At 44.1% G+C, this 56,800-nt stretch overlaps 1 protein-coding gene across 1 annotated transcript; it reads left to right on the forward strand.

Moving 5' to 3' along the window:
* The first annotated feature begins 269 nt into the window (after window positions 1-269).
* Window positions 270-53,538, forward strand: SRMS (src-related kinase lacking C-terminal regulatory tyrosine and N-terminal myristylation sites). Its single transcript, XM_034441278.3, has 8 exons — window positions 270-1,534; window positions 35,970-36,091; window positions 40,847-41,013; window positions 41,869-42,010; window positions 43,545-43,700; window positions 47,977-48,158; window positions 51,066-51,222; window positions 52,996-53,538. The coding sequence occupies exons 1-8, from the start codon at window positions 1,179-1,181 to the stop codon at window positions 53,187-53,189; spliced, it is 1,476 nt and encodes a 491-aa protein (XP_034297169.1). The 5' UTR covers window positions 270-1,178; the 3' UTR covers window positions 53,190-53,538.
* Window positions 53,539-56,800: the final 3,262 nt, after the last annotated feature.

A 56,800-nucleotide genomic window follows, 5' to 3' on the forward strand; every position in this document is an offset into this window, starting at 1 on the left:
TAGCATATTATCTAGGTGCAGTACAGTGCAGTGGTGGGTTTCAAAAATTTTACTACCTGTTCTGTGGGTATGGTTTGGTGGGTGTGGCATGGTTTGGTGGGCGTGGCTTAGTGGGCGCGGCAGGGGAAGGATACTGTAAAATCTCCATTCCCTCCCCACTCCAGGGGAAGGATACTGTAAAATCTCCATTTCCTCCTGATCAACTGGGACTTGGGAGGCAGAGAATAGATGAGGGCGGGGCCAGTCAGAATTTTTACTACCGGTTCTCCAAACTACTCAAAATTTCTCCAGGACTGGTCAGAACCTGGTGAAACCCACCTCTGATGCAGTGATATGCTTTGAAGATCCATTATTAATCAGTATAAATTTAAGATTAAAAATCACAGCTGAGAGATAGAAAAAGGCAAGAAAATATTTCCCGGTTGCTATTTGGAAGGATCATATTAACAGATTTCTTAGCGTTATTTCACAAGAATGCTTTTAAAGTCATTGCAAATGCTGCATTCTCAAGAATATCTCCAAGGTGCTTTTTCCAAAAAGCAGCTGGACTTTCTTTGTTTCTTCTTTGAAAAATATTGTGCTTTTCATCCAAGAAGCTTCTTCAGTTCAGAAGCTTCTTGGATGAGAAGCAAAACATTTTCAAAGAAGAAACCAAGAAAGTCCAATTCCCTTTTGGAAAAAAGCACCTTTGCTGGGATAGCCATGACCTGGACGATTGAGAATCTCAAGGATAGACTTCTTGATGGCCACGAAAAGTGAATGGAAAGACTCTGTAAGAAATGATGTGGAAATGAGTGCTAATTTAGAGCGTAGCCCAAGAGGTGAGTGAGTTGATTGGGTAATAAACAAACATCCAGCTGAGACGGATGTGGTGGCAAGCCTAAACTTATGAGCTCAACCTGCAGCAAACAAGTTACACCTGAACGTCAAGTCTCACTTTGAGAAGCAAAGAGTTCCCGTGGCCTACAAACACATTCAGGTATCCAAGGATCCAGGAAGCATCTCACTTCACTTCTGCTGGCTCCGGGAGAGAGAAGACGGGAAGGCAACCTTGACTCATTGATCCACGAGCAATGAAAGAAGAAGCTATGAAGGTGACCAGACTTTCCTTCTTCACTCCGAGCAGCTTGTTGGAAGAGCAGAGCTAAATCTCCTTGGAGAAACTTCCCCAGAAAGGGATGGACAATTTCATCCGAAAACACTTGCATTTCTTTCAAACCTTTTGGAACAAGTGCGTGTCCAACGGAGCCTCCGGTAACCGTTCTTTAGAGTCCTGGGAACCGATCCCAGGATCCTTACATCCCACGCTGGATCCTGACCCTGCTGAAGACAGAGCTTCCCTCCGTGGGGTGCTATACAACTACACTGCCAAGAATGCCGAGGAGCTGAGTGTCACTAGAGGGGACAAACTTTATGTCCTCAAAGAAGAAGGGGGTTATGTCCTAGCAAGGCGCTTCTCTGGAGACAGAGTTGTGGGCTATGTTCCAGCCAGCTATATCAGCAAGGGCAGTGATGAACCGGCCAGCCATCAATCGTAAGTACCTAAAACTTGGGACTGTCACTTGTCATCCCTATACCTCAAAAATCTTCTAAAATGAGAAGTGCGATGCAATATTTAGGAAGGCAGGTTTGGGGAGCCAAACAGGCAAAGCTACTTATTAAATAGCAATCTTGAGGGTGGAAACATCCAAATGGCCACTAGAGGGCTTCTTAAGAGAGATTTTTCATACCTCTTTACTGCCCTCTAGTGGTTGTCCTGAAGCTTGAAGCCCAGATATTGTAGCCTTATAGCAATTAGTCTTCCCTATCATTCCCCTGCGCTTCCTGCTCCCTCTCCACCCATCTTTTAATCCGTGTTATTGTACTTTTAGTGTTTGTTTTTGTTTCAGTGCTTTGCTAGTGTTATGTTTGCATTTTTTATCATTTTTCCCTCCACTTTACTGTTGTAAGCCACCCAAGAATAGCCCAACGGTGAGATGGGCGGCAAATCAATTTAACAAATAAATATAATAAATAAATCTGATGAGCAGCAATAATAGAAAGAGCATGCCCAATAGGCAACAAAATTTTATAGATAATTAGCAGAGGTTCATGTGGATGTGCTAAATAGCTCCCATTGAAAAAGAGAGAACATATTTTTTTCTTTACAATTGCTTGATTGAGCTTCTTTGTATGTGATGCAGCCCAGAGTCAATTAAGCTGAGTTAAAAATTGCTATTAGAGTAAGAGAATGCTTGCTAAGCAATGGGCATATCAGAAAAAAGCTGTGTGAATTTTAATATTTCTATTTATCTGTCCTAGATTCCTTACTTCCTCAGATCTTGCTAGAGATACAATACAGGTGGTCCTCGACTTACAACAGTTCATTTAGTGACCACTCAAAGTTGTAAGGCCACTGAAAAAAGTGACTTACAACTGTTTTTCACATTTATGACCATTGTAGCATCCCTGGGATCATGAGATCAAAATTCAGCTGCTTGGCAACTGATTCATATTTATGACGGTTGCCTTGTCCCAGGGTCATGTGACCTTTTGCGACCTTCTGACAAGCAAATGGGAAAGCCAGATTCACTTAACATCCGTGGTATTAAGTTAACAACTGCAGTGATTCATTTAACAACAGTGGCAAGAAAGATTGCAAAATGGGATAAAACTCACTCAACCAATGTCTCACTTAAGAACAGAAATTTTGGGCTCAATTGTGGTCGTAAGTGGAGGACTACCTGCATTTCCTAACTCCAAGGCCTTTGGATGGATATTTATGGAAATATCTTGGTGTCCTCACGTGTATCAGAGGAAGTTAGGATTAGATTTAGAATTTAGAATAACTTTATTGTCACTTTGAATATATACACTAATCGGCATACATTAAACTGATTGTTTTACAGGTAGGATAAATCTTCAAGGAAGTTAATCATTTTTCCTAAGGCAGGCTGAAAGCAAATGTGACCAATCCTGGGGAATATTATTTGTGTAAAATAGTCTCCCTACAATTTGCACCTTCCAATGCTTAGAATGTCTACCCCGTAGGGATCAAGAACAAGCAGAGAATTCTGGGACTTGTAGTCAGTAGGCTAACTGGAGAGCACCATCTTGAAGAAAGCTGGTGTCACTCATAGGTCAATTGGTGAGTTCCTTGAAAAAGCTTAGAGCCCAAATTCAAATTATGCAGGGTCTCACAGCTTAACCTATGAAAAGGATGCATCCAGCAGTATCTTTTTCTAAATTAGGAAACGGGGTATAAATCATTCCATATAGATCGAATCCCTAGTGCCACGTAACGGGGTGAGCTCCTGTTATTTGTCCCAGCTTCTGCCGACCTAGCATTTCAAACGCACATAAAAAAATGCAAGTAGAAAAATAGGGACCACCTTTGTTGGGAAGGTAACAGCATCCCGTGTGCCTTTGGCATTTAGTCATGCTGGCCACATGACCACGGAGACTTCTTCGGACAGTGCTGGCTCTTCGGCTTCGAAACGGAGATGAGCACTGCCCCCTAGAGTCGGGAACGACTAGCACATATGTGCGAGGGGAACAAAGCTAGATCAAAGCTACTCAGTGATGGATCTTGTTGTGATACTCGTTCCCATCCTAGAGAACCAGTTTGTCTAGTGGTTAAGGCACAAGCCTAGAAAGCAGGAGACCGTGAGTTCAAGTCCTACCTTATGCATGAAAGCCAGCTGGGTGACTTTGGGCCAATCACCAAGAGATGGTGAGTTCGAGTCCTACCTTAGGGATGAAAACCAGCTGGGTGACTTGGGGCCAGTCACTCTGACTCAGCCCAACCCACCTCACTCGGTTGCTGTTATGGGGAAAATAGGAGGAGGAAGGTGTTTTGGATATGTTCACCACCTTGAGTTATTAAAATAATAAATAAACAAGCAAACAAACAAATAAATAAAACCATCCTGAAGGGTGAAAAATAGAAACCCTGCAAGATGAGTTAGAATCCCAGTTGGTGCTGCAGCCTGTTGGACCCACTTGGAGACCTCTGTGGATTAGATAAAATCATTCTAGAATCATTCTGGATTGAAATTGATCAAGGAGAGAAGCAACGTAGAACTAAGGAGTAATTTCCTGTCAGAACAATTAATCCGTGGAAGTGCTTGCCTCCAGAAGTTGTGGGTGCTCCAACATGGTATTTAAGAAAAGATTGAACAACTATTTATCTATTAAATCCAAGTTTGATGCTCGAGCTCGGTGTTGACGAATGGAAAGTCCGATCAAAAACGAAATGGTGGCTCAAATGATTGATGATACACTACCAAATCATTTTTGACTCCTAGCGAATCATGATTGATATTTTCCATGATGATCTATCTCTAGCCGGGTTCTGGGTTTGTTTATGGAATGTTTATGCCTGTGCTGATCTGATTTGAAACTGGCTCATTGGCCATTTTTAATCATATAAGCCTCCATATTTTTTTTTTTTTTTTTTGTAATGTAGTAAACCAGGGATCTCCGACGCTAGCAACTTTAAGACCTGTGGACTTCAGCTTTCAGAATTCCCCAGCCAGCCACAAGTCTTAATTTTATTTTTATTTATTCTTTGATTTGATTTATATGCCGCCCTTCTCCGAAGACCCAGGGCGGCTTACAATGCATTAAGCAATAGCCTTCATACTTTTGTATATTTATACAAAGCAGCTTATTGCTCCCCCCAATCTGGGTCAATATTAAACTTTTAATGGTTTTAAAAGTTTTTTTAAAAAATGGCCACGCCCCCCAGTCACATTACACCCCCCCCACCAAGCCACGCCCACAGAACTGGTAGTAACAAATTTTAGATTTCACCACTGCTTAAAACCTTCCAAAATGTCTAACACATTTCTAACATTGTCCTTTAACCATTTAATTAAACCCCTTTAGTTAAAATTCTTGCAAAGTTATTTTCAGTCTATTCGCGACGATCATTATGAACAACTTTTAGCCATAGAGATATCAGCTGTGTTGTAGGTTTTTTTGTTAAAGTCAACAGTTTATCCCTTTTGGGCAGTGGTGAGATTCAATTTTTTTTACTACCAGTTCTGTGGATGTGGCTTGGTGGGTGTGGTGTGGCTTGGTGAGCGTGGCTCACCAGGGGAAGGATACTGCAAAATCTCCATTCTCACCAGTGATGGGTTGCCCCCGGTTCGGACCAGTTCTATAGAACTGGTAGTAAAACCAGCAGGAGGCTCCGCCCACCAACCCCGACATCATCAGGAAGCTTCTGCGCATGGGCAGAAGCGCGCGCGCACGCACGGCCCTGTTGCAAACTGGTAGTAAAGGTAAGTAGAACCCACCCATGTCCCACACATGGACGTGCATAACCCTCACACACCCTGCCCCCCGTGTATGCACACATCCCGCCCCCCGCGTATGTGTGGCAGAGACCCAAAGACCAGCTGGCTGGTGGGAGGTGCGTCACATGCACACCAGAGCTGATCTGGGCCAATGGATTGTGTACCATCAAAAAGGGTGCTGTGTGCCACCTCTGGCATGCATGCCAGAGGTTCGCCATCACAGTACTAGAAGATCTACGAAGTCCATTCCAGCCCTATGATTTATTTATTTATTGGTTCGATTTATATGCCGCCCTTCTCCGGAGACTCAGGGCGGCTTACAATGCATTAAGCAATAGCCTTCATACTTTTGTATATTTATACAAAGCAGCTTATTGCTCCCCCCAATCTGGGTCAATATTAAACTTTTAATGGTTTTAAAAGTTTTTTAAAAAAATGGCCACGCCCCCCAGTCACATTACACCCCCCCCACCAAGCCACGCCCACAGAACTGGTAGTAACAAATTTTAGATTTCACCACTGCTTAAAACCTTCCAAAATGTCTAACACATTTCTAACATTGTCCTTTAACCATTTAATTAAACCCCTTTAGTTAAAATTCTTGCAAAGTTATTTTCAGTCTATTCGCGACGATCATTATGAACAACTTTTAGCCATAGAGATATCAGCTGTGTTGTAGGTTTTTTTGTTAAAGTCAACAGTTTATCCCTTTTGGGCAGTGGTGAGATTCAATTTTTTTTACTACCAGTTCTGTGGATGTGGCTTGGTGGGTGTGGTGTGGCTTGGTGAGCGTGGCTCACCAGGGGAAGGATACTGCAAAATCTCCATTCTCACCAGTGATGGGTTGCCCCCGGTTCGCACCGGTGCTATAGAACCAGTAGTAAAACCGGCGGGAGGCTCCGCCCACTGACCCTGACATCATGAAAACGCTTCTGCACATGCGCAGAAGCTTCTGTGCTTGCGCAGAAAGCGCGCGGCCCCGTTGCAAACCGGTAATAAAGGTAAGTAGAACCCACCCCTGATTCCCACCCCACTCCATGGGAAGGATACTGCAAAATCTCCATTCCCACCCCACTCTGGGGCCAGCCAGAGGTGGTATTTGCTGGTTCTCCGAACTACTCAAAATTTCCACTACTGGTTCTCCAGAACCTGTCAGAACCTGCTGAATTTCACCCCTGCTTTTGGCGTATTAATGCTATATTGATTTCTTTCCAACTCTCTAGCATCCTTTCTCCCTATACGATAGAGTTTGTCATATTTTATGAAGATTGTAAAAGTTCATAATAATAAAAGAAACTGATAAGTGTCTATGGAGATTCTCAGTTATCCAGGTTTATTGTCATCCCAAAGATATTTTTTTTTCAAGAGGCAACTGGACTTCCTTTGTTTTTCTTTGAAGATGTTTCATCCAAGAAGCTTCTTCAGTTCTTGGAGATTGAAGAATTTTCTTGGATGAGAAGTGAAATGTCTTCGAGGAAAAACAAAGAAAGTCCAGTTGCCTTTTGAAAAAGCACCTTTTGGACAAAAAAAACTGACCATCATTCTGGCCCAGGAATCTTTCCTAATTTAATATATTTATAACTTCAGAAAGTTCCCTTATTGTTATAGGTCCCTTCATAAGCTCTCTCTTTTTCTCTGTAATCCTCCGTAGATTTTATTTCTTCAAATCTTCCTCTTTTTTCTCCAAAGCAATGTCGTTTCCTTTATACAAATTGAAATGATATTGATGAAAATGCTTTTTGTAGGGCTGCATTAATGATTAATACAGTATCTCCTTCTTGTAATTTCAATACCATTTCTTCTCTTTTCATGTTTTATGTGCTGGCTGCTTCCTTGGTTTATTCACAAACTCAATGTTTGTTTGTTTTTTGCTTTACATAATTCATTTTTATCTCCTTTGCTCTTACTGTTAACGCAGATAATTGCTTTCTAAAAGCTTGAATTTGTTGAGCAATAGTTATCTTCTCTGGGGATTTCTTTAATTCTTCTTCGTTAATAGCCAACTTCTTTGAAGTCCAAATCAAGTCTGCTCTTGAAAAAGAATCTGTGCCTGTCGGAAAAATAGGTATACACTCTTGAATTGCCATATCAACCAGCCCTAAATTGTCCATCATATCAAAGGAAATGTTTGGCATTTTGCCCTGAGTGATTTTAATATTTTTCTCAGGAGTTCCATCCAAATCCGTTTCTGGCAAAGATGTTGTAAGTCATGCTTACTTGAATCTGGGACTCTGAAAATGAAAATAAATTTGAGTCGGTTGGCAACAGATGTGGTCACTACACTACTGGAGGCAGCTATCAGAACGTTGAAGCTGGTTTATAAGTACTTTAAATTACTTCATTGTAATTTCAAACAGTTGCTAAGCAACGGTCGTAAGTCAAGGATTGCCTGTTTCAATACAGGTAGTCCTTGACTTACGACCACAGTTGAATCAGTTGGTAAGCCCTCGGACTGAGATCACCTGACTGCAGGGATCCTGGGTGTAGGTAGGCCGGAGGAGGTAACTTCAAATTGCTATGCAACCAGTCATAAGTCAAGGACTGCTCAGGACCTGGGTACTTACGAGACCGCCTTCTGCCACCGATAGCCTCCCACCGACCAGTTCGCTCCCACAGAGAAGGACTCCTCAGGGTGCCATCGGCCAAAGTATGTCGGCTGGCGACACCCAGGGGGAGAGCCTTCTCTGTGGGAGCGCCTGCCCTTTGGAATGAACTGCTCCCGGACATACGCACGATCTCTGACCTCCGAGTTTTTCGCTGTGCCCTCGAGACCCTGCTCTTCCGACAGGCAGGGCTATCTTTGTAAAGTAGTTTTAAATTCGGAGTCTTAAATTTTTGGGTTTTTAACAAAACTTGGCCGTAATTTATTTATTTTTTTTTAATTTGATTTATATGCCGCCCTTCTCCGGAGACTCAGGGCGGCTTACAATGTGCTAAGCAATAGCCTTCCTTCTTTTGTATATTTAAGCTGACTTATTGCCCCCACAACTGGTAATTGCAGGCAGCTGGTCTTAATAACAGGGTGCTTTAGACCACTGTACTACCAAGGCTCTGTAATAATATAATAATTTTAATAATTTTTAAATTTAATTGGGATTTGTATTGTGTTTTTTACTTGGCTGTGCACCGCCCCGAGTCCTTCGGGAGAGGGGCGGTATAGAAATAAAATTATCTATCTATCTGTAAGCGCATACAAAAATACAAGTAAACCCTAGTGCAGGCGGGTCAAACTCGATTTCATTGAGGGCCGCATTAGGGTTGCCAGGTCTGCTTCCAAAAAATAGCGGACAAGCGGGGGGGGGGGTGTTAAATAGTAAAAAGATTTTAAAAAATTACAATTAAATTATATATTTTCTTACAAACATTTTAACACGCCATTTTAGGTCAGTCGACACAAGCTACAATACATTTTAAAAATGTGAACTGTACATAATTTTATAATGTATTTTTATTTTAATCTCATCAATTTTTTCGGAGAATCGAGTTCCATGGATATTCGATCTTTGTCTCATTCTAACTTATGATGAAAAAAAAGACAAAATGCGATTCTCCTATCCTTATTCTCTTAGACTGTACAGCTTTAGATTACGTACCATTTCATCATAAAGCTTTTGAATTAAAAAAAAAATGTCCACTATTTTGTGAAAAAAAATAGTGAACATAATGTGAAAAAAGCGGACTGTCCGCTCAAATAGTGGACATCTGGCAACCCTAGCGCGTCAGAGTTGTGTTTCACCTCTGAGGGCCAGGGTGGGCGTGGCCAGGGTAGGCGTGGCCAGCCGTCACTCGTGTCGGAGGCGCCTCTGGTGGCCTGAGTGCTATGCCAGTGAAAACGGGCTCCCGAGCTCTGTTTTCGGGCTCCCACGGTCTCCTGCAACCCTCTGCCAGTGAAAACGGAACTCGGGAGGGCCGCATGCAGCCCTCCCGAGCTCTGTTTTTGCTGGCAGAAGCAAAATGCGGTCAGAGTCCTTCACCATTTCCAGGTGGCCTCATGGGCCAGATCTAAGCACCCACTGAGCCGGCTCCGGCCCCCAGGCCTTGAGTTTGACACCCCTGCCCTAGTGGGATCGAAGGAAGAACCTAAGGAACTAAGGAGAAATTTCCTTACAATGAGGACAATTAACCCCTGGAACAGCTTGCCTCCAGAAGCTGTGGGCTCTTCATCACTGGAGATTTATAAGAAGAGATTAGACAGTCCCTTGTCTGAAATGGAGACCCTAAAAGGGTCTCCTGTTTAAGAAGGGGGCTGGACTAGAAGACCTCCAAGGTCCCTTCCAGCTCTATTCTGATTGAAGTCCCGCCTCTTTTTTAACCTGTGTCACCTTTTATCTAGAGATGGCTTACTACTTCTCCTCAATTCATTCCGCTCAGACCCTTTATGGTGACCCGAAGGGTTTATATTTACCTTTTGGTGGTTGTGTTTTGCTCAGGGCTGCTGCAGAAACCCGAGAAATGGCTGTGTTTGTGTGACACACTTCACCCGGTTGCTGAATTAACCCTTTTTCTGGCTTTGCACAATCAATTGAATCATGCATTAACCAAATGGGTTAGAGTTGCACAACGTATTACACCTCAGGCAGACACAGAGAGGCAGAGACACAAAACCAGCTAAGGTGAACCCTTTTGCAAATCGGCCTGCTGGGTCACCTTGGGCCACCACCAGTCTCCATGAGTCTTTAAAAAGTTTTCTTACTCGTTCTTTCTTCTTCTTCTTCTTCTTCTTCTTCTTCTTCTTCTTCTTCTTCTTCTTCTTCTTCTTCTCCTTCTCCTTCTCCTCCTCCTCCTCCTCTTCTTCTTTTTCCTCCCTCCTCCTCCTTCTCTTCTTCTCTTCTTCCTCCTCCTCCTCCTCCTTCTTTTCTTCTTCTTCCTCCTCCTCCTCTTCTTCTTTTTCCTTCCTCCTCCTTCTCTTCTTCTTCTTTTCTTCCTCCTCCTCTTCCTCCTTCTCTTCTTCTTTTTCCTTCCTCCTCCTCTTCTTTTTCCTTCCTCCTCCTCTTCTTTTTCCTTCCTCCTCCTTCTCTTCTTCTTTTCTTCCTCTTCCTCCTCCTCCTCCTTTTCTTCTTCTTCCTCCTTCTCTTCCTCTTCTTTTCTTCTTCTTCCTTCTCCTCCTCTTCTTCTTTTCTTCTTCTTCTACTTCCTCTTCCTCCTTCTCTTCCTCTTCTTCTTTTCTTCTTCTTTTTCCTTCTCCTCCTCCTCCTCTTCTTTTCTTCTTCTTCTTCCTCTCCCTCCTCTTCTTTTTTCCTTCTTCCTCCTCCTTCTCCTCCTCTTCTTCTTTTCTTCTTCTTCCTCCTCCTCTTCTTCTTTTTCCTTCCTCCTCCTCCTCCTCTTCCTTCCTTTCTTCTTATTATTATCATCATTATCTATCTATCTATCTATCTATCTATCTATCTATCTATCTAATATATCTATCTATCCCTAATCTCCTTCCGACATTTCTCTTCCATAAGAAAATTGTGCTTTTTCAGAGATCATATTCTGGAATTAGGGATGTTCACAAGGTATGGTCAAAAAAAGCCAGGATGGTACAAACAAATGTAAGAAATGCACATAGAGGTAATTCTCAACTTACAACCATTCATTTAGTGACCATTCGAACTTGCAGGCATATCCTCGACATATGACCACAATTGGGCCCGAAATTTAAGATGATGAGCAAGACAGTTGTTAAGGGAATATTGCCCCATTTTACAACCTTTCTTGACAATGTTTTTAAGTGAATCACTGCAGTTGAAAAGTTAGCAACATGAATATTAAGTGAATCTGGCCTCCCCATTGACTTTGCTAGTCAAAACTTAGCAAAAGGGGATCACGTGACCCCAGGACACTGCAACCGTCATAAATCTGAATCAGGTGCCAAGCATCTGAATATTGATCATGTTATCGTGGGTATGTTGCAAAGGTCATAAGTGTGAAAAATGGTCATGTCACTTTTTTCAGTGCCGTTGTAACAATGAAGGGTTACAAAACGAATGGTCAAGGGCAACCTGTATAACGGCACTGAAAAAAGTGACTTATTTTATTTATATATTTTTATTTATTTTATTTATCAAGCATATATAAGATAACAGATAAAAGTATAAACATAATTTGAATACATGAAAAGAGTAAGAGGAAAAAGGAATATTAAGACAGGGACGGTGGGCACGCTGGTACTCTTATGCATGCCCCTTACAGACCTCTTAGGAATGGGGTGAGGTCAACAGTAGACAGTCTAAGGTTAAAGTTTTGGGGGTTTGGGGAAGAAACCACAGAGTCAGGTAGTGCATTCCAGGCATTGACCCCTCTGTTAGTGAAGTTGTATTTTCTGCAATCGAATTTGGAGCGGTTTACACTGAGTTTGTATCTATTGTTTGCTTGTGTATTATTGTGGTTGAAGCTGAAGTAGTCATTGACAGGTAGGATGTTGTAGCAGATAATTTTATGTACTATGCTTAGGTCAGACTGAAGTCGGCGTAGTTCTAAATTGTCTAAGCCCAAAATTTGGAGTCTGGTGGCATAAGGTATTTTAATGCGGGTAGAGGAATGGAGGACTCTCCTCGTGAAATATCTCCGGACTCTCTCAATTGTATTAATGTCCGATATGCAGTGCGGGTTCCAGACTTACTTAACAGACTTACTCCTGTTCCTTGCACTTACGACCATCACAGCATCCCCACGTTCATGTGATCAAAACTTGGGCATTTGGCAACAGCCAAGCACCTTTGGGACAACCACGACCTGGATGGCTGAGAATCTCCATCGACTTTTAGCTATGCACTTTGGGACGAACAATCTTCAAATGGTGCGGGGGTGTGAACAGATTTCCAGAAAAATTGCAGACTACAGGGACCATTTGCACTTCAGTCTGAGATGCAGGCAACACAGACCCATTCCCCAACAGCCTGCGCCTGTCTTCAACAGCAAAGGGACACAAGGTAGAAAAACATCCTGCACAAAGCACAGCTCCACAACACAGTCCTTTCAACAGGTCCAAGAAGGCTCCACACCCATTTGCACTACTCGGGTGACTCCGAGGACATAGACAAACCTCTAAGCGGCCTCAATGACTCTCTAAAAAGGATGCAAATGACCAGCTGTCTGCAAGAAATATAAATCCTTCCATTCCCCACTGTCCAGTCAGAGCTGAAGAAGCTTCTTGGATGAGAAGCGAAACGTCTTCAAAGAAAAAACCAGAAAGTCCAGTTGCCTCCTGAAAAAGCACCTTTGGGACAACCATCACCTGGATGACTGAGAATCTCCATAAACTTTTGGCAACCGGCACATATTTACGATGGTTGCAGCATCCCAGGGTCATGTGATCGCTATTTTCTACCTTCCCATCTGGTTCCCGACAATCAAAGCCAGCGGGGATTCACTTAACAACCACATGGTTCACTCAACAACCCCAGTGATTTGCTTAACAACCACGGCAAAAAAAAGCATCGTAACATGAGTTGTGTTTCACATAACCATCTTGCTTAGCAACGGGAATTCCAGTTTCCATTATGGTCATAAATCAAGGACTACCTGTAAAAGAAAAGGCCTAGTTTCCATCACACCATTGTGCTGTCATTTTGACTTTTTTGACCCAATCTTGTGACACCACTCCTAGGGGGGGAAAAAAAAGTTTGGCTGAGTAATAATATGTTCCGGATCGGGGAAAAAAACATAAGAAAATGCTCAGCTCCAAATCCTGTTTTGACAGGATGATCTATATATGAAAGAGCCTGCTGGTATTTGCTGCCCTTCCTATTGTGTGTTCTTTAAGATGTTATTTTTTTGGCGGGGGGTGTTGAAACAATCCTCCTCATCCTGTCCAAGCGAAGGAAATTATTTTTCAGCCAGCTGTCAAGCTGGTCTAACATTTATCAGCCTTGTCCCCGGGACCCACAGGCCTCCTCCCTGAAAATTATAGTTATTTTAACTGACTTAAAATAAAACTCTGTGGCTAAAATGAAGATGAAAGTAGAGTTAGTGGGCTGGAACAGCAACTTAATGGTCAAAGTTGAATGGCCTGCCCAATCAATTTTAAGGCTGGAAAAGCCGGATTAATTCATTCAATTTCACAACACTCACTGCTGGCTTTGCACGTGAGCAATCAGCTTCTGGCACCCGGCCCTCTCAATTCCTGGCAAATAGATGGGGAAGAAATGGAGGTAGTGACAGATTTTATTTTCCTGGGCTCCAAGATCACCGCAGATGGGGACTGCAGCCAAGAAATTAAAAGACGCTTGCTCCTGGCAAACCTAGACAGCATACTAAAAAGCAGAGACCTCACCCTGCCAACAAAAGTGTGTATAGTCAAAGCGATGGTTTTCCCAGTTGCAAGGGATGGTTGTGAAAGTTGGACCATAAGGAAGGCTGAGAAGGCCAAAGAATGGAGGCCTTTGAACTCTGGTGCTGGAGAAGACTCCTGCGAGTCCCTTGGACTGCAAGGCGATCCAACCGGTCAGTCCTAGAGGAGATCAACCCTGACTGCTCTTTAGAAGGCCAGATCCTGAAGAGGAAACTCAAATCCTTTGGCCACCTAATGAGAAGGAAGGACTCACTGGAGAAGAGCCTAATGCTGGGAAAGATTGAGGGCAAAAGAAGAAGGGGACGGCAGAGAACGAGTTGGCTGGATGGAGTCACTGAAGCAGTAGGTGTGAGCTTAAATGAACTCCGGAGGATGGTAGAGGACAAGAAGACCTGGAGGAACATTGTCCATGAGGTCTCAATGGGTCGGACACGACTTTGCAACTAACAACAACAACAGCAATCAGCTTCCAAATTGCGCCCAAAGTTTCTGTTGTTAAGTGAGACATTTGTTAAAGGGAGGTTTGCCCCATTTATGACTTTTCATGGTGCGTTTTTTAAGCGAATCTCTGCCGTTGATAAGTTAGTAGCCTGGTTGTTAAGTGAATCGGGCTTCCCCATTGACTTTGCTTGTCAGAAGGTTGCAAAAGGGGATCATGTGACCTTGAGACACGGCAACAGACATAAATGTGAACCAAGTGGCCAAGCATCTGAATTTTGATCATGTGACCGTGGAGATGCTGCAATGGTTGTAACTGTGAAAAACGGTCATAAGTCACATTTTTTCAGTGCTGTTGTAACTTTGAATGGTCACTAAATGAACTGTTGTAAGTGGAGGACTACCTATGTCTATACCTCAGAGTTGAATTGTGGAGTCCTTGTTGCTCTCTGAGTTTGATTGCTTTCTTGCAGGCGTTTCATGACCCAGCTAGGTAACATCATCAATGCTACAAAAGGGTGGGGTTTACTCCCTGTGTATATACTTGCCTTGTCAGTGTTGGTGGGAACCATGGGGATGCTGCAAAGGTTGTAAGTGTGAAAAACAGTCATAAGTGACATTATTCAGTGATGTTGTAACTTTGAATGGTCACTAAATGAACCGTTGTATGTCGAGGACTCCCTGTACAGACAAAAAATATACCTCTTCAGATGCAATTCTCTGGCAACGGAATAACTTCACAAATTCAAGGGCTAGAGGTAATCCTCAATTTGCAACCCTTCATTTAGCAACGGTTCGAAGTTACAATGCCGCTGAAAAAGATGACTTACGTTCAGTCCTCCCACTGACAAGGGTTGCAACATCCCCCTGGCCACATGATCAGAATTCAGAAGTTTGTCATCCGACCTGCATTTACGACGGTTGCAGCATCCCAGAGTTAAGTGATTTGCAACTTTCCCAGGGGCTTGCGACAAGCAAAGTCAATGGGGGAATGGTGGATTCTCCTAAAGACCACATGGTTCACTTAACATTTTTTCAATGATGGTTTATTTGTTATTAGATCTTGAGCAGGGGTGGGTTCTAAAAATTTCTACTACTGGTTCTGTGGGCGTGGCTTATTTTGTGGGTGTGGCTTGATGGTCATGTGACAATTCTTTAGGATTTAGCAGAGGTACTGGTCTACCAGGCTTTTAACTGCTTGCAGAGCTGTACCGGTCTACCCATTTATTTTTGCAGGCACCAGTCTACTCCTTTGTTTTTGGAGGCACTGGTCTACCCATTTGTTTTTCGAGTGCACTGGTCTACCACCACACTGCCTTTTAACACTGATCAGCTGTAGGGCGACCCTTTGAAGCCCTGCGGAAGGGTTTAAACAGTTTTTTTCGTTCTAGCCGATCAGCTGGGACTCGGGAGGCAGCAAATAGATTGGGGGCTGGGCCAAATAAAAGGTAAGAATAACAAGGGGGCGGGAGGGCCCAGCTCCCGAACAAAGAGAACCGGTTTGGTGATGTCATATCGTCACCACTACCGGCTTGGCCAAACCGGGCCGAACCAGGAGGAACCCACCACTGATCTTGAGTCACTGGAAAGAGTGCAGAGAAGAGCAACAAAGATGATGAGGGGACTGGAGGCTAAAACATATAAAGAACGGTTGCTGGAACTGGGTATGTCTAGTTTAATGAAAAGAAGGACTAGGGGAGACATGATAGCAGTCTTCCAATATCTCAGGGGCTGCCACAAAGAAGAGGGAGTCAAACTATTCTCCAAAGCACCTGAAGGCAGGAGAAGAAGCAACGGATGGAAACTAATCAAGGAGAGAAGCAACTTAGGACTAAGGAGAAATTTTGTCACAGTTAGAACTATTCATCAGTGGAATGGCTTGCCTCCAGAAGTTGTGAGCGCTCCAACACTGAAGGTCTATGGAGATTCTCAGTCATTCAGATATAAATCCTTCCATTCCCCACCATCCAGTCAGAGCTGAAGAAGCTTCTTGGATGAGAAGCGAAACGTCTTCTAAGAAAAACAAAAAAAGTCCAGTTGCCTCTTGAAAAAGCACCTTTGGTCCAACACTGGAAGTTTTCAAGAAAACTTGGTAGTACAGTGGTCTAAGGCACCCTGTTATTAAGCTGGTTATTAAGACTATCTGCCTGCAATTACTGCAGGTTCGAATCTCGCCAAGGCTCAAGGTTGACTCAGCCTTCCATCCTTTCTAAGGTAGGTAAATTGAGGACCCAGTTGTGGGGGCAATAAGCTGACTTTGTATAAATATACGAAAGAATGAAGGCTATTGCTTAACGCATTGTAAGCCGCCCTGAGTCTCCGGAGAAGGGCAGCATATAAATCAAATAAAAAAAAAAAAAGATTGGACAAACATTTGTCTGAAATGGTATAGGGTCTCCTACTTGTTCAGGGGGCTAGACTAGAAGACCTCCAATGTCCCCTCCAACTCTTGTTATTTTCTTGGTTGTCTATAGCATTCTCAGGAGTCTTTTCCAACACCCAAATTCAAAGCCATCTTCTTCTCCTGCCTCTTCAAAGTCCAGCTTTCATGTCCATGGAATGTCATCACAGTTCCGATCCGTTTGGTCACTTACGATCTGCAAAATGTTACCGCGTCATCCACGTTGGAGGTGATTTCCTCTATTTAAAATGTTTTTCCACTGGTTCTACGAGTTACTTTGTTTCCTGTTGTTTTTCAATCGGTTTTTAATACTATGGTGCGTAGGCGGATTCTCCTGTCCAAAATCAGGCATAGCTCTTATCATGGACAGGACATACCTGGTCTAGGAAAATGTTGGAAGAAGATGTTTGTTGCTCAGGCTTGAGCTGTGGAGTCCTAATCTGAACTTGGTGGTTTTCTTGCAGACGTTTCGCTACCCAGCGAGGTAACATCACCGATGCTAGAAGGAAGTTGGGTTTGCGGAGAGGAGGAGGAGGAGGAGGAGGAGGACAACTGTGGGATCCTTGGTGCTTTCTGGGCTTGATTGTCTTCTTGTAGATGTTTCATTACTTAACTAGGTAATATCATTAGTTGTAGAAGGAGTAGGGTCTGCACTATGATGCTACATAGTTAGATAATGAAATAATAATAATAATAATAATAATAATAATAATAATAATAATAATAATAATAATAATAATTTTATTTCTATACCACCCTTCTCCCGAAGGACTCAGGGCGGTGCACAGCCTATTTAAAAACACAAGACAAAACAACGATTAAAAATTTTAAATGATTAAATAGATTTGGCTCAATTTAAAACCCCAGAAATTTAAAATACCCCAATTAAAATTATTATGTTGATAGCCCGGCCTGGCGGAACAACAGGGTCTTCAGTGCGCAGCGAAACACCCGGAGGTCGGAGATCTTACGCACTTCCGGGGGCAGTTCATTCCACAGGGCTGGGGCTCCCACAGAGAAGGCCCTCCCCCTGGGTGTTGCCAGCCAACATAACTTGGCCGATGGCACCCTGTCAAATGTCTGTAAGAAAACAACTAAGCTCAGAGAGCACCAAGAACCCCTCGAAAAAACATTTTCATACCCTAGGTTCATACCCCGTGATGGCGAACCTATAGCATGCGTGCCACAGGTGGCATGCAGAGCAGGGGTGAAATGCTACCGGTTCGCACCGATTTGGACGAACTGGTAGCGGCGGCGGCAGGTGGTTCGGAGAACTGGTAGCGGCGGCAGCGTGAGGCCCCGCCCATCTGCCCAGATGCCATTACTTTCTGGTTTTAACCAGGAAGTAACCTGTTTTTTACCCTCTGTGCATGTGCAGAAGGGTTTGTGCATGCGCAGAGGGTCCAAGTGACGCACGGCGTGTGCATTTCCAAACAGGAAAGGTAAGTAGATTTTACCCCTGATGCAGAGCCCTCTCTGCGGACATGCCAGCCATTTCCCAGCCCAACTCCATCGCGCATGCACGCACCCCCCCCCCACCGGGGGGCTTTCCAGGCCCAAAATGGGATACTGGGGCCTTGCGCGGCACCCACGGCCCGTTTTGGGCCTGGAAAGCCTCCTGCACCAACCTGGAAGCCAAAATGGAGTGCAGGGGGGGGGCACATGGGGGGGCGCACGCGCAATGGATGCACGGGCATGCATGGGGGCAGGGCGCATGCATGGGGGGGGCGCTTGTATTGCATTTTGGGGATTCGGGCACGTGCGCGCGTGCTTTGGGCACTTGGCACCAGAAAGGTTAACCATCACTGCTCTAGGCATTGTTTTTGTGATTATTTTTTTTCTAACTTCAGCAAAGTTCCCTAAAGTGGCATCCTGGGGTTGTACATGGATCCCACTGGATCTCAAAGATTCCCTGGCACTTAACGTGTTTCCACTCCAGCGATGAATCCATACCTGTTTTAGAATTCCTAAAAATTTGTTTCCTGCCATTAATAAGCAAAAACATGTGAAATACAAATAGGTTCATTACGGACTTCCGGTTGGTGACTCCCAGCGATATGGCGTTGTGACAGCGATCGCTGCTCTCAGCGCCACTTTTTCGTCGTGTTTTGGGGTCCCTTCGAGGCGTGGGAGCTCGGAGAGCTCCACGGACGATAGCGGGGTGTCGGCAGGCAGAGCGGTGAGGAGCAAGCACTCTCTGCTGGACCGACAGCCGCTGTCAAACTAACGCGGCGCGTCTGCCTTAAATGGCAGACTCGAAGCTGTGATAGCCAACAAAGGACAGGAAGCAAGATTTCGGTGAAGTTGGTGCTTATAAACGTCCATTCCCACTCTCCCCCGAACACACTCGGAGTGAGTTTAACTGGATTGTGCTGGCTGCGTTGGATAAGAAGGATCCTGGAAGGAATTGGCGGCGATTGTGAGGTTGGAGGAGATCGGTGGGAAGCGAGGTCGCAGACGAGCCGGTGAGACTGAGGATACTGCCATTAATAAGCAAAAACATGTGAAATACAAATAGGTTCATTACAGTGAACCCCAAATCTGCTGACTTTTTAAAATCTGAGAAGAATGTTATTTCCATGCTTTTTTTAAGAAAAAAAATCAAGAATAACATTTAATCATTTCTTTCTTATGTTTTCTTAGTTCATTCCAGTCTGACTTTGCATGGCTTTAACTATCATAATAAAAATTAAGAATACAGCAATCTGAAATGGAACACCTTACTCACCCACATGGACACGTCTGCAAATTGCTTTGCATTTACAATTTGATATCAAAGGCATTTTTTTAAAAGTCAGAACAAGTAATGTAGAAATTTCAGCAGTGCATCAGTACGTCGGAATGTGGCTGACTAAGTTTCTCCAGACTTATGAGGTGAATTTATGAGATGAGAAAGGCTGTCAAAATCCTTGTTTTCAGTTCTTGCTTTTGAAGTTTGCTTCAAAATGAGATCTACGTTCCAATTCTCTGGTTAATTATAGCTTGCAATAACAAGGAAGAAGGAAATAAATGCATTGCAGGTTTAACAAGCAAGAAATATATGCTAAATAGTCATATTTCCACCATCAGGCCAAAAGTACTTTGAGACGTGACGTCAACAGCTTGAGGTTGAAGCTGCAGGCTAATGTTATGCAATTATGAAGAATATATGGGATTTTTTCCAACTTGCTGGATGAGCAACTGCTTTGTAGAAGAGCAGTTCAGCAGGTGAACTGCTGAATGTGAGGTCAAAAAGACCAGAAAGTACCAGTAGAAGAGAATATTGGTAGCGCAGGGTTGAACTGTCAGGTCCTTGGTGTTCTCTGAACTTGGTTTTCTTGCAAACGTTTCATTACACAAATAGGTAACACCATCAGTATTAGAAGCAGGGGTGGGATTTAGCCAGTTCGGTCAAACCGGATGCTAATTTTACATCCGGTTCGCCTACCCTGCCCCTCCCCTCCCAGGAGTCTCCACATGGCCCTTTTTGGATGCCTGGTAAGTGCAGGGCCCGTGCGGAGGCTCTGGGAGGGCAAAAAACGGGCCTCCCGGAAGTCTGGAAACAGGCCTGTTTCCAGCCTCCGAAGGGCCTCCAGAATCCGGGGAAGGCTGTTTTCGCCCTTCTGGAGGTTCCAGGAAAGCCTCCGGAGCCTGGGGAGGGTGAAAAATGGGCCTCCTGGAAGTTCTGTAAGTCCGGAAACGAGCCTGTTTCTGGCCTCTGGAGGGCCTCTGGAGGCTGGGGAGGGCGAAAACTCCTCCCCCCGCCGCCATGGTGCAGAAGACCAGTAGGTCACGCCCACCATGGCCACGCCCACACCCACGCCCACCCAGCAATCAGATAGAGAACCGGTTGCTAAAATTTTTGAATCCCACCCGTGATTAGAAGGGAGTGGGGTTTGGGAGGAGGAGGAGGAGGAGGACTGTGGGTCCTTGATGCTCTCTCAACTTGGTAGTTTTCAGACAATGCTTACTAATGAGTGTGCTGAAAAACATGAGTCAAGGAAGGAAATTGTAATTGGTTTTCTTTGTGTATGGAGCATTGGTTGAAGGGATCGAACAATTGGTGGGAGCTCAGGAGAAGGAGACTGACTAAGATGGAATTTTTTGGCATCCTAATCTATTGAATCATAGCTGGTGGCAATAGGCAATTCAGCTTGGCTGATCTCAAAAATGCTCATCAGGATTAGAATGGCCTTTGGATGTAAACCAGTGATGAAATGTAAATTTTGTTACTACCAGTTCTGTGGGCGTGGCTTGGGGGGGGTAATATGACTGAGTGGGCATGGCCAACTTTTTTTTTTTTCTTTTAAAACCATTTTTCTACAACCTCTTCGGCTGAAGAGGTTGTAAAAAAAAATGCTTTTAAAGCCTCTAACGATCCCAGCTGACTTGCCTGATTGGCAGAGGCTTTTTTTCCTTTTAAAAACATTTTTTTCTATAACCTCTTCAGCCAAAGAGGTTGTAGAAAAAATGCTTTAAAAAAAAAAAAGCCTATGATGATTGCACTGCTCAGCTGGGCAACGGGGGTGGGGGGCAGGGATTTTTGCTACCGGTTCTCCGAACCACCCGCCTCCATCACTACCAGATCGGGCGATCCGGTCCGAACCGGGAGTATTTCACCCCTGATGTAAACCACCAGGAAATGCCAGGCTGGGGATCTTCTAAAAATGACCCAGAGGAACATAGAATGAGAGTGCTGGAAAGGACCTCAGAGGTCTTCTAGTCCAACTCTTTGCTCAAGGCAGGAGATCCTATACCAGGGGTGTCAAACTGGATTTCTTTGAGGGCTGGATCAACATTGTAGTTTCCTCTGCGGGCCAGCCATGGGGGTGGAGGGGGGAGGCGGGACTGATGTCTCCGGCAGCAACCTGCCGGCCAAAACGGGGTGCTCCAGTGAGGAAGCACTCACAACTTCTGAAGGCAAACTGTTCCACCAGTTAATTCTGTTAGGAAGTTTCTCCTTAATTCCAGGTTGCTTCTCTCCTTGATTAGTTTCCATCCATTGCTTCTTGTCCTGCCTTCTGATGCTTTGGAGAAGAGGTTGAATCAGAATAGAGCTGGAAGAGACCTTGGAGGTCTTCTAGTCCAGCTCCCTGCTCAAGCAGGAGATTGTATACCATCTCAGACAAGTGACTGTCCAGCTTCTTCTTAAAAACCTCCAGTTATGAAGCACCCACAACTTCTGAAGGCAAACCGTTCCACTGGTTAATTGTCCTCACTGTTAGGAAGTTTCTCCTTAATTCCCAGTTGCTTCTCTCCTTGATTAGTTTCCATCCATTGCTTCTTGTCCTGCCTTCTGATGCTTTGGAAAATAAGTTGACCCCCCTCTTTTTCGTGGCAGCCTCTCAAATATTGGAATATTGTTATCATGTCCCTCCTAGTCTCACTTTTCTCTAGACCAGCCAAACCCAAATGCTGCAACCCTTCTTCATATGTTTTCATCTCCAGGCCTGTAATCAAAAATAATTCAATTAAAATAAGGTAGGCAGCGACTTCCTGTTTGCTGCTGGCCGCCGCCAGACGTTCCTTTGGGATCGTCAGCTTCCACTGCCTGTCAGAGCCGCCTTCACAACGGAACGGCGGCTCGAAAAAACTCCGTTCCCATGAGGAAACGGAGATAGAGCCGGCAGGGGTGGGTAGAACTCTCTGCAGAGTCCCAAAAGTTTTTCTTTTACTTTTGGGATGGAGCGGATGAGATGCCCCATATCCCCAGCCGCTGCTCCGGGCTTTGGGAGACCTCTGCTAATGCAGAGCCAGGCGTCAAAAGCAAGCCTGCGAATTTGACAGATTACTCAAAGAAAATGTGAGTTGGACCTGTAATACTGAAGCGCAAGTATTTTACTTATCTTTTAAAAATTACTTAAGAGAATAGAGGAAGAGAAAGAGGAAAAAAGTTTCTTTTTAAAATGGCGTCTGCCGCGGCTGGAGAAGAGTTTGAGAGGGAAAGTTCTTCCGTTTTTTATTATTACAATGTAGCGGAATAAATACCACTGGCTACATTTGTAGATAAAACTCCGCTCCTGTTTTTGTTTTTCTCTTTTTCCCTTGTTGCTGGCTGGAAGTCTTTTGTCTTGTTTTTTTTTTTTTTTTTTTTTCTTCTAACAAAGCCTGCTTAGGCGGAAACATGGCACTGAGGCTTGTGAAGTCAGACAAGCAAATAGGTGGGGGGGATTCCCCCACTAAGAATTTAAAGGAACAAGTTTTAACTCTTCAGTCCCAGAAACCTGATTTTAATATAATAGAATTTCTCTTAGAGGAGATTGAAAGAAGGGATGAGATTGTGAATCAGCAACTTGAAAAATTTAAGCAGGAAACTAAGGAATTGGTGAAATCCAAGTTTGACTTTTTGCAGCAAAAAATTTTAAAAGTGTCAGAATTCATGATTCGGTTGGATACAAATACTAATTTACTAGAGTCAAAAATGGATGAAATTCAAGATAAATTGGACAATAGAATTCAAAAAATTGAAAATGATTTGCTAAATATTCAGGATTATAGTTCAGAAGAAAAATTTAAAATGGATGCTGACCAAAAGTCTGGTAATGTAGAAAATCTGCAACAGAGGATTGACAAAGAGGTTCTAAAGATACAATATAATTTCACAGAATATGCAATAAGACTTAGAGGTTTGCAGGAAAATAACAGAGATGACTTAAGGAAAATATCTTCTGAATTTCTAGCTGGGATTTTAAAGATTCAACCTGAGGAAGTGTTTTGTAGGATTGACAGAGCTTATCGAATAAACTCCTGGACTGCCAAGCAAAGGCAATTGCCTAGAGATGTGGTAATCTATTTTTCAGATAAAGAAATTAGGAATAAAATTGTGCAAAATTCCTTCAATTCTAATTTGCAATTGTATGGAAGAAAGATTTGGATTTACAAGGAACTCCCACCTAAGATATTAATGGAAAGGAAGAAATTTGGCTTTCTGGTGTCTGAGTTAAAAAGGAGAAATATTCAATTCCGGTGGGACGTCCCAGTTGGTATTATATTGAGATATCAAGGAGAAAGATACCAGTTAAATACTGTTGAAAGAGCGGAAGAATTTTATCAAAATAGGTTGAAAATGAATTTAACGTCTTCAGATATAATACAGGATAAGCAGAAGGAGCTGGAATTAAAGACAGAGACTGTACCAGATAAATTGCCTTTGGATTTATCGGATACCCCAGCTGGATTATCTACAAATTTGAGAGAAGTGCCATCTGATTTTAATGTGATGACTTATCAAGGCAAGGACAAGCATGGAAACCAATTAGAGGATATACAAGGGATAAAAAAGAAACGCGAGACACAAAAAATTAGGATGGAAGTCAAACCCACAAAAAGAAAACAAAAAAAGAAATAGGTTGTACAAAAATAGAAATTTCTAACCCAAGCAACAGTGAAGCCAGTGATTTTAAAATATGAATGATTATGTGAAAACATAGAGGAGGCGACATATTGGTCAATATCATCCTGAGGATAGTGGCAGATCTCTGCATTGCCGTAATTTTGGGACATGGAAAGAGCCTCAAATTGATGGTTTTGAATTATCTACTTTGAAACTTCTTTTTGTGTTGATAAATATATTATAATTATCTTGAATTATAAGGCAAGAGAATCACATTGGGACATGCAGAAGATCGGGTTGTTACCCAATACGATGATGGAAATTAATAATCCTGATGAAACCCACAATTATTATTATATGGAATATAATTATAATGTCACTCGGGTGGTTGTTTTTACTTTTATATATATAAGAAGATGTTTACTACTGATGGGGGCAGATATGATTGGAGATCTTGAATAAACTGTTGCATCAGCAAGCTATGTTACCCTATTATGGATGTTGGTTTTAACAATCCAGTGGAAAGACTTCAAGAAGATATTATATGGACTATAAATTTAAAGTTATTGTCTTTTCTTTTTTTATTTAGATATAATGGAATATATATATATATATATTTTTAAGTAGTGTGGGCAGTGAATTAAAGATATCAAGAATTGTTGTGTATGGTAAATTTGTAAGACAGTGGGTGAATAAGCTAGCTACAGACTGATTAGTTTAAGAAAAGGGATTTTTAAGTGATACATTTAGGGGAGTGGAGGAAATGGATAGAGTGGAATAAATGTTAAATTAGATTTTATGGGGAGCCCGCTTTGAAATGTTATTAAAGTAGGACTTATCGTATAGTTTTAAAGTGGAAGGTGGTTTTGAATTGTTGCAATAATGTATAGATATAAAACACTATTATGCTAAATTAGAAGTTATTTTATAATAGTTATAGTATAATGTGTTTGTTTTTTTTTGTTTTTTTTCTCTTCTTCTTTTCTGAAATGTATGGATAAAGGGGGATTTATAATACTTTTAGTAAGTAAAGGTCAGTATTTTGAGGAGGGAGTAAGTAATCTGTTATGAATTAGGGTTTTTTTTTGTTACGAAGAAGTCACAGGGGGGGAAGGGTGGGGAGGGGGGGTTAGGGAGGGGGGGAGGGGGGGGAAAAAGGGGGAAAAATTTGTATTTGAAAACCTTTTCAATAAAAAAATAAAATAAGGTAGGCAGTGGTGTTCTATGTGAACTCTGTGGAAGTGAAGTGGAAATTGGACTTCAGGAAGGAGGATAAGAAAAGTATTGACGCTGTTGACTTTTGGTGTTGGAGCAGCCATGAAAGCCTTGGCTTCAGATGCTATGATATGTCTATACTTACAAAGATCGGAACTGTGCAAGCCGTACTATCCCCTCTGATACTCCATGGAGCAAAAATTGGATTTTGAAGAAGCAGAAGAGAAGAAGCAGAAGACACTTCTGGACTTCAACGTTGAAGAAGACTCCTGAGAAAAGCCAAGGACAGCCACGGAAACAAACTGATGGATTATCCAACAAATCAACCAGAGTTCTCACTCCAGGTGCAACTGACCAACTTTGAATTATTCAATTGTGGACATTTGATGTGAAGATCTAGAGAAGTCCATAATTCTCAGAAAAGTGGAAGTAAAGAGGAGATGGCCAGCAGCTATGTGGATGAACTCAGTTACAGTGGCAATGAAGGTAACAGAATAACAGAGTTGGAAGGGACCTTGGAGGTCTTCTAGTCCAACCCTCTGCTTAGGCAGGAAACCCTGTACCATTTCAGACCAATGGTTATCCAATCTCTTATTTAAAACTTCCAGTGTTGGAGCATTTAAAACTTCTGGAGGCAAGTCGTTCCACCGATTAATTGTTCTCACTGACAGGAAATTCCTCCTTAGTTGTAGGTTGGATCTCTCCTTGATTAGTTTCCATCCATTGCTTCTTTTTCCTGCCTTCTGATGCTTTGGATGCTGTTAGAAAACCTGATGGACAGGTTTTAGAACAGATTATGGAGAAAATCTATGCGATGAGATAGACCATCCTTTAATGGCACTTAATCAGTCCCAGAGAAGCCTGAAATAGAAGCCCTGAAGCCTCAAAATGGCCTCAGTCAGGTCAGCTTCAGGGTTGACAAAACCATGAGTTAAAGCTGGTTTATGATCCTGGCTTGTTTGCAAAGTTATCACTTCTGACTTGTTTGTCTCTTTAAATAAAATGAGAAGCTTGTTACCTCCATTGACTTTCACAGAGCACTAGGCCTGCCAACCAACCGGCATAGTGAGAAAGATAAGTGGCCTTAGGCTTAATTCACATCCCAATGGTGAAATTGTGCCAGACATGCTATATATTCCAGCATACAAAAATGCTGTTTTGGTCCAGGCATTTTGCCCAGGATTCCCTAATCCAACTAAATAATAAATCATTCCCACATTTCTTAATTACATATATCTAAGTAAGGGTTTCCCACCTGGGTAATTTCCAGAGGGAGGAGTATAGACTTTGGTTCCCAGAATTCTTCAGCCAGCATGGCCACTGAGGAGAATTCTGGGAGTTGAAGTTCACCTATCTGGAAGCTGCTCAGATCAGAAAAACACTGATTTAAGTTGGAGACAAGAAGATTGCACAGAGCAAAAGGAAGAATCAATATCGTGTAGTGGTGAAGGTCCTGGACTGGCTCCAGAGAGTCCCAGATTCTAATCCTCCCTCGGCCACAGACTGGAGGAGTTTGAGCCAATCTCTCTCTCTCTCTCAGCTCAACCAACCTCACAGAGTTGTTTTGGAGACCAATAAAAGGAGGGAACGCTGTGCGGAGCACCTGAATGAAAAGGAAGGATATAAATTAAATCAAACATCAGCGATGAATTGGCTCCATGATATTTCTTTTTTCTTTTTTTCTTTCTTGGACAGTTTTATTGATTTACTGTTCTGTTCAACTGGCCCAACGGGGTAATTATTGTAGACAAAAAGAAAACCTGAGGAAGGAACAATACAAACTTATTTGTTTGCAAGCTGCCCAGGGTCGAGTTACATCCTCCAGTCTCCTAATCATCATTGTTGCTCTTCTCTGCAGCATTTCTAGAGTCTCAACATCTTTTTTTATATGGTGGGGAACAGAATAGAATAGAATAGAATAGAATAGAATAGAATAGAATAGAATAGAATAGAATAGAATAGAATAGAATAGAAAGAATAGAATAGAATAGAATAGAATAGAATAGAATAGAATAGAATTCTTTATTGGCCAAGTGTGATTGGACACACAAGGAATTTATCTTAGGTGTATACGCTCTCAGTGTACATAAGGAGAATAAAATACATCCATCAAGAATAAAAAGATACAACACTTAGTGATAGTCAAGGTTACTAATAAGCAATCAAATCGTACTAGGAAAAAAGTAAAAACAATGTAAATTTAAAGATACAAGCATATGGTTATAGTAATAAGTGGGAAGAGATAGATACTAGTAAGGAAGAGAAGAATAATAGTAATACAGTCTTATAAATTATTTGTGGGAATTAGTTCTTAAGCAGAGTGATGGCATTCGGGAAAAAATTGTTCTTGTGTCCAGTTGTTCTGGTGTGCAGTGCTCTATAGCGTCATTTTGAGGGTAGAAGTTGAAACAATTTATGTCCAGGATGCGAGGGCTCTATAGATATTTTCACAGCCCTCTTTTTGATTCGTACAGTATACAGATCCTCCATGGAAGGCAAATTGGTAGCAATTGTTTCTTCTGCAGTTCTAATTATCCATTGAAGTCTGTGTCTGTCTTGTTGGGCTGCAGAGCCAAACCAGTATTTGATGCATTCAAACTGGATGCAGTATTCAAATGCGGTCTTACTGTGGCATTATAAAGTGGTACTAACATCTTCTGGCTGGCTCCATATTCCCTGCTATAAGGTCTATCCTTCTCCCAGAACGTTCGTAGCTCCAGGCTGGAGATCTGATGGGGCTTCCACAACCTTCTCTGATGTCTCATTCCATCACCTTCCCTTCTGGGAAAGCTTTTACCATTTTCTGTTGATGGACCAAGTGGAAGAAGATCACAGAGATGTGTCAATCACTTGGTTTGGATCTTCTGACAATACCTTCATTATTTCAGGGCATCCATGATGCAACCCTAACTGCAGGGAGGAGTCCGTTCTCACGAGCTTTAGTCCCTCTAATATGCGAAAAGATTTTAGAACATTTGAACGTGTTGTGTAAGGCCCGGCCTCTCCCCCTTATTCAAGAAAGCAAAGACTCTCGAAACTTAGCATTTCAAAAGGAACCTTTTATTGAATAGAGGTGATAGCAGGGTGAAAAGAAAGCAGGCTGTGGGGAGCCCTCAGGCCATATAGGTAAAATAAAGGAATTAGAAACCCCTCCCAACAGTCCAATGTGGATTCAGCCAATCCGCAGGTGCGAAGATGTTATTGTACCGGCGGCTCTGAGAAAATGATAAGGGAACTTTCTCAAGGTCATCCTTCGCTCGGCTTTTGAGCGACGGAATCCACATGGCCCTCCCTCCCCTTGCATTCCCCAAAAGGTGCAAATATGCCAGGGTGCTTAGACACCAGGCTAAAGTTATAAATCAATAAATTGCAGGATACAGGATACATAGGAAAGAAAGTAATAAGTATAGAAAGTAATTAAGGATTCCCCCCTCCCTTCCCTTGAAGAAATGGCCGATACACTGATCTGAGAGGTTTGGGTTTTATGGGTCTGAAGCAGTGGTAAAAAAATTTTTACTACCGGTTCTGTGGGCGTGCCTTGGGTGTGGTGTGGCTTGGTGGGCGTGGCAGGGGAAGGTTACTGCAAAATCTCCATTCCCTCCCCACTCCTGGGGGAAGGATATTACAAAATCTCCATTCTCACCCCACTCTGGGACCAGCCAGAGGTGGTATTTGCCGGTTCTCCGAACTACTCAAAATTTCCACTACCAGTTCTCCAGAACCTGTCAGAATCTGCTGGATTTCACCCCTGGTCTGAGGCCAAGAAGAACAAGAGGCAGACCAAATAGGAGGTGGCAATTTACTCAGGTATCAAAGCAGGAGATTGTCCCAAAGACGCTTTGGGTGGGCTCCATATAAATCCTTCCATTTCCCCACCATCCAGCCAAGGGTTGAAGAAGCTTCTTGGGTGAGAAGTGAAACATCTTCAAAGAAAAAAACCAAGAAAGTCCAATTGCCTCTTGAAGAAAGCACCTTTGGGACAACCATGACCTGGACGACTGAGAATCTCCATAGACATAAATCAGGAGATTGCGTAAAGGTTGCATAAGCCACATACAAAATTACAGAATAGCAGAGTTGGAAGGGACCTTGGAGGTCATCTATTCTGCTCAAGCAGACCTATAACATTTCAGACAAATGACTGTCCACTCTCTTCTTGAAAACCTCCAGTGATGGAGCACCCATAACTTTTTCAGGCAAGCTGTTAATTGTTCTGACTGTCAGGAATTTTTTCCTTAGTTCTAGGTTGCTTCTCTCCTTGATTAGTTTCCATCCATTGCTTCTTGTCCTGCCTTCAGGTGCTTTGGAGAATAGGTTGATCCCTACTTCTTTGGGGCAATATTGGAAGACTCCTGTCATGTCACCCCTTGTCCTTGTCTTCATTAGAATAGACATTCCTAGCTCTTCTCTTCTTCTGTTGCCCTTCTCTGCAAACTTTCTAGAGTCTCCACCAGTGGTGGGTTCCTACAGGTTCAGCCCGGTTCGGCCGAGCTGGTAGCAGTGACGATATGACGTCACCGAACCAGTTCTCTTTGTTCGGAAGCTGGGCTCTCCCGCCCACCCCCGCATAATTCTTACCTTTTTTTTCTTCTTTTTTAGCCCAACTGATAGATGTGGCAGAGTGGATTGCCGTACCTCAGCTGGGCAGATTCGTAACGCGCTTGCGGCGATCGCGCGCAAAGCGCATGCACAAAGAGGCGATCGCGCGTGAAGTGCGTGCACAAAGAGAACCAGTAGTAAAGCCAGTTAGAACCCACCACTGGTCTCCACATCTTTTTTTTATATCTTGGCAACCAGAACTGGATGCAGGATACTAAGTGTGATCTTACCAGTGCAGTATACAACAGTACTAACACTTCACATGATCTAGGTACTATCTCCCTGTTCCCACTTGAGAATGATGGATAGGCCAGCTTTTAGAAATGCAGATTTGGTAATCCATTCAGAAAGACTGGGTCAGACAGAAACTCCAGATAAGCAACAAACAAAAGGTTGACAAGATTAGCTCAGACAAACACCTAGGATTTGCATTTCACCTTTTGCCTGTAGAGCCAGCCTACATAGAGCCCCATAGGAAACCAGAAGGTATAAAAACCCACCCACTCTCAACTCCATTTTGTCAGCTGCCCCAGAACCACATGTGGTTGGTGGTTCTGCTTCATCAATAAAGGGAACCTTTCTTTCCAATCAGCCTCCAGCCTCCATTTTATCTCCAGTGCCTTTCTCCCAGCTTGGAACTGGACCTGGACATTTCTTCCAACAGTGGGTTCACTTCAGGTTAATATTTTCTGTGAAAATTACCTAGAAAGAATTGGATTGTGCTTAAAATTCTGTTGTTGTTTTTTAAACCAAGATAACCATAGAACATAGAACATAGCCTTGGTGGCGCAGCAGACTAAAGTGCTGTTAAGTAGCAGCAGCTGCCTGCAATTACTGCAAGTTTAAATCTCAGCAGGCTCAAGGTTGACTCAGCCTTCCATCCTTTCGAGGTAGGTAAAATGAGGGCCCAGATTGTGGGGGCAATAAGCTGACTTTGTATAAAAAAGAACACCGCTGGGGGGGGGGAGCGAAAGCCCTACTAAGCAGGTATATACAAAAGTATGAAGGCTATTGCTTAATGCATTGTAAGCCGCCCTGAGTCTCCGGAGAAGGGCGGCATATAAATCGAACCAATAAATAAATAAATCATAGGGCTGGAATGGACCTCGTAGATCTTCTAGTACCGTGATGGCGAACCTCTGGCATGCATGCCAGAGGTGGCACACAGCACCCTTTTTGATGGTACACAATCCATTGGCCCAGATCAGCTCTGCTGTGCATGTGTGCGCACCTCCCACCAGCCAGCTGGTCTTTGGGTCTCTGCCGCACATACGCGGGGGGCGGGATGTGTGCATACACGGGGGGGGTGCGTGAGGGATATGCATGTGCATGTGTGGGACATGGGTGAGTTCTACTTACCTTTACTACCAGTTTGCAACAGGGCTGTGCGTGCGCACACGCTTCTGCCCATGCGCAGAAGCTTCCTGATGATGTCGGGGTTGGTGGGCGGAGCCTCCTGCTGGTTTTACTACCAGTTCTATAGAACTGGTCCGAACCGGGGGCAACCCACCACTGACATGGGGGCAGGGCGTATGCACGGGGCCACACACACATGCATGGGGGGGCGTGGCGGCGTGCAGGGGTCACGCATGTGCAGAGGTTGCACACACATGCTCAGGGGAAGGATGCATGCATGGGGGCTGCACGCACATTGCATTTTGAGGATTCGGGTGCACAGTGCGCATTCGCACAAGCGCACTCGCGCTTTGGGCACTCAGTCCGAAAAACGTTAGCCATCACTGTTCTAGTACAACCCGCTGCCCAAGGCAAGGTCCAAGCCAGGGGTGAAATGCTCCCGGTTTGGACCGGATCGCCCGATCCGGTAGCAATGGCAGCGGGTGGTTCGGAGAACTGGTAGCAAAAATCCCTGCCCCCCCTCCCACCATGCCCAACTGAGCCGCACGATCATCAGAGGCTTTTTTTTTTTTTACTTTTAAAAGCATTTTTTCTACAACCTCTTCGGATGAAAAAATGCTTTTAAAAGTAAAAGAAAAAACCTCTGATGATCGCGCAGCTCAGCTGGGATCGTCAGAGGCTTTTCAAAGCATTTTTTTTTCTGCAACCTCTTGGCCGAAGAAATGGTAAAAAAAATACTTTGAAAAGTCTCTGATGATCCCAGCTGAGTTGCCTGATGGGCAGAGGCTTTTCAAAGCATTAGAAAAAATGCTTTGAAAAGTTTTTAAAAAAAAAAAGTTGGCCACGCCCACCCAGTCACATTCCCTACCACCACCACCAAGCCACGCCCACAGAACCGGTAGTAACAAATTTTACATTTCACCCCTGGTCCAAGCTATTCTTGAAAATTTCTAGAGATGGAGCACTCACAACTCCGGGAGACAAGCTATTGCACTAATGAATTGTTCTCAGTGCTTTTTCAATACTTTGTTCTTTTGGGGAGTCATGGCTGCCATCTTGCTCTTTGGGGATCCTGTCTGTGGAACAGAGCATGAGTTATATAGTGGCCTAGGGTCTGGAAGGAATAGGAAAATCAATTGTGGGGAAAGATTGCTGGAAACAGGAATGGGAAATAACAGCAGCAGCAGCAGTTGGAAGAGTGAGAAAGTTGGAAGAATAGAAATTCAGCCCTCATTTTTTTTTTTTTTTAATTTGATTTATATGCCGCCCTACTCCGGAGACTCAGGGCGGCTTACAATGTGCTCAGCAATAGCCTTCATCCTTTTGTATATTTATACAAAGTCAGCTTATTGCCCCCACAAACTGGGTCTTCAATTTACCTACCTTAGAAAGGATGGAAGGCTGAGTCAACCTTGAGCCTGGGGAGATTCGAACTTGCAGTAATTGCAGGCAGCTGAATGTTAATAACAGGCTATTAGCCAGCTGCGCCACCAGGTCCCTCATTGAAGACGTTCTTTCTTTCCAGCACATGTCAAGACACCTTTACTTAACCGAAAGCTTTAAACAAGACTGATCCTGCAGGAAATTAAAACAAAAGAAAGGCTAATTATTTCAGTGAGGTTTGAGACTAGACACCTATCTCGGAGCTCTTTTTCTTTTGATGAAGACGACTTTCCATGCCTGTAATTGCTCACTGGAGTATGCTTTGTTCTGATTTCCCCTCCCTCCCCCCCATTTGTTGTAGGGGGATATAGTGTTTATAGCACCTTGTCATTTTCACCCACTAAAGATGATGGAAGCTTCCTAGATGATCTTGAACAGAACAGAACAATATAATTGGAAGGGACCTTGGAGGTCTTCTAGTCCAACCCCTTGCTCAATTTCAGACAAATCGTTGTCCAAACTCTTCTTAAAAACTTCCAGTGATGGAGCACCCATAACTTCTGGAGGCCAATTGTTCTAGATTGCTTCTGTCCTTGGTTGGTTCCCATCCCTTGTTTCTACGGTAGTCTTGCCTACTACTGGTGCTTTGGAAAACAGGTTCTTTGTGGAAGCCCCTCAAATATTGGAACACTGCTGTCAGCATTCCCCTCCAGCCCTTCTTTTCATTAGACTAACTAGACATACCCAATTCTTGCAAGTGTTCTTCATATGTTTTAACCTCCAGTCCTCTAATCGTCTTTGTTGCTCTTCTCTGCACTCTTTCCAAAGTCTCAACATCTTTTTTTTATAATGTGATGACCAAAACTGGATGCAGTATTCCAGGTGGGGTCTTACTAAAGTTTTATAAAGCAGTAACTAGTACTTCACAAGATCTTGATTCTACCCCTCTGTTAATGCAACATAGGACTGAATTGGCTTTTTTTTGGCAGCTGCAGCACACGGCTGGCTCATATTTAAGTGATTGTCCACTAGGACAATCCAAGATCCCTCTTACAGTTACTACTATTGAGCCAGGTACCATCTATATCCGTGATGGCGAGCCTATGGCACATGTGCCACAGGTGGCACGCGAAGCCATATCTGTGGGCACGCGAGCGTTGCCCTAGCTCAGCTCCAGCGCACATGCGTGCACTGGCCAGCTGATTTTCGGACATTCTGGTCCTACCAGAAGTCAGGAAACGGGCCATTTCCAGCCTCGGGGGGGGGGGGGGGAGGGGGGAGGCCGTTTTCACCCTCCCCAGACTCCTAGAAAGCCTCTAGAGCCTGGGGAGGGCAGGCTCTGGTCCTACCAGAAGTTGGGAAACAGGCCGTTTCTGGCCTCCAGAGGGCCTCTGGGCGGGCTGGGGAAGGCCGTTTCCGCCCTCCCCAGGCTCCTAGAAAGCCTCTAGAGCCTGGGGAGGGCGAAAAATGGGCCTACCGAGCCCACCGTGTGCCAAAAGCGGGGGAAGCATGGGGGGGTCACGCACGCATACGCTGGGGGGCGGGGCACATTGAATTATGGGTGTGGGAATGCACATGTGCAACACCCCCCCACCCGTGCGACCCTCCCGCGCTCCCCCCACTTTTGGCACACAACGGCAAAAAGATTAGCCATCACTGATCTATATAATATACCGATACATTTGGAGTAGTGGAACCGTACCTACCTAGGTTTTGGATGGGAGATCTCCAAAGCAATTGTAAGACTGCAGGTGAGATGTGTCCATGAAAAATACTAGGAATCAGACCCAGGGTGGATTTGATTTAAATTGAGTTGATTTAAATCACAATTTAAATCATGATTTAAAAAGGCTTGATTTAAATCAACTCGATTTAAATCATAATTTTTAAAGAGCAACTGTCATCTCTGCTACTCCTTTGACCCACTGTTGACTCACCGATAGTCCCAGTGTTGCAGAATATACAGCCTCATGCTACATAACTAAGCTCCATCTCATGCTGAATAAACTAAATTATTTATGTATCTTAAATAGAAAACTATCTTACCATAGATTTTTACCCCAAAAGTTTTTTATTAAAATAAATTCAATAAAAATCAAAAAAATCTGATTTAAATAAAAAAATCTGATTTTTTTGAAAAAAATCATTGATTTTTATCCACCCTGATCAGACCTGACAGAGTCTTTAGCCTTTTATAACATCACCCAACCTCTGCTGTGATATTGTAAGTCCAAGAGAAAATCTTGTATAATTCATTTCCCACCAAAGCTAGCCTTGTGACACATACTCGATGCCAATAAAGGAGAATGTTTGTAACTCAGGGTTGAAATGAGGGCTCCTTGGTGCTCTCTGAGCTTGGCGGTTTTCTTGCTGACGTTTCATTATCCAAACTCGGTAACATCATCAATGCACTGATTATGTTATCTAGTTTAAGTAATCGCGCCTGGACTACTGCAATGCTCTCTACATGGGGCTCCCCTTGAGGAGCACCCGGAGGCTCCAACTGGTGCAGAATGCGGCCACGTGGGGGATTATGGGAGCGAGGGGGCGCTCCCATGTGACACCTCTCCTGCGTGAGCTGCATTGGCTTCCGGTTGTCTTCCGGGTGCGCTTCAAGGTGTTGGTTACCACCTTTAAAGCGCTCCATGGCATAGGACCTGGGTATTTGCGGGACCGCCTTCTGCCGCCGATAGCCTCCCACCGACCGGTTCGCTCCCACAGAGAGGGACTCCTCAGGGTGCCGTCAGTCAGGCAATGTCGGCTGGCGACCCCCAGGGGGAGGGCCTTCTCTGTGGCAGCTCCTGCCCTCTGGAACGATTTGCCCCCGGAGATACGAAGGATATCGGATCTCCGGGTCTTTCGCCGTGCCCTGAAAACTTTTCTTTTCCATCAAGCAGGCCTGGCGGGAAACCCCCCCCTTTTTTTTTTTTTACTTTTTTAGTTTTTTAGCTTTTTAGCTTTTAATCTGTCAATGGGTTTTAATTCGAATTGTTTTAAATTTGGGCCAAAGTATGTAATTCTTTTAATAATTTTAAATTTTGTATTGGCATGTGTTTTAGTTCGGGCTGTGCACCGCCCTGAGTCCACCAGGAGAAGGGCGGTATACAAATTGAAATAAATATTTAAAAATATTTAAATGAGGCGTCGGCAAGAAACCCACCAAGCTCGGAGAGCACCAAGGACCCCTCACCTACTTGAGGGCCAGGAAAAAAACAAAACAAAACACCATTGCAAATAAGAAATTGCTATACCTTTTTAATTATAGTCGTCAAATTAATCATGATTAAAATATGGAAATATCTGGGCAAAGTCTCAGGGAGATGGTATGAGCAGAACTGGTCTTTTCCTGAACTTGAAAATGTTCCGGATAAATTTCATCGCATGACAAGCCGAAGTAGTGAATCACTGTTTTGCAAGAGATGATGGAATCTCATTGTTTATGTAAAGCAGGATAAGCATGCTGGAAATATCATGTCTCAAACCTCACGGGTATGTTCCAGTGTACCAGCACTGTGTAAATATTTTTAAACAAAATTCAAACAAACAATTTAAAAAAAAATAAAATCTGGAACAACCGAAAACACTTCCGGGGTGCCCTGAACATGACTTTAGGAGTTTGAAATGTTTTCCTTTCCTTATTACTTCTACTGAAGACAACTGAAAGGTTGGCTTATAGTTTAATCGGCTCTCATCTCTTTTTTCCCCCCTCAGTTGGTACATAAATGGAATCACGAGAAATAAAGCCAACCAGCTGCTTCTCTCCCCCCCAAATCACCACGGCTCCTTCCTTATTCGGGACAGCGAGAGTAACAAGGGAGAATACTCTCTGTCAGGTAAACCTCACCTTATTCTTCATGCTACAGGTAGACCTCTTTGTCAGAGTCGACCTCCAAAGTTGAATCGTGTTTAGGATTAATTGGATTTGAGTAGGGGTGGGCTTCAAAAATTTTAGCAAGGGGTTCTCTGCCCGGTTGCTGGGTGGACGTGGCCATGGTGGGCATGGCTTAGTCGGCCTCCTGCACCACAGCAGGGAGGGCGTTTTTGCCCTCCCTGGGCTCCGGAGGCTTTCCTTGAGCCTCCAGGAGGGCGAAAACAGCCTCCCCAGGCTCCGGAGGCCCTCTGGAGGCCAGAAATGGGCCCGTTTCCAGCTTTCCCGAACTTCCGGTAGGCCCGTTTTTCGCCTTCCCCGAACCTCCGCGTGCACTTACCTGCATCCAAAACGGGCCGCATGGGGACTCCTGGGAGGGGAGGGGAGAGGTGGGTTGAGCGGGGCCAGCCAGGAGTGGGATTTGGGGGTTCTCTGAAGTGCACAGAATCTTAGCTAGAGGTTCTCCTGAACCCCTGAGAACCTCCAGCAACCCACCCCTGGATTTGGGTCTTCCAAGTTGAAGATCAAGCTGGATTCTTCCTCCTCATCTCTTGTTGTTCACATGGTCAACCAAGTCAAGATGGTGATTGTGATGGTATCATCAAACCAAGCCATGGTCCCCAAAAAATCAAGATGATGGGGCTGATAATACAATCAAAGATCTTTTAACACGCTTAAAAGGTGCGCTTTAAGGTGTTGGTTCTCATCTTTAAAGCGCTCCATGGCTTAGGGCCAGGGTATTTGCGAGACCGCCTGCTGCTACCGATAACTTCCCACCGGCCAATACGCTCTCACAGAGAGGGCCTCCTCGGGGTGCCGTCGGTCAGGCAATGTCGGCTGGCGGCCCCCAGGGGGCGAGCCTTCTCTGTGGGGGCACCCGCCCTGTGGAATGAGCTGCCTCCTGGAATACGATTGATCCCGGACCTCCGGACCTTCTGTAAAGCCCTGAAGACGTTTTTATTTCATCAAGCCGGCCTAGCCTAAATGGTTTTTAATTGGGATTTTAAATTTTATGGATTTGGGGTTTTAAATTTGGGTAGCCAATGATTTAATTCTTTTAATTATCTTAACTTTTGCATTTGTATGTTTTTTAATTTTGGCTGTTCACTGCCCTGAGTCCCTTCTGGGAGAAGGGCGGTATACAAATTAAATTTAAAAAAAATAAATAAAAAAATAAATAAAAAAAAAAAACAGGCAGAGCTTCACACCATCAGGGACACCAGGCTTGGCTACAATTGGATCCTGGCTCTAAAACTCAGTCAGTAGAAGAGATGCTTAGAGTTGAACTCTGGGGTCCTGGGTGCTCTCTGAACTTGGTGGGGGTTTTGCAGATGTTTCATTATCCAACTAGGTAACATCATGAGTGCTAGAAGGGAGTGGAGTTGAGGAGGAGGAGGAAGGGGAAAGGAGGAAAGAGGAAGGACAACTGTGGGTCCTTGGTTCTTAATTGTTTTCTTGCAAATGCTTCATTACCCAACTAGGTAACATCATCAGTGCCAGAAAGGAGGGACTTCTTCATTATCCAACTAGATAATGAAACATCTGCAAGAAAACAACCAAGCTCAGAGAGCACCAAGGGCCCCACATTAAGAATTGTCTGAACTTTGGAACTTTCTGCCTTGTGTAAAAACGGATTTCCTTTACTGTGCTTGAAATAGAGGCAGGGGAGGGGCTATCTTTAGGGCTGGCTGGGGGATTCTGGGATTTGGGGTCCAACTCCTCTTAAAAAGTTTCCAAGGAAGAAAAAAAAACCTGGGTTAATTTATTTTGCACTGAGCAGGGGAAGTTAGATTTGATGGCCCTTGCGAAGCCAACATCATTCTCCTTAATTGTCAGTGGTATCAAACACTGTAAAATTAGTTTGTTTTCAGAGACAATCGGACTCTGGTAGATCTTGTAGGGCAGTTTGATTACTCGTTTTGGCAGTTCCTGCTTTGCCTGGCCTCCCACTCATATTTCCTAGCAGCAGAAGCAGGTCTTCCAAGAAGAAGGGTGGCATGGCAGCTTTGCGGCTCGCTCTCTTCCCTCCCCTAGGAACCACTGGGATATTTTGTAGCCAGGCAAATAAACACCAGGTGAAATGAGGAGGTAGGAGTGGAGATGGAGGCAGACTCAAGTTATTTATTTTGCTTTCCTTTAATGCAGAGTTTTGCCTTTTGTTAGGTGTTGCTGGTGATTGTTTTGCTAAAGGATTTGGATCAGTTACAGGCGGGGCAGTGATTTTCACTGTTCAGCGTTTCTGGTTAGCAAGAGCTAAGTGGATTGTGAATTGCAGCCTGACAACTTTTGAGGGATCGGGGAGTGTGCAAATGAAGTTGTTCTTGGAATGCAAACACTTGTGTTTTGCACAGCTCAGTCCAAAAGGCAATCTAAAATGTGTTTGGCTTCCTTCCTTCCTTCTTTCCTCCCTTCCTCCCTCCCTTCTTTCTCTTCCTTACCAAGGTCTTTTTCTTTCTGGTTTTTTTCTTTCTTTTTCTTTCTTTTTCTTTCTTTTTCTTTCCCTTCCTTCCTTCCTTCCTTCCTTCCTTCCTTCCTTCCTTCCTTCCTTCCTTCCTTCCTTCCTCATCAAGATCTTTTTCTCTTTCCTTCTTTCCCTTCCTCATCAAGATCTTTCTTTCTTTCTCTCTCTCTCTCTCCCACCCCCTCTTTCTATCTTTCCAGCCAACATGTTCTCATTACTTGATATGACCTAAGATGTCTACTCCTCGTACAATTGGCCAGCTGGAAGAAAGGATGCAATAAATATCTATCAGGATTAAAGGGAAACAGAGTCTTACTTCAATTGCTCACATGTTGCAGCTAAGAGGCGACTGGATAATTTCTCTGGATATTGAGCAGTAAAGCAGGATGAATTGTTTGCTATGCAAGGAATCCCTAGGCACCCTGAAAACAAATCATTCCAATTTGCAACACAAAAGACACCAGTGTCTCCTCCACCCTAATCTGTGTGATAAATTCATTCCAGAAAATTTGGTTCTGAAAAAAAATAATAATTACTAATCGCACGCCAATTCCCTCTCTTGTGTGTAATTACACTAAGTGATGCAATAAACAAAGGTATTCTGCCTACACACGTTGGATGGAGCAAGGGATGAACTAGCCTCAAGCCACACCATGCCTTTTGCACAATTAGGAGTGACTAACAATGGCAAATAGGCCGTCTAGAATTCTCATCCTTTCACAGCTGAGCAGCTTTGAATTGTGGTGACGGCAGTTCCCCAGAATTCCAAGCCAGAAATTCCAAGAGGTGCCAACACAACACAGCTGGAGGGCACCTGCCTGGCACGGCTGAGCTAAACACAAGGAAACCTTCTGAATGACAGTTGTGCATGCAATTCCTTGCAAAAAAAAAAAATGTCATGAATGAAGGAATAGGTAGTGTCATTGCCTCAACCTCCGTCTGTTCCTGTTTTTCCCAACTTAGGTCAACATCCATGATGAAGGAAAGATTGGTGTATCTTCCAAAACATGCAGAGATTATTTCCAAGCATTTTCGCCCCAGAGGCATTTCTACCTTCTTAATTCCTCTCAGGGAATCATGGGAAATGTAGATTCCCATCAAACACGTACGGCATCCTTATTCCTCTCTCCTTGTGGTTGATGAGAGACCATCTTTGTTTTGGCATATTCTGGACACTTTTCCAGGAAATTGGCAGATTGGAGCGAGAGCTCAGAAGACAAATATGACTTGGAGACTTCTTATGAGGACAGGGCAGTGGTGGGATTCAGCCGGTTCAGACTAGTTCAGGCCAGTTCGGGCAAACTGGTAGTTAAATTGCTGGCTGGCCCCATCCCTCCCCTCCCCGCCCCTTCCAGGAGTCCCCAGTAGGCTGCAGAGAGGCCTACTAGGCCCAAAATGGGCTGCGGGCCCCCGCATGGCCCGTTTTTGCTCCCCAGGGGATGCAGGAGGCCAAGTGCAGCCTGTCGCACCCCCTGGCCATGCCCACCCAGCCGGTCATTAGGGCAGAGAACCAGCTGTTAAATTATTTGGAATCCCACCACTGGGACAGGCCGAAGGTCAGCCTGGAGAAATGAACGCCAATTAAAAGACATGATATCAGTGCTCAGATACATAGAAAGGTGCATATAAAGAAGATGTTCAGGAATTATTTTTTTCATGGTCATTGAAACTAGGACAAGAAATAACAGATGTGAGTTGCAGGCTCTTCGCTCAAAGATAAGCAAAAATTCCAGAGGTCAGCAAGTCTTACCTACAAGGTAGGTACAGTAAGTGATAACTCTACCTAGACAGGTAGAATAAAATCCTGGAGTTGGCTCTGGGTTCACCATCTCAGCAGGATCTTGAGGGGCTCTTACAGAGAAGAGGGACAGTACCTAAAGGCAGGGCGAGAAGTAACGAGTGGAAACTTATCAAAGAGAGATTCAACCTAGAAATACAGTAAAGAGAAATTTCCTGACAGTCAGAACAATTAATCAGTGGAACAGCTTGCCTCCAGAAATATATCATATCATATCATATCATATATCATATCATATCATATCATATCATATCATATCATATCATATATCATATTATATCATATATCAATAAAATAACAAGAAATAAAATAAATAATAAAATAAAATAAAATAAAATAAAATAAAATAAAACCATAGAGCTCAGTGACAAGCAATGCTGGTGGCTACTAAACTACAGGAAAGGAAATTGCAAAAATGACTCAAATCCTAATCCCAAATTATCTTCTCCTTCAATCTTCAGTTCGCAATCACGGCAAAGTGCGACATTTCAGAATCTTCTCGAATCCTGCCGGAAGTTTTTACTTGGAAAAAGCTCATGTCTTCCCGAGTCTGGAAGAGCTCCTTGCTTATTACAGAGCCAACTGGAAAATCATTGAATGCCCTTTGTCTCAGCCCTGCGTCCAGAAGGTAAGTGGAAGAACATGGCACCACCGTGTGATTTTTCTCCATCCCTGACAAACTTCCTGGGGGCTGGATGTGAGGCTTTTATTGGTGTATGTTTGATTTTTCCTTTGCCTTTCGATCAGCTTCAGGTTTTTCTTTTGAAATGTTCTTTTCTTCTCAACAGGGAAGCAGTTAATTTCAATCAACCCCTTCCAAAGTAAACTACTTACAGGATCCAATCTGAGTCAGTCACTGGAGCCAAAGGTTTATTCTTCCAAGCGTTCGGGCTAAACTGGAGCCCATCTTCAGAGAACTTCTCTCTCTCCAGAAGGTGTCACAGATTGGATCCTGCCTGCAAGACTATGCTGGAATACATATACCGTATTTCCCCGAAAATAAAACCCTTATATTTTTTTGAACCCCAAAATAAGCGCTTGGCCTTATTTTCAGGGAGGTCTTATTATTTTGCGGCGCGTGGAGCAAGATGGGGCTTCTCTTGCCTTCTCATTTGATTTCCAGCTCTGTCTCCCTAACCCTAACCAGAGGAAATGGCAGGGACCAGCTGCCCATGCTTTTAAATATTTTCAGGGAGGGCTTATTGTCTGAGGGCAGGAAAACAGATGGAAACCAATCAAGGAAAGAGATACCTAGAGCTAAGCAGAAATTTCCTGACAATTAGAACAATCAACCAGTGGAACGACTTACCTCTACAAGCTGTGGGCTCTCCAACACTGCAGATTTTTAAGAGAAGATTGGACAACCATTTGTCTGAAATGATATAGAGTTTCCTTCTTGAGCGGATTGGGTCCCTAAGTTCCCCTTCCAACTCTGTTATTCTCTGATCTGGATCGCTTGTCTCTCATCTTACCCCTTCTACAGAGAACTTCTGAGATGGATCAGTGGGAACGTCCCCGGTCTGAATTCCAGCTCTGGAGGAAGATGGGCGAAGGATGTTTTGGAGAAGTTTGGGAAGGAATGTGGAAGAACACAGTGCCCGTAGCCATCAAAATTATGAAACAAGGTTTGTGGGGTGCAGAACGTATCCTCCCTTGTGCGATGCGTCTTGTCCAGAGGTGGTATTCAGCTGGTTCGGATCGGTTTGCCCGAACCGGTAGCGGAAATTGTGGGTGGGCCCGCCCTGTCCATCTGCCCTGGCTCTATGCCATTCTATTTAGGCACGTTTTTGAGGCCGGGTGCATGCGTGGAAGGTGCACGCATGAGCAAAGTACATGTGCAAAAGACTGGGCGTATGTGTGGAAGGCAGGCGCGCCCGTGAACCAGGCATACATGCACATGAAGCAAACATGCGCACACAGGGCGAACCAGTAGTAAGATAATCCGAAACCCACTACTGGCCTTGTCTGCCTGTTTTTTAAGAGGTGGATCAGTCAATCCTCCATGAGTAGTCCAGAGTTGAATGATGGGGCCCTAGATTGAACCCACCAGCTGAACAAGAAAGTGAGAATGACTTCCCCCAGCTGGAAATGATAAGCCATGATAAGAGGAGAACAATAGAGCAGATATTGGGGTACCAATTTAAACCCTGCCCTAACATCCTTGCATCCCAGCACCTGGTGCAAGCACATAGTCACAGGATTGGTATCACAAAATTGTGGCACAATTTTTGCCCTATAATTGTCTGGCACCCTCCCTAAGGACACTGTTGTTATCAGAAGTCATGATAACAATGGTTTTCACAGCAGTTAATCCAAGTGGTTGTTAATAAACCAGGTCAATTAACCTCTTGGGTCATTCCATCCTCATCAATGAAAAGACATGCGGAAGGGAGCAAAGTTCAGGTTAATGCTAAACACATTTTTTTATTTGGAAATCTCTAGGTGATATTCTGTACCTAGTCTCTGTCAGGTTTCAATGTCATCTCAAATAAATTGCACTCATTGGTTGATTCTCATCTTCTCATTGGCCATCTTCCAAGTCAGTCTTCCCAGCTCCTGCCTTCAACCCCAGGAATGTCCCCCTCCCATCCCATCTCCTAGGGGATATTATCTACAGAGAAAATAAGTAGATGAAAAGTCAAGCCTCGTCTCTTCTTTATGGCAGCATTAAAATGCTGACAGTCGGTTTGTACTAGGTTACTGGATCCTGGAACCCATGTTCCAAGTCCAATGTGAGCTATCCAAGTTAAACAGAAACTTCTTCCAGTTCTCATTCAATTTGATGAAAGAACATTTCCACTGGGATTAGACTAGATTAAATCAGATTAGATTAAAATAAGGATTTATTTTAACTTGAAATAATGACTTGAGCAGGAGGTTGGACTAGAAGACCTCCAAGAGACCTTCCAACTCTGTTATACTGTTTCCCAGCCTTGGGGGGGGGGGTTTTCCAGATGGGTGGACTTCAATTCCCAGAACTCTCATCAATAATCAGGCTGGCTGTGGAATTCTGGGAGTTGAAGTCCACCCATCTTCAAGCTACCAAGGTTGAGAAACACTGCCCTAGGGCTTCCAGATGTGCTGGAATGAGAGAACAAGCCCAGACCTTGTCCACGCAAAGCCAATCCATCTTGCAAATGTCTTTCATCTCCTTCACAGCTGACATGAGGGACGACTTTGTCAAGGAGATCCGGAACTTGAAAAGTCTGAAACACACAAGGCTCATCAAACTTCTGGCGGTCTGTTCTGTGGGGGAGCCGGTTTACATCGTCACAGAGTTGATGCGGAAGGGCAACCTCCATAGTTACCTCAACAGTGAGTATTATCTTGCTCCGCTGATGCTTCCCGACCCAGTCTTCGTATGGTTGAGTAGCCCAATGGGAAAATGGTGGCCACGACAAATTACTAAAACCCAGCATAAGGGGCAACACAGCCTGCAGCAGTCTAGCATTCTTCAAACATCTGGATTATGGGTAGTCCTCGACTTACGACCACACTTGAGCCCCTAATTCAGTCACTAAACAAATAGTAAGCCACCCAACATGGTAGAGCTTTGATCTTATGGCTGTGGCTACGTGCTGGATCTTTATGATTCCGCCTCATGGGTGCCATTCACATACACACACATACACACTCTTACAAATAGTCCTCACTTTACGACCACAGTTGAGCCCAAAATTTCTGTTGCTTAGCAAGAAGGTTGTTAAATGAGTTTTGCTCCCATGTTATGACCTCTCTTGCCACAGTTGTTAAGCGAATCACTGCAGCTGTTATGTTAGGAGTACAGTGTTTTAAGTGAATCTGGCTTCCCCATTGACTTTGCTTGTCAGAAGGTCGCAAAAGGGGATCACGTGACCCCGGGATACTGCAACGGTCATAAATATGAACCGGTTGCCAAACGTCTGACCATGGGGATGTTGCAATGGTCCTATGTGTGAAAAAAGGTCATAGACCACTTTTTTCAGTGCCGTTGTAACTCCGAATGGTCACTAAATGACTGGTTGTAAGTCGAGGTCTAACCTGTACTAGCCTTCTGCTTACACAGAGAGAGGAAAGAGAGAGAGAAAGAGAGAGAGAAAGAGAAAGAGAGTAAAAAAGAGAGAGAAAAAGAGAAAGAGAGAGAAAAGAGAGAGAGAGAGAGAGAGAAAGAGAGAAAAGAGAGAGAAAAAGAGAGCAAGAGAGAAAAGAGAGAGAAACCGAGAGAGAAAGAGAGAGAGAGAAATAGAGAGAAAGAGGAGAGAGAGAGAGAAAAAGAGAGAAAAAGAGACAGAGAGAGAGAAAAAGAGACAGAGAAAAAGAGACAGAGAAAGAGAGAGAGAGAAATAGAGAGAAAGAGGAGAGAGAGAGAGAAAAAGAGAGAAAAAGAGACAGAGAGAGAGAAAAAGAGACAGAGAAAAAGAGAGAGAGAAAGAGAGAAAGAGAGAAAGAGAAAAAAGAGAGAGAGAAAGCAAGAGAGAAAGAGAGAGAAAGAGAGAAAAGAGAAAGAGAGAGAGAAAGAGAGAGAAAGAGAAAAGAGAGAAAGAGAGAGAGAGAAATAGAGAGAAAGAGGAAAGAGAAAAAGAGAGAGAAAGAGAGAGAAAAAGAGACAGAGAAAGAGAGAGAGAGAAAGAGAAAAGAGAGAGAGAGAGAGAGAGAAAGAGAAAAGAGAAAGAGAGAGAGAAAGAGAGAGAAAGAGAAAAGAGAGAGAGAGAAAGCAAGAGAGAAAGAGAGAGAAAGAGAAAAGAGAAAGAGAGAAAGAGAAAAGAGAAAGAGAAAAGAGAGAGAAAGAGAAAGAGAGAGAAAAAGAGAGCGAAAGAGAGAGAGAAAAGAGAGAGAGAGAAAGAAAAAGAGAGAGAAAAGAGAGAGAGAGAAAAGAGAGAGAGAGGGAGAGGGGGGGAGACAGGCAGACAGATTAAAAAGCCTTCCATGGTTTGCTAACGGCTATCCTATCAGCCAGGAAATCACCCAAGAACTGGTTCCTCCTCAAATGTGATTTTATAAATTCCCTTGGGAAAATTGCTCTCTATTATTTTCCCAAATTTCATCTCCACTGGGCAATTGGGCAGCAGCTTCCTTTGGTTCAGACGCCATCGAAGGCAGCTCCGATTTCAGCCAAGGGTGACAAATTCCCGTCCAAAGGAAGCCAGTTTGGCTCCTTCCCATGAGAGGTTTCCTGGGTTGAAGGGCCCACCTGACCTCCTTTTCAGATCTGGTTTGTTACCTAAGATGGGGCAACTCCCTAGGAGAACGAGTCTGGAGCCAACGTTCTCTGTTTCCAAGAGCCTAAACACTTTTGCCTGCTAATGAGTTTCTTTCTTGCATCATCCCGGAGCGAAATAGCTTTTGCGTGGTGTGTTGTGTTTACAAAGTGTAGTCTGATCTCATCTTCCTTCTAAAACTCAGCCTTTCCGTGGACGGAGATGGAAACATCAAACTGGTTTTCTCCTGAGGGTTGGAAGTCTCGATTCCCCGCTTTGAGAGAATCCAGGCCCTTGTGGGATGTGTCAGTCAAACCCAGAGGTTAATCCTCCGAGAATCGCGGCTGGATTGAATAAGGAAAGAAAAAAATCCACCCTACTGCTAAAATGGGTGGAAAGGAGCTGAGATGATGGCAGTTAAGGTTTTGCTTCAAAATTAAGCTGCTAATCCGGAAGTGAGACTCGTGGGTTTAAGTTTGCTTCAGGTAATATTTTGGGGGGAAATTACCTAGAAAGAATTGGATTGTGGTCAAGCAAGGGTGCTAGAGAATTCCCCTAAAATCAGGTCCATGTTAGTATTGTAAAAGAGCCTCACAACACACCAGCAGATGTGGTTTTTTTATGTTCTCCGTCTAACTTCTGACACAACACTGCCCTCTCTTGCCAAAGAAGCATAATCATTGACTTATGACCACAACTGAGCTCAAGATTTTTTTTTTGAGATTTTTTTTTATTTTAAAACAAAAACAAAACATAAAACCATCATCATTCCAATGACAGACAGTGAGTCGAACGGTTCATATTCTCTTGTGCATAAATCCATTTCTAAAATACCAATTTATAACAGAGACTTATATCTTTTATCAAAAAAAAAACATCAGATATTTTATCTTTACATCAATCCCATATTTCATACTTCAATTCCATGATCTATTATCTATCCATTGATAAAACAAATCCCATATCAAATAATATTGTTTATCTTCCTGCTCTCTAATTTCAAATGTCAACTGAGCTCAAAATTTCTGTTGTTAAGTGAGTTTTGCCCCGTTTTACGACCTTTCTCACCACCGTTGTTAAGTGAATCGCTGCAGTTGTTAAATTAGGAACATGGTTGTTAAGCAAATCTGGCTTCCCCATTGACTTTGTTTGTCAGAAGGTCCCAAAAGATGATCACAAGATCCCAGGACACTGCAAACCTTCATAATTATGAGCCAGTTGCCAAGTGTTTGAATTTTGATGATGTGCAGATGCTGAAATGATTATAAGTTTGCAAAACAGTCGTGTGTCACCTTTTCAGCACCGTTGTAACATCAAACGGTCACTAAACGAATGGTTGTAATCAAGGACTTACCTGTACAGGTAGTCCTTGACTTAAGACCGCAATTGGGACCAGAATTTCCATTATTGCTAAGCAAGGCAGCTATTAAGCAAACTGCACCCGATTTTACAATCTTTTCTGCTTCCTTTGTTAAGTGTATCAGTGCAGCTGTTATTAAATGAATCAGGCTGTTGTAAAGTGAATCTGAAACTCCCCGTTGACTTTGCTTGTTGGAAACCAGCTGGGGTTTTAAATTGAGCCTATCATTTAATAATTTTAATTATTTTTAAATTTTGTCTGTCTTTGTGCTTTTAATCAGGCTGTATACCACCCTGAGTCCTTTGGGAGAAGGGCGGTATAGAAATAAAATAAATAAATAAATAAATAAGTCGCAAATGGCAAGGATGTGACCCAAGCCAAGCTGTCTCAGGAATTCTGGGAGTTGAAGTCCACAGGTTGTAAAAGGGCCACAGTTGCCCACCCCTGTCATAAATGCATACCAATGGCCAAGCACCTGAATGTTGATCACGTGACTATGGGGATGCTGTAATGGTCATAAGTTTGAGGACTGGTTATAAACCACTTTATAATTTTGGACAGTCACTAAATGAACAGTTATAAAACAAGGATTACCTGTAAGGACTAGTGAGGTTTAGCAAAGGATCAAAGGTTAATAGCAATAGCACTTAGACTTATATACGGCTTCACACTCTCTGAGAGGTTTACAGAGTCAGCCTCTTGCCCCCAACAATCTGGGTCCACATTTTACCCACCTCGGAAGGATGGAAGGCTGAGTCAACCTTGAGTCAGTTAGGATCGAACTCCAGACTGTGGGCAGAGTTAGCCTGCAATACTGCATGGAATGGAATGGAATAGAATAAGTACTTAGACTTATATACCGCTTTATAGTGCTTTACAGCCCTCTAAGCAATTTACAGAGCCGGCATATTGCCCCCCACAATCTGGGTCCTCATTTGACAGACTTCGGAAAGATGGAAGTCTGAGTCAACCTTGAGCCGATTAGGATCGAACTCCTGGCGGTGGGCAGGAAGTTAGCCTGCATTCTAACCACAGTGCCTTGTTGATTTTTCAGGTGCTGCTGGAAAGGAATTGACCACACACCACTTGCTCAGCATCTCTTGCCAGGTGGCTGACGGGATGACCTATCTGGAGGAACAACATATCATCCATCGGGACCTCGCAGCAAGGAACATCCTGGTGGGAGATGACCTTGCTTGCAAAATAGCTGACTTCGGCCTTGCCAGGCTCCTCAAGGTGCATCCAAGGAAGCTTTGGCCCCACCCCACTTCACTCCGTCATTTAGCTGTTCTCAGTCAAAGCAGAGCTGGAAGGGACCTTGGAGGTCTTCTAGTCCAACCCCCTGTTCAAGCAGGAGACCCTTTACCCGTGATAGTGAACCTAGGGCACGCGTGCACAGCTGGCACACAGAGCCCTCTCTGCGGGCATGTGAGCCGTCGCCCAACTCACTTCCACTGCGCATGCACGAACGCGCCTCCCGCCGGCCAGCTGATTTTTGGGATGCGTGGGGGGGCAGGGCGCATGCAGGAGACACACACATTTGCAGGGGTTGGGGAAGCACGGGGGGGGGAACACCCCCCCACAGCCCATTTTTGGGTCCAGGAAGCTGCAGGGAGGCCTGCTAGGTCCAAAATGGGGGGCAGGGTCATGTGCGCATGCGCAGGGCAGCGGGAGTCACGTGCACATGTGTGGGGGCCGGGGGGAGCAGCGCGCCCTCCCCACCATGGCCCGTTTTTGGGCCCAGGAGGTTTGCAAGGAGGCTGTTCTGCCCCAGCTATGGACCCCAAAGAACGCAGCATACACAAAGTCTGTACGAACCCTATTTTAAATTAAATCAGTCTTTTTCAAATGAAGGCTGTTAATTAACTTTCATAACAGCCTACAAGAATCCAAAGAATAAATAATCGTAATCTTACTATGGTTGGCAGAAAGCCCAGAAGCAATTTGCAGAGAACTGATAAGAGAACTAAGATCAGGACACGAAGGAGAGTGAATGAAGTTGTTCCCTGCAAATTGCCTTAGTCGTCGTCCTTCCTTAAATAGGCTAAGGGAGCAGCCAATTAGCACCAAGCCTTACTCTCGAGGAGACCTCCTCCTGAGGAGCCACTCCTGCCTTTTGGCAGCTCTGCATGCCCGTGCATTGAGAAGAGGCTCCTCCTCTTCTTCCTCTTCACTTATGGGAGCTTCTGGAGGTTCTGAAGGCCCTGGCTGAATCCCCGCCTCTGGCACCACATCTTCTCCAGCCTCCTCATTGTCTGACTCGAGTGCCAGCTGCACAGGCTGCTGGCACAGCACCACACCAGCCTCCTCGTTCTCTGAATCAGCTACTAGCTGCACAGGCCGCTAACGGACCACAACAGAGGCCTGCTAGGTCCAAAACAAGGGATGGTGGGGTCGCATGAGCATGCATGGGGGATGAGGAGAGCGTGGGGGGGTTCATACACGCATGCGTAGGGGGGCGCATTGCATTATGGGTGCCGGCACGTGTGTGTGTGTCGTGTGCGTGTTTTCGGCACACGACAAGAAAAAGGTTAGCCATCACTGCCCTATACCATTTCAGACAAGTGGCTGTCCAGCTTCGTCTTAAAAACCTCCAGTGATGGAGCACCCACAACTTCTGGAGGCAACTTCTGTTCCACTGGTTAATTGTCTTCACTGTTGGGAAGTTTTTCCTTAATTCTAGGTTGCTTCTCTCCTTGATTAGTTTCCATCCATCGTTTCTTTTCTTGCCTTCTGGTGCTTTGGAGAACAGCTTGTCCCCCTCTTCTTTGTGGCAGCTCCTCAAATAATGGAATACTGCTATCCTCTCGTCGTTCCCAACGTCCTTCTTTTCTCCAGATTAGTCATACCCAGTTCCTGCAACTGTTGTTCCTATGTTATAATCTCCAAGACTTTAATCATTTTAGTGGCTCTTCTCTGCACTTTTTCCAAAAAGTGGGACAGAGCTCAGATCTGTCCATCCAACATTTACGGTCCTTTTTTTGACTCCAAAAACATAAACATCCAAATGAGCCCTCTGAAAAGCTGACATACCAGCCATCCTTTTAGCATACCCGAGATTACTTTCACAGCCAACTTCCCACAAGCAAAATCAATGGGGAAAGCTGGATTTACTTAACAACCACATGAATCACTTAACAACTGCGAATCTGAATTTGCTTAAGCGTCATGGCAAAAAGGTCATGAAATCAATCATGACTTGCTTAATAACCATCTTGCTTAGCAATGAAAGTTCTGGTCCCAGTGGTAGTTGTTAAGTCGAGGACTACCTGTACCCCAACCTATCTAGAACAAATATAAAACAAACAAGCAAAATATGAAAAAGGAAGGAAGGAAGAAGGAAGAAATGGGTGTAGATTTAATTCTTAACTTTTCCAGGATTAGGGGCTCAACTCTCAGTGCTCAACTCTCAGACAAAACCCATAAATAGCTTTTGATATCCTCCAGTTATATTCAGGGAGTTTCTGTGCTAGCACATCTGGGGGGTACCAAAGATAACAAAGCAGTCCTACAAAGGTGGACCTGAACAAGTACGTATGATGGATGGTTGGAGGAACTGGGTATGTCTAGTCTAATGAAAAGAAGGACTAGGGATAGCAGTCCAATCTTTGAGGGGCTGTCACAAAGAAGAGAGGGACAACTTATTCTTGAAAGCATCTGAGGCCAAGACATGGAGTAATAGATGGAAATTTATGAAGGAGAGGTCCAACCTAGAACCAAGAAGAAATTACCTGATAGTGAAAACGTTTAATCAGTGGAACAGCTTGCCTTCAGAAGTTGTGGGTGCTTCATCACTGGAGGTTTTCAAGGAGAGACTAGACAGCCATTTATCCAGAATGGTATAGGGCAGGAGTCTCCAACCTTGACAACTTTAAGACTTGTGGACTTCAACTGGCAAAGCTGGCTGAGGAACTCTGGGAGTTGAAGCCCACAAGTCTTAAAGTTGTCAAGGTTGGAAACACCTGGTATAGGGTTTCCTGCTTGAGTAGGGGGTTGGATTAGAAGATCTCCAAGGTCCCTTCCAACTCTTATTATTCTGTATTCCAATCTGAACAAGCCAGTTTTAGCTTCTCTTCCTTGAGTCTCCAGGTGAAAGCATCTCCCTTGCTTTTGGCTGAACACCTGTTCTTGGCTTTCCTTCAGGATGACATCTACTCCACCAGCAGTAACGCCATGATCCCGGTGAAGTGGACGGCACCAGAAGCTGCCGTCTACCAGACGTACTCCCCCAAATCGGATGTTTGGTCCTACGGGATCCTGCTCTACGAGGTTTTTAGCTATGGACAGTGCCCCTATGATGGTACGATTTCATTTCAATGGATGCTGTGCAGATGATCATGACAACGGAAAAGCTCTTGGGGAGGAAGAGAGCATCTGTGTGTGTCTGCCTGTCTGTCTGTCTGTCTCTCTCTCTCACACACACACACAAAATCTCTCTCTCTCTCTCTCTCTCTCTCTCTCTCTCTCTCTCTCTCTCTCACACACACACACACACACACACACACTGTGCTACTCCATTCCCCCACTCACTCTCTCACACACACACACAGAAAAGTGTGATTTAGAGAGTTCATTAATGTTCCCCAGCAATTCCCTTCACCCAGCCTCAGCACTGTCCCAAATAAATCCAGCCACAAGCAGGCCAAGGTTAGTCCACAAGGCAACGGCCAATAAATTCACAAAAATGGGAAGTTGCTCCAACAAATAAGTCCACCAAACAAACTTAACTCCAGCAGGCCAAACTGAAATACTCTCATGAGAGCTCACTTGGCAAGAGAAGTTCTGAGTCTCCAAGGCACAAAGTCAAGCAGGAAGCACAAGGAACACACAGCCAGAAATCGAATATATTGTCCCCAGCAACGCCTCCATCTGCCTGCCGCAATAAATAGCTTTCCGGTGCAGCCTGTCAAGATGGGCAGGGCGTTCTCCCGAGTAAATTGGCAGATCTCCTTTGCTCTTGTCTTTTCTCTGCCCTGTGTGCTCTCGGATCCACCAGAGAAAGCAGCTCCTCCCCTTCACTGAGTGCCTTCCCCTGAAAGCTGTCCTCAGCCAAAGCCCCCAGTAAATCTCTTGACCATTCAGACTCATCAATTAACCCAGTTCCTGACGTGCCAGGAATGAGCTCATCCTCCCTTGAGCTGACCTCCGAGGAAGAATCTGAGGAGTCGTTCAAGGGAGACACACAAACACACTTCGTAATATGGCCAATCATAGTGGAAATCCATTGGTTCGCCACCCAATCCCATGTCCTGGATTAGATCTGACCATCCTTCCTTTGTTAGAAACTTCCAAACAGATATTTCCAATTTCAGAAGGTCTAAAGTGGAATCTGAAGCCAACACTGCAGCTAGAAGTATAAAAACCATTACAACCACTAGATTTTGGGGTGTGCGAAATCATCTGGAAAGGTTTGATCACCCCTACATTGGGGAGGAACCCCAACTTTACCAATAAAGGAGAATTTTTGTAGCTCAGAGTTGAAATGAGGATTCCTTAGTTCTCTCTGAGCTCGGCTATTTTCTTGCAGACATTGTTTATTTATTGTTTATTTATTTATTGGTTCAATTTATATGCCACCCTTCTCCAGAGACTCAGGGCTGCTTACAATGCATTAAGCAACAGTTTACATACTTTTGTATATACCTGCTTAGAAGGGCTTTCGGCTCCCCCTAAGCGGTGTTCTTTTTTATACAAAGTCAGTTTATTGCCCCCACAATCCGGGTCCTTATTTTACCTACCTCGGAAGGATGGAAGGCTGAGTCAACCTTGAGCCTGGTGAGATTCGAACTTGCAGTAATTGCAGGCAGCTGGTGCTACTTAACAGCACTTTAGTCTGCTGCGCCACCAAGGCTCTTACATTTCTACCAAATTAGGTAAAACATCATCCGTCCAAGCCCCACTCCCATCTGTACTGATGATGTTACCTAGTTTGATAGTGAAACGTCTGGAAGAAAACAACCAAGCTCAGAGAGCACCACGAAACCCATCTCTGTGTAAGGAGAGTCCTCCATTACCTGTCCCATCTTCTTGTGCCTTGTGAACCTGACCATTTCTCTCATCTGTCTTCTTCTAGGGTTGACCAATCAGGAGACCATCCAGCAGATTACTCGGGGCTACCGTCTCCCTCGCCCCAACAGTTGCTCTTCAGAGATTTATAGCATCATGCTGGAATGCTGGAAGACCCATCCCGAAGATCGGCCAAGTTTTCTCAACTTGAGGGATGCACTCTTTTCGATTTACAAATGGGCGCGTCACCCCTTCTCCTGAATGGGGGGGGGCACCTCCTGCGCCCTCTGCAACAACCATCAGCCCTTCGTGCTCAATGGGCTAGTTAGTAGAAGTCCTGCAGACCTTCTAGCTCAGATTCTCTTGAGCCTGCAGGAACATTTGTGCCTCGGAAGGTGGACGATGTGAGCTCTTCAACCTCAGCAGGTGGAACTGGTGGAGGTGGAGTTATGGGCTCTACCCGTCCACAAATAGCTCACGATAAGAGATACCGTACAGCCAAGAGCTCAGTGTGGAGAGAAACAGAAATGCAGTATTGCCTTCCTTATGGACTCTTCTTGCTTTAGGCACCCGAATGGCTTCCTTTAGTCAATAAACGTGTACAAATGTAGTAATCTGATTTCTTACATCCTGGGTGTTCCTGGCGCATCAATTGGGAGCACCAGGTGAGCCTATGAGCCATGGTGGCACAGTGGTTAGAGTGCAGTACTGCAGGCTACTTCTGCTGACTGCCGGCTGCCTGCAATTTGGCAGTTCAAGTCTCACCAGGCTCAAGCTTGACTCAGCCTTCCATCCTTCCGAGATCGGTAAAATGACCCAGATTGTTGGGGGCAATATGCTAAATCTGTAAACTGCTTAGAGAGGGCTATGAAACACTGTGAAGCGGTATATAAGTGCTAAGTGCTATTGCTAATTTGTTCTGTAAAAAATGGGTTGAAGACGGAGTCCCACCCCATGGAAAAAAAAGTCCATGGAGAAAGAGAGACCTAGCTTTATATGTTTGTCTCTATAGAGGATCAGTGGTGAAATCCAAATTTTTTAGTACTGGTTCTGTGGGCATGGCTTGGTGGCTGTGGTGTGGCTGGGTGGGCGTGACAGGGGAAGGGTACTGCAAAATCTCCATTCCCACCCCATTCTGGGACCAGCCAGAGATTGTATTTGCCAGTTCTCCAGACTACTCAAACTTTCCGCTACCGGTTCTCCACACCCTGTCAGAACCTGCTGGATTTCACCCCTGATGAGGATGGAATGGGACAACTCGCCACAGGCCAATTTGTAGCAGCCGACTCACCACGGACATCGCCATGGGACAATTTAGACATTCAATGTAATTGTTTTAAAATCATTTTAAAAATTCATGTCATTCCCATTTCAATCTGTTCCCTCCTTTTGCATCCTTCCTTTTAATGATGCTGCAGGTAGTCCTCGACGTACGACCACAATTGAGCCCAACATTTCTGTGGTTAAGTGAGAATCTGTTAAGTGAGTCTTGTCCCATTTGACCACGTCTCTGGCCACAGTTGTTAAGCGAATCGTGGCAGTTGATGAAGTTAGTAATTTGGTTGTTAAGCGAATCTGGCTTCCCCATTGACTTTGCTTGTCAGAAGGTGGCAAAAAGAGATCACATCACACATGACCCTGGGAGGCTACGACGGTCATAAGTATGAACCAGTGCCCAAGCACCAGAATTTTGATCACATGGACATGGGGATACTGCAACAGTTGTAACTATTAAAAAACAGTCATAAGTCACTTTTTTTAAAAAAAGTTTATTTTTGTTTTTCATAAACATATTTAAATGTACAGTCTCTTATCCATCATTAATCTTTAATCTTTCATCTTATCCTTTTACTTTCATTTGTTAATTGTTCGGGGCTGCTCTTTTACCATTTCTTCTCCTTTATTTTACCACAACCTTTCCTCTTCCTCTTCCCTTCTCTTCCTTCTTCTATCTCTTTCTACTTTCCTCATTCCTCCTCTCCTTCCCTTTTCTACTTCCTCTCCCCTTTCCCCACTCCTCTCTTCTTCCTCCTTTTCTAACCCTCTCTCCTACTCTTCTTTCCCCTCCCTTTTCTTCCTCTCCTTTTTCTTCCCTCTCTCTACTCCTCTCTTCTTTTCCACTCCCTTGTTGTTTCCATTTTCAATTCAATCTAAAATAGTATTCCAAAATGGAAAACCAAAGAAAACAGACTTTATTCTTTCATCAAAGTTAAAGTTCTGGGTAAGAAATTCCAAGCACATGCACAAGAGACATGGGAGGAAAGTTCTACGAAGCATGAGACGATGCGGGGTCCTTTCTTATACCCACAAAAGTCTTAGTATTCTAATTACTCTAGTCATATAATCTAACTACATTGTAAAACTCAGTCATATACCCTAACTTAGATTTTACATCTTCCTGCAACAGACAGATTCCTTTCTTGGCAGTGTTTTTCTTTTATTATCTTTTCCCTCCTTTTGTCTTCCTAATTGGCCACTCATGGTCCCCTATTAACAGCACAAAAGATGTGTGGATTGCTCTGGTAGTTTGAGATAGAGATAATTATGTGCCAACTCCTGGAGGAAACAGGGTGGCATTTATGGAAGAAGGAAAAGGATTTATGAAGGATTTAGATCTTAATGCAGGAAGGATGCAATTGATTGCAGGCATATGTTTTTACAGAGGCATATGTGTTACAAATGCCTAACAATTAAATGCTTAAAATGAAAATACTTTTACAGCAGCATAACACACACACACACACACACACAAATATACTACAATAGAACAAATATCTATAGAATAACAAGTTTCCATTTATTTATTACTATTCCCTTCAGAACAATCACTAAACAAACTGTTCTAAATCAAGGACTGCCTGTATTCCACTATTTCTTTAATATTAGTGTAATTCTTGTACCAGAGCGAGTTGTCCCACGGCAAGTTAGCTGCAGTGAATTGTCATAGGCAGCTCCCCCCATCCCCGTATGAGGAAGAGAGAGAAAAATCCTTCTCCCTATTCCTTGTCCTCTTCTTCTGCTCTCTCTCCCCGTCCTTTTTTTCCCTACCCCTTTCCAATACGTTTTGGCTAAAAGGACAGGTAGTCCTCAAGTTACGACCGTCATGGAGCCTGTCCTAATAGTCATTTCATGATGTGTTATGCGGTGGTTGTTAAGCGAACCAACGGTTCATTACGGGTACCGTTTTCCTGAAAACCGGAAGCACGTACCAGTTTTCGGCAAATCTGTCATAAACACGGGTCATGTGAGCGTGGGATGCCGCAAATGACAGCCAATCTGTCCGTGTTGCCATGTACCTGAAGTGCAGTCACGTGACCGGCGGGGGAGGGGGGAATGACTCAGTGGTGAAATCCAATTTTTTTTACTACCGGTTCTGTGGGCGTAGCTTGGTGGGCGTGGTGTGGCTTGGTGGGCGTGACGGGAAGGATACTGCAAAAACCCCATTCCCTCCCCACCCTGGGGCCAGCCAGAGGTGGTATTTGCCGGTTCTCCGAACTATTGAAAAATTTCGGCTACCGGTTCTCCAGAACCTGTCAGAACCTGCTGGATTTCACCCCTGGAATGACTGTTGGAATTTTGGATCCTGGGCCGTAAGTTCTTTTTTTCAGGTAGGTTGTAATTTTGAACAGTCACTAAGCAACCGGTCGTAAGTTGAGGACAACTTCAAATGAGCCTTGACCCATGAATTTTAGGTTACATTCAGCCAATTTCCTTTCTCCCTCCCTCCGTCTTTCCCTCCTTCCTTCTCCTCCCTCCCTCCCTCCCTCCCTCCCTTGCTTCCCCTCTCTCCTTTCTCCTTCTCCTCCCACCTCCTCCTCTCCTTCTCCCCTTACTTTCCTTTCCCCACTTCTCCGCTTCACTCTTTCCCTTCC

This window comes from Pantherophis guttatus, chromosome 3 (genome assembly GCF_059756535.1).
Source record: "Pantherophis guttatus breed Tessera chromosome 3, ASM5975653v1, whole genome shotgun sequence".
Classification (NCBI taxonomy): Eukaryota; Metazoa; Chordata; class Lepidosauria; order Squamata; family Colubridae; genus Pantherophis; species Pantherophis guttatus.

Excerpts from the sequence above, each read along its gene's own strand:
- SRMS (XM_034441278.3), top strand. The coding sequence starts at position 1,179 with ATGGACAATTTCATCCGAAAACACTTGCATTTCTTTCAAACCTTTTGG. Across the intron at positions 36,092-40,846 it reads GGGAGAATACTCTCTGTCAG|TTCGCAATCACGGCAAAGTG; the intron begins GTAAACCTCACC and ends TTCAATCTTCAG. Across the intron at positions 48,159-51,065 it reads GCCTTGCCAGGCTCCTCAAG|GATGACATCTACTCCACCAG; the intron begins GTGCATCCAAGG and ends GCTTTCCTTCAG.